This window comes from Peromyscus maniculatus, chromosome 21 (genome assembly GCF_049852395.1).
Source record: "Peromyscus maniculatus bairdii isolate BWxNUB_F1_BW_parent chromosome 21, HU_Pman_BW_mat_3.1, whole genome shotgun sequence".
Lineage (NCBI taxonomy): Eukaryota > Metazoa > Chordata > Mammalia > Rodentia > Cricetidae > Peromyscus > Peromyscus maniculatus.
In genome coordinates this window covers 16,200,127-16,272,215 of record NC_134872.1, presented here as the reverse complement: position 1 = coordinate 16,272,215, position 72,089 = coordinate 16,200,127, and the positions used below count along the sequence as shown (strand labels likewise).

General features: G+C 39.8%; 1 protein-coding gene and 1 pseudogene across 1 annotated transcript; one reads left to right on the top strand and one right to left on the bottom strand.

The window, feature by feature from the left end:
• Positions 1-29,424: 29,424 nt before the first annotated feature.
• On the top strand, positions 29,425-50,858 carry Zwint (ZW10 interacting kinetochore protein). Its single transcript, XM_006979057.4, has 8 exons — positions 29,425-29,531; positions 30,982-31,072; positions 31,235-31,358; positions 31,520-31,686; positions 31,884-31,940; positions 32,107-32,246; positions 32,327-32,443; positions 50,492-50,858. The coding sequence occupies exons 1-7, from the start codon at positions 29,494-29,496 to the stop codon at positions 32,439-32,441; spliced, it is 732 nt and encodes a 243-aa protein (XP_006979119.1). The 5' UTR covers positions 29,425-29,493; the 3' UTR covers positions 32,442-32,443; positions 50,492-50,858.
• A 2,495-nt stretch (positions 50,859-53,353) lies between these two features.
• On the bottom strand, positions 53,354-54,454 carry LOC102920522 (glyceraldehyde-3-phosphate dehydrogenase pseudogene; annotated as a pseudogene).
• Positions 54,455-72,089: the final 17,635 nt, after the last annotated feature.

Below are 72,089 nucleotides of genomic sequence, written 5' to 3'. Positions count from 1 at the left end.
GGAAATAAAGGTGCCTCCTCAGGGTTTCCATTGTGAAAACAGATGAATTATTCTTATAGACAGGAGTGGCAAGCTAGAGTTCACTGTGTGAAAGCTGTACATATATATTTTAATACTTAACTCCCAATTCAAACTAAATATATATAAAAACCTAGTTGCCAGTGTATTAGTCGCTTTTCTGGTGCTGTTATAAAGCACCATGACCACAAGAATGCAGAGAAGGAAAGATTTATTTATCTTGTGGCTCCAGAGGGAGCATCCATAGTGGTAAGGATGGCATGGCCACTGGCTGGAGCCGGGCTGAGGCTGACTGATAGCATTTCATAGGCACTCTGGGAAACAGAGAATGATATATGGAAGTGGGCCCAGCTATAAACTCTCAAATGCTGTCCCTGGTGACATACTTTCTCCAACAAGCTTCCACCTCCTAAAGGTTCAGTAACCTCACCAGAAGAGCCACGGATTGTGGGCCAAGTGTTCAAACACCTGAACTTACAGGGCATATTTCTGAACGTCAGAACCACCACAGCCAGTTAACATAGAATTGATAGTGACTATACATACAATGACTGTTTACACAAGAGCTTGATGGGTGCTTCTGGATCATATCATTTTGACTTAGTTAGTAGTTGATGTTGATAAGCAAAGTTCTAATAGTGGGTATGCATTTAATAAAGACTCCTGATAGAATCTGCTAATGAAATCAAGTCTGGTCAAATGGCTGGGTATAAATGGAAAAGACCTTAGGGACAGGTTCCCTGGACAATGGGTAAGATTCAGGCAGGATTGCCTTTGGACCAAATTCAAAACCAAGAGCCTAGTGTTTACCCACACTGGAAGTGGGAAGACAGATCTTCAGGAGATGAATACTTAACTGCGAGTGAAGTGACTTCTGAGAAAGAACACCTGGATGATTCAGGTGACACATGTCAATGCCGGGATGCAGAGACAGGATTTCTGCTTGGCAAACACCCAGAAATAATACAAAAGCTCCTTTGATTCAGGGTGATAAAGGTGTTTTAAAGAATAGGCAGTGCCCTGTGTCCTTGCCCCTCCCTTCTAGATTGCTGTGGTTCCCCAGGTGAGGAGAACGCCGGCTCCTTCTGAGTTCGGGCAGTTTGTTGGCCATGTCTTCTCAGATGTACCTTCTGAGGGGCTTCTTCAGAGCCTCCTCCACACACTCTGCCAGCCAAGTCTACACTTCAGGTCATAACTCTTTTCTAAAACATCTGTCTAATCATGCCACTTCACTATTGCAAGCCATCCGAGCTTTGACTACCTATGAGTTTTGAGTTCAACTAGCATGAACTTCTTTATACAGCAATCTGTCATACCAACTTCCCTGTAGTTCCCATAATCCTCAGTGGCGTTCTGTCTCTGACATGATAATTATTAAGTATTAAGTATTATAATGTGTTAAGTATTTGACACATTCCAGAAAGCTAGCATTTCATTTAGTCTTTCATTCAGTTTTTCAGGCATCCTCACTGTGCATGGGAAGTGCTGGGACACTAAAGCGATCAGTGACAAAGACATTTTCAACCTCTGTCATTGGAGAGCTAAGCCATCAAATATGCCTCCTCCCTCCATTTCCGATCTGTCACCCCCTTCAGAAGGTAGTGAATGTCCTGTTTTTTCTCCTATAACTTCAATGAACAATAAACTCTTTCAGAACTAGGTCTATGGAGTTCACATCTCCATTCTCCTTGCGACTTGGTCTGACATGGTGTTGAATTTAGAAGAGAATTGGGTGTGTGATGTTTTGTGGGTATGTAGTGAGAATCACTATCTGCAAAGATGTGGCTGCCTGTGCTAATTCAGAACTGATAGACAATTTGAAAGAGTAGAGGAGAAAGAAGGTGTATAATATACCCAGGACAGGGAAAGCTGTGCAAGAAAACCTGTTACACATTGTGGGGGCGGGCGGTGGGTAAGATCCTAGGGAAATATCTAGAAATAGATATTACTGGAGTATAAATACACTGAGAATCTAGTTAACACATAAACCTCCTCAAGGTGCAGAGATGAAGTGTTGCAGGGAGGAGGTGAAGGGTGGTGCGAAGGTATGATATAAAACCAGAAATCACAGAGCAGTGACGAACATCCAGACAAAACCTCAAGGATAGGAAACACTTCAGTTGTAATAGGGAGACAAGTTGAATAGGGCAATATAGAAGAATCTATTAATAGAAGACTTTTCATATGTAAATAACCTGTGAGACTACACCCATCAGCAGGACAGGAGTGAGCATCCAGAATGGTTAGCAACCCACATCAGTTGGGTTCTGCAGTGGCAGTTACTCAAAATTAGCAACAGGGAAGAACATACCAGTGAGCACAGTGAGACTTGGATTTGATGCCTGAGGGAAATATTGGGACATTTGCAGACCAAAGACATATTTCTACTATAGGGATAAGGGGAAATGGTGTTAAGATTGCAGATAGAAGGAAAGAGTGGGAAGAAATGGAAAATAAGGACGGTGGTCAGAGGGAAGACACCCAGTTCAAGGTCATGGACTGATGCTGGTTCAAATGACTTGGATAATTGGTGGGTCTGGGCTTCTGAAGAGGAGTTCATTGGAAGTGTCTTAAAGGAAAAACTGTGTCATCTGTCCACACTTTTTGGTGGTTGGCTCTTGATATTTATAACCTCTTGATATTATAACCAAACATGAATGGAGAAAGAAAGGGCTTCTATAGGCAGGGAAAGACATTCTAGGCATTGGTAGGTAGATTTCTAGGTAGATTCAAGGTAAACTACCTATGAACAGTTAAAGGAAATCATCCCCACGATATCAGAAGGGAAAACAAAAGCGAGAAGAGTGTTGGTTAATTGTAGTGACTATTAAAAGGAGTAGAAATAGTCTGAAATCTTGTGGGTCTTACCTTCAGAACCTTCAAAAGATGTTATAAGAACAATTCATGGACTCTCATCCCAAACATAATACACACATGTTCAAATACATAAGATCTGCAATGATAAGATGTTACATGGATGTGGTGATATACCGTGTACCCTAATAAAATTTCCCTGAAGATCAGAGAACAGAATAAGCCACTAGATTAAACATAGAGGCTAGACAGTGGTGGCACACACCTTTAATCCTAGCATTCCAGAGTCACAGATCCATCTGGATCTCTGAGTTCAAAGTCACTCTAGACTACATGAGATTAACTCAGTCTGAGATAGAAAACAGAGCCAGGCAGTGGTGGCACTCACCTTTAATCCCAGTACTGAGAAGCACACAGGCCTTTAATTCCAGGAAGTGATGGCTGGGCAGAGAAAGGTATTACAAGGCATGAGGAGACAGGAACTAAAGGCTTTTCGGCAAAAGCATCCTTTTCAGCTAGAGGCTTTTTCAGCTGGAGCCTTTTGGATGAGGATTCAGAGGAATTCTGTCAGAGGATTCATGGAGTTGGTGAGGTGAGACAAGGAAGTGGCTTGTTCCTTTGTCTCTCTGATCTTTCAGAATTTACCCCAATATCTGGCTCTGGTTTTTATTATAAGATCTTTAAAAATTAGAGCAACACACGGGATTTGAAGACAGGATTTCTCTGTGTAGTTTTGGTACCTGTCCTGGATCTCACTTTGAAGACCAGGCTGGTCTGGAACTCACAGTGATCTGCCTGGCTCTGCCTCCCAAGTGCTGGGATTAAAGGTGTGTGCCAACGACGCCCGGCTTTCAAAAAAAAATATCTTAAGAAACTTTCACTTCCGTATTGCTCTAGATCCCTGTGTGACTGTAACACAATACTTGAAGCTGTGTAACTTTCAATACGGGCTCAGCAATCTTACATTTGGATGGCACGCACCCCATGCTCCTGTGTCGTAGTGAGAGGTTCTCAGAAGACAGCTTAGTTGAGAAATGAAGTCTACCACATGCTGAAGGGGCTACACACATGGCATATTCACTATGGAATATGACCTTCTCAAGCACAATACACCCACAGGACGACATTCTCCCTTTGCAAGATGAGCATTTCCAGCTTCTGAAGTGGAGGCCCTGGGGCCCAAATACCATGCATCAAGTCCTGTCTTTTGATGGTTCTAATAGCTCAATATTGCTCCAGTGGCAACCAAACTCACAGCTCATGAAACTTTGTGGAGAGTTAATATTTATTATTACTTAACTGGGTTGGGACTCAATAAAGACAGCCTCTCTGGATTGGGGAGTGAAGGCATTTCCAGGAAGCTATGACTGAGGGAGCAAGATCTTCCCCCTGAGCTGATGGCACTTTCTGGATGCAGCATATATGCAAAGAGATTAGAGGGAAAAGCAACACTGCTTTCTCTTAACTTCTAATTGGTGAGTAAAAGCATCCTGGCACCAGCCACCCTTTCCTGACATCTGATATCAGAATCCAGGTACTTTGGCCTTTGCTGGGGACTGAAGACCAGTGACTCTCCCGGAATCACTCAGTCCCTTAGCATTAATGGGGATGATGGAGGTATCCAACTTTCTGGACTGGGTGCTACAGAGTTTTCAGCCCCTCCAGCGTAAGACAGCCATGTTGGACTGTAGAGGCTATCCTGTAAAGGGATAAATAGTTCCCTTTTGTCATATACATTCATTGTAAAAGGTTGTGGTCCTCTAGAGAAACCCAGCATCTAAACACCATCAGTTCCAAATGAGGAAAATCTGTCAAGGTAACAAGCAATGAATGTGACCTTGCCCTTGTTGATGACAAGATGCTGAGGGAGATATCACTGAATCTGAGCCTCCACTGTGTTGTAGAGAGTTTGAGACCAATAACTAGTGAGGACAGTAAATTGTAGTAGGTAGTCATTCCAGCTTTGATCTGGAAGTTCCAACCCTCATTAAGGCTTTGGCAACTGTCACGCCTACAAGGCTGGGCCAAGGAAGGCGCCTGGAGACCTGAGATCTGGATGGGCGAGCACTCTCTCTGTTCCTGGACCCTTGAGGGTTGAGGTTGACCTAGCAGAGCTCCAGAGAACACCGCTGGACTGCAATACACCTTCCCCAGACCCCGCGACCTACCTATCCCTTCATTTGTAAGTTACCCACTAAATAAATCTTCCTTTTAACTATATGGAATGGCCTTAATAATTTCACCAATAGTAAATACTGCTGATGGGGGCAGGGCTAAGGAGCATATCCAACCTTACAACAGTAATACGATAAAACTCCAAAAGACAGGACAAGTGTCCTAAGATGAGAAGTAGAGAACTTTCCAAGGAGGAAAAACTATATTTTTTTTCTCAAGTAAATAACTGCAACAAATTTAGTGTCTTAACATATGCTGTTTCTTATATTTACCTACCATTCTTGAAACATTCCCAGGACGTTGACATTTGATGTGACTAGGCATCCTGGGAAAAAAATACATGGTGTCATTTATGTCCACAACTTGGGATCATTCTCCTTGAAAAACAACTTCTGTTCTGACAATCAGCTTTGGGTTTTTGTCGGTTGGGAGCACATTATCACATTAAAAACCAAAGGTCAGACATCTGTGAAACATTGTGTTAAAAGCCAAGAAGCTGAGGCAGAAAAAATTCTTTCTGCTTCAACTAAATATAAATTGCAGATCAAACAGCGATCCAGACTGACAATTGCTGTCCAGTCTGAACTGAATTGTATTCCATTTAACATCTAAAATGTCATACTGGGTGTTGCATGGGGCTTTAATTTTCAACTGCCCAGTCTTGTTCCTGATATTTGTTCCTTCCAAATGTGCTTTCTGACCTTCAGATGATAGGATTTTACCCAGGATAAACAAGTAAAATCTTTGTTACATTTGCTATAATCCAACATTACATATTTACTGAGTCATTTATTTTTAACATATATTGCCTTTGTGCATAAACAATAAAAGTATAATTATAAATTGATGTGTTAGTAGATGGTAGAATATAAATAACTTAATTTTTATATTCTGTACAATAAAAATATTTGAAAATTGTTATTTTAAAAAAAGACATTTTGCTCTAGGGAGATAGTTCAGGTGCTAAAGCATTTACCTTGAAAGCATTAGGACCTGAGTTCAAGTCCAAAGTTCATGTAAAAAGACTAGGTGTGGTAGCATATGCTTATACTATCAGTACTGGTGCTTCTCAGGCAGGTGTATCTCTGGGGCTTTCTGGTCAACCTGCATAGTCACATTGATGAGACCCCAGTTAGTGATAGACATTGTGAATAGTACTGAGGGAAGATAACAGAGGATATCTTCTGGTCTTACCATGCACGGGCACACATACCTATGCACACCTGTACAAACACATGAACCTACATACATGCTCATGCAAATACATCAAAGAAAACAAAAACAGCCATATTTTCTCAGCAGATACAAAAATTCACAGCTATGACTAACCGTAGTAGTATAGACTTCAAGTTTCCTCTGTGACATATAGCTTATAGTGAAGGTCACTAAGCCTCATAAGCAGCTTTGAGAGTTGCTCTCAGATTTTTGTTCTCTGCAAAATTCAGGTTGTTTCTATGAATATTTTTTTGAAAAGGCCACACCTGGTGAACAGAACACATGTGTATCTGAGTCAGCAACATTATAAAGACAAGAATGGGATATGGAGGTCATTAGTGTGAATTTGAGCTCCAGGACTACTGTTTGTGCTAACTTGGGAAGTCACTTTTCTCCATTCCGGTTCCCTCAACTCCAAGATGAGTTTGATGATGTTTACTTCAAGGAAGATTTCTAAGAACTTTATCTCATGCCTAAAGGTATATGATACAATTCAGAACAGTTTAAAAAAAAAGACATATGTTTGCTATGTAACACAGGTTAACTCAAACTTCTGATCCTCCTGCCTCAGCTTCCTGAGTGCTTAAAGTACAAGTGTGTGCCACTATGCTGGTGAGACCATTTAAAAAATAAGATACAGTTACCATCATGGTATCACCAAAGTGACTCTCTATATTACTGTCATACCAGGCAAATCCCCATATTTCATGGACATATTTCCAGACAGGATAATCTACAACTGTTTTATCAAGTGAACTAACGAGTCAGAAGTAGTGTGACCTGTAATTCTGGAGAACAGCAACAACTAGGCACTGAATCAAGAATCATTAAAGACTGGCTAACATGTCCAGAGTAGCATAGAGAAGGCCCATTTGTGGCTGTAATAATGAAGAACGCCTCAGCCAGCATGGAAAAATCTGTTAAGGAGAGAGAGAGAGACAGAGACAGAGAGAGACAGAGACAGAGACAGAGAGACAGACAGACAGACGGACAGATGGACAGATGGACAGAAACAAACACAGGCAGAGAGACAGAGAAAGAGACAGTATTACTATACTTCAAAACCCAGCTGCATACCACCTTATCCCTGGAGCTCAAAAACAGCCCTTTAAAGCCTTTTAGGAAGCTTAGCCTCCACTGATGGCATGTTCCTTGAACATGGCTCCTAAGCCTTCCTGCAGGAGCTGCTCCTCTGACAACCAGCCTCATGGCTGCCCTGCCTGCTTGGCCTCGGGCTCCCTCACCTGTAAACAAGTGAAAAGGGGGAAAGCAAGCGTAAAAAGGGCCCAAGAGACCCTGGCTTGACATCATTTTCCCACAACCACATTATATATTTTGACCATATTCATTCTTTCTTTTCCCCTGCCTCTCTGCCATTCCCATTCATCTCCCTGGTCTCTCTTCTGCTTCCATGTCCTATGTACATACAGGATTTTATGCTTCTACCATTTAGAAAACACAAATGAGAGAATATGTACCACATTTGTTTCTCTGAGTCTGATTATTTTCCTTAATCTGATGGACTCCAGCTGCAGCCTCTCCTGGAAAGAGCATTTCGTTTGTCTTTTTTGCCTGAATAAAACTCCACTGTCTACATATACCACGTTTTCATTACTCATTAATCTGTTGACAGCCACATAGCTGCATTCTATTCCTGAGCCTTTTGTTCTTCAGACCCTCCCTACACCCTCTCAATGAGACAGGTTAAATAGACCCTGTGGAGCACTTAGCTTCCTCCCTTAGTTACTGTGTCCACTTATCCTCAAAGCTCCTCTTTTGGACATATGCTGTCCTCAAGACCCTTCCCTGAGATGGATTCATTTTGACCCTAACCCCAGTCTGAGGCCAGCCTAAAGATTTTCTTCTGTCCTTTCCCAAACTGTAGACTGTATTCTTACTGGTTTTGAATGCACAGGGCTTCCTCACAGAGGTCCCCACCAGAGGTAGCTCCTAACAGTGCCAGACCTTTGATTTTCAAGGAAGCATTTAACACCAGCCTGTCAATGCCACAAACTCTAGAAGACACATGTCAAACTTCCAGAAAATGCCTCTGACTGCTTCCTCTTGGCTGAAGACAACTGTCTTTCTAATCCTGTCAAACTCTTCTTGCTTCTCCAAGGATGCAAGAATGCCTGATATTCCCTATTTTTAATTCCTTTGTAAGTATTCATTGCATAGGCAGACACTCTCTTTAGAACACATGAGTGTGCTTTTAGCTTTGGGCTCTCAACAAAACTAAAATCCAAGTGGGAGAAAATTCCAGTTACTGTTATATTTTTGAATAAGAAATAGTTTTCTCTGACTTTTCCCTTTGGCTACAAGAAAATCACTCTCCTCAAACTTCCACTCATGCCTTATCATCTCTGACACAACCGAGCTAGTGAGTCTACATTCCATGAAGCAAATTAGATCCCAGTAGTCTTAGACAAGCTTTTAATTTTGTGGTGATTAGAGACAAAATAGCCGGTTCTGGCACCGGGTCTGGGGAAGCTAGTTGTTTAGGAAGCTATTCATTTGCTTCTTTCAAATTTCCATCATTCTTGCTGTTTAGAGTGCTGATTTGAGCTGTATTCTTACTCTCCGCTCTCACCTCTTCTGTGAGGAAGCCATCCTGACAGGTCACAAACAACAGTGTTGGGGCAGGGCAGATATGTAGCTCTTGGGGGAGTGCTAGCCCAGCATGGAAGGAGCTCTAGGTTTGACCCCAGCACCATGGAAATCTCAAGAGGTAGAAAGTGGTGAATGCTGGTACTCAGCTGCCTTCCTCCTTCTTATCTGATAGTTTTTCCCATCTCAACTAAACTAATCTATAAAGTCTCCCATGTAGGGACTCATTATCTCTAAGGTGATTCTAGATCCTGTGAAGTAGACAGTCACTATGAAACATCACACTACTTGAGAAGTATTCTTACAGAAGGAAAATGGATCTGATGATGATGAAATTTCATTTCTTTTCCACACAGAAATCTCAGCATCAGTGTAGCATGTTGAGCACCTAACAAAGCTATTATAAAGATTTCGAGATCCATGGAGAAAACTTAGTCACAATGAATAAACTTTTACATGTTTAGCTAGTTTAATGGCATTAATAGTACATAAATATTTTTCTTTTTAGAGACATACATTTACATTTTATAAATTAAATGATAACAATAGCTGAAATAAGCTTTAAGTGAAGAGATGAGAGGAAATGAACTGATGACTTTTAAAGGTAAATGAATCAGGTTTTTTTTATATATTTAAAGTTTGTCCTTATAAAATTATTTAAAGGATTGTTATCTTTATAATTTACCTGAATGAACATCTGGAATTATGTAATAAGATTGACAAAATAAATTTTAAATCATCATGTGTCCTAGTTGATTTTCTGTTGCGATGAAAAAAATGTGTGCAAGATGGAGCTTACATGGCTTCTACTTCCAGGTCACAAGGCATCATTGAGAAATGTCAGGGGCAAGGGCTTAAACAGAAGCTGAAAGCAGAAACCGTGGAAGAATGAGGCTTCCTGCTTCCTGGCTCGCTCTCTGTTTTGCACTGTCTCTGCTTACCCAACTTTCTTACACAGCCTAGACCCACTTGATGCTATTTGTGGGCTAGACCTCCCGCATATATCATCAGTCAAGACAGTCTCTCACGGAGGTGGCCACAGGGCAAGTGGAAACCCTGAGTTTTAGTCCCCTCTTCACAGCGACTCTAGGTTCTGTCAAGCTGACCATAAAACCTGACCAGAACATCAACATGTATGTCATTTTAAAGACAAGCACCTGAGGAGTTTTGCAGGCATCTTGAGGAGACAAACCTTTGGGGCACACACTGACACAGACTTTTTTTAAAGGTACCAAGATCTCTTCAGCAAGAAGAAAGTGGTTTCACTTTCCTGTTTTACTCATTTGCTGGATTCTGTGGGAGAACCTGCCCAGTGCTATGGTGCAACATCCCCGATACACTCAAAGCACAAAAACATGACCAACCACAGCCAATGCTCTTAATTATTTTATGTGTGAGATAACCTGGTGCTGACTAGTTCCCTCCAGCTATGATGAATGAGGTTCAGTTCTTACTGAAGCCTCTGGATACTCATTTCAATTATGGCTACTTCTGAAGGTAACCTCTCTTGAACCTCCTCATAGCCTTCACCATGTGGAAAACAGGAGCTTAAACTCATAGCTGCCCCAGCTACAGCTATGGTCAGAGGCCTGTAATGGGTCACATTCCTTAGCCCTGCATCTGGAGGAGAGCCCATGCTTGGGTTTTACGTTATTTGACCTTCATATTTATATACAAGTTCCAGAAACATCTAGAGTCTAGTCTGTGCTTACTAAAACATTAATGAATATTTGATGAGCAATCTTTACCCCTTTATTATCAAGTTATATACTAGTTGTTGTGATAGGAAGTAGGTGTGTTAAGTCAGAGGGTTAATAGTTTATAGTTCAGGTATTATGGCTTTCCAGGTAACTATCATGGTAACTATGCTTGGTTTTACAAAGGCTGTGGTATCTGAAACATGTTCACTGAGACCTCAGCACCAATGGGACTTTGTTACTAAGTGGAAGCCTTTCAGAGATGACTGGGTCATGAGAGAGAAGAGTATCTTTACTCTCTTTACAAAACCCAGGAAGTTGCCTTGTGAGGACATTTCAGATATCATCCTTAATCATATCTGAAAATTCCCCTTTCCATGAAGTATAAAACATCCACAGGTTGTGAACATCTGGTTAGGCAATCCTTGGACACCCATTATTTACTTTATACCCAAAGCACATTTATCTTAAAACAAATAATAGCCGGGCAGTGGTGGCACACGCCTTTAATCCCAGCACTCGGGAGGCAGAGGCAGGCGGATCTCGGTGAGTTCGAGGCCAGCCTGGGCTACCAAGTGAGTCCCAGGAAAGGCGCAAAGCTACACAGAGAAACCCTGTCTCGAAAAACCAAAAAAAAAAAAAAAAAAAAAACAAAAAACAAAAAACAAAAAACAAATAATGTGTTAATTATCATGAAACTGCAAATCTTTCTGAGAGAGGATTATGAGAGTCCCCATGTTAGAGTTGTTTCCCAGCATGCTTTCTTCTTAAGATTATCAAGCTGATGGCCCAAATGTCAACCTACAGTTATGATTATTTTCTATAGAGTACTGACCAAATGGTTCTGTGTTATGTAGTAAATAAAGTAGAGATGCTGTCTGTGAAATTATGCTGTGTACATAGGCAAACTGCATATATAACATAGATACACGTACATGTGCCTTCACATGGAGCCACATACTTTCACTTTTTTGCTACTTTCCAATCATTAATATATTTAAGGAAGAGGCAATTCTGTCATGGAAGTTTTTGATGATGCACTCAATGTATTAAAAATGGACTTATTTTAAAATGTGTATCAGTGCAGCAGAGTGTACCCATGCCTTTTGTGGAGTATTAGCCCAGGAAGACAATCTTAGTTGCACTCACAAATAATTTTTCTGAGAGACAGAAACAAAAGCAATGTGTTTTCTTAGGCTTATTCCTTTAGGCAGGTAAGTGTTGGCAGAACAAATCCATAGAACATAACTGAGAGCAGAATGATGTCATTTAGACATAATATTTTACTGAAATGTCTTATTTCTGCAGTTGAGACATGCCATTTCTGAAACCGCACTGCAAATCTTTTTACAAATTGCCAATGAACCACCGATAAAAGCTCAAGAGCACAACAGAGAAAAGGAGATGATCCCCTTGCCTCCATCTCCCCAGTGCTAGGATTATAGATTTTCATTACCACGCAAGTTTTGGAATGGCTTTTAAATATCTTCTATTCAAGATAAAGAGATGGCTCTGTAGTAATGAGTTCTTCCTGCTTTACAGAGGACCCAAGTATGGTTCTCAGCACCTAGATCTGGCCACATACAGCCACCTACCACTCCAAAAGGACCTGGCACATTTTCCAGTCCACAAACACCCTCACACATGTGGTACACATGTTGTCTCTCTCTCTCTCTCTCTCTCTCTCTCTCTCTCTCTCTCTCTCTCTCTCTCTCTCTCTCTCTGTCACAAACACACACACACACACACACACACACACACACACACGATATTAATAATGACAAATCTTGAAAACATTTCATATAAAGACTGGAAAGGTATAAAAGAACGAACCATCTTGTTGCATGTCTCTCATGTTTTGTCTTATGCCCTGGGTGGTCCAGTACCAGAAGCAATATTACATGCATGTTTATGTGTGGAAACAGGAATGAGGGAGCCATTTACACCTTCACAACTCTGCCTTAGTTTTTACTTCCTCGGTATGTTTACCATAGAGCTTTACATAAAGGTTGAAAGTATAATTAGGAAAGACCAGCAGGAGAAAAAAAAAAAAAAAGACACAGAATGCGTATGAGGATGTGGCCACTCAAGAAACTGACTCCTGTAACTTCTGCTCCAGTCTTATTTTGTTACTGTTTCTTAAAAAGTGCACTCAACATTAATGAAAATTGTTAGACTTTTCATAAAACTATGTTAAAACATGGACAAGTATTTTGAAGTTGCAAAGCCATCTGACCCACTACATAACAGCTTCTCTCTTGAGGAAAGACAAAAATATTTTGTAAGAAAATGAGAAAAATGAAAAAATGAAAAGAACCACTCCAGAAAGAGAAGAGAGGAGAGGGCAGGAGAGTAGAGGAGAGGGTCTCATTTGAACAATGAACATTTCTACAAGCATTGGACTTTAAAGAGAGTTAGAGCATGTAGCCAAAGGAATGGAAGATCTATCTGTTGTCATGAGTTACCCAATCACTGTAGGCTTCATCTCCAGTTGCAACTTAAGGCATGTTGATGAAATTATGATGATGGTAGCATTTTCAACACCACAGAGATCAATTTCATGATTTGGAAATCTGGTGTGGCAAATCTACAGTGATTAACATCATGGTGATGAATATTGGGATAAACCTGCTGATCACAGCTCCAGAATGGCTCTTCACCATTAGTTTGGTAAATACAAAATAGACTTGAGTGATTCCATAGTAAAAGTCTCACCCAGCACTGACTACACTGAACTCAGAAAAATGCTGAGCAAAGCGTTACTGCCATTCACAAGCCCTCCTCACATAAGCACATAAGGATGTGCTGGAAGGTTCTTGGTTTGTCCCTCTGCCCCCCAAAATTCTTGCTTCTTAGTCTGCACAGTTTACTTTTACATTCATTTAGACTTCTTTTGTCCCTCTGAGAAATCTTTACTCATTCTTTAGGAATCAGGTTTAGCATTTATCTATCATTCTGCAGCTTACATCTTACTAGTATTTGAAAGGAGCACCCCTGTGTTAACTTGTAGTGGTGCTATGGGTAAACTAACATGGAAGATGGTGAGCTTTGATCTTTATGGCTTGAGTGGGTCTAGTGTAGGCTTGACTAGGACAGGAAGATGGGCCAGTAAGACTTGCTCAGGCTTCATCTATAGAGTGATTTCTTTGGTTTTAAGCCCACTGCCTAATACTTGACATTTTATAAAACCCTCATCCCCATCTCCCATTTTTAGTTGAAGCCATTATTATCTCTTTTACCCCTGCCATAAGTAAATATGACATTCTGGTTCACAAGTAGTATCTCTCTCCCCAGAGAAAGTTGGGGGCTAATTTTAACTTAAACGAGTTTAAAGAAATATGTCCCTTCTTGATGAACCCCATCTTCCCCATAGCCTACTAGTTCCATATGATCCAGCTCTTGACATTAGTTCTTCTCATGTTCCCTACTCTGCACATGCTCAAACAACACTAAATATGTCAGAACTTCTTTTGAACATAATTTTACCTGTGGGGTTCATGCCTGCTATTCTCTGGCCCTCACATATCCTTCCTTCTCATTATTCACCTGTCTGGCATTTTCTTATCCTTCAAGAATCTGTCCTTAAATTCTCCCACGAAGAAGCCTTCCAAAACTGCCTGATATAAAGTAGATTCCCTTGGCACTTGCTTATATAGAACCTTGTTGCTTTCTTTATTACTTGCACTTTTGCGTTTGTTTACCGATTTCCTTACCTCAAATCTGTTTCTATATCCTAAAATGTTCCACAGCATAAACAAATGTAACCCACCTTAAAATAACATTCCACAACATCAGTGTCTATTAATCACATCAGTGTAGAGTGAGCATATTAGGGTAGAGTGCAGTACATAATTTTTAAGTGTGTCTTCAATCCCCCTAAAAAGGAAGAAAGGCAATATGTTTTTTTTATCTCATCCAAGAGACATGTTCAGTTATTAATTAGTGAAAACTTGCAAAACTACAGAAGAAAACTTCCTGTTCCTAAATGTAGTATTATTGGAATCAACACCGATGTTGTGTTGGCTATAATTCCAACAGTCCAAAGTGTGGGGAAATTGTAACAAAGAAAAGAAAAGCTTCACATTGTACCTTATTGATCTTTATTATGTCTGGGGTGAAGTAACTATTGATGTAAACTCAGTGTTAGGCAAGAACTTGAAAAAATTAGAGGTGAATACAGGATTTCAAATCCTTTTTAACTCTGACTCTAATTTTCCTTTGAGGAAATTCAGGAGAAGGTGGGATGGGGAGGAAATACAAACAGTAGAGGGAGAGGCAGAGAGGGGAAGAAAGAGGCAGAGAGGAAAGGAGAAGGGAGAAGAAGAGAGAAATTAGAGATATCTTTTGTGTTTTTCTTTTCGTGAAATGTCTGTAGTATATGTTATTGCTGGCATACCTTACTCATTATCTTTGGTCCTTTGAGTTGGTGATTTTTTAAACTTTGAATGATTATAGTGGCAATTGAAGTGCTAGTCATTAACATTTCCAAGCTTTGATATAATGGAAATAAATATTTAAGCACAAAGAACAAAAGGAAAAGAAGGTTTTATATGAAGTTGGACATTAGAGGAACTAAACCATGTCCTTGGCTTCCCATAGCTAGAGGGAAGCTTGCAGCAGATGCTTTTATTGGCTGCCTCAAGTTCTACAGTCATGGCCCAGAATTTCAGAGGATGCATCACACTAGGTTCCACTCTGATATTTGGAAGAGAAAATGCTAGCAATACATAAAAAAGTTCAGACACTATCAGTTCTTAGAGTTTTGGGTGCTGTAAAGGTCAGTGAGATTGTTTCCTTTATTTTACACTTAAAATCATTTCAGCCTGTGCAAGTAATGCTTCTGAAATCGGGCAGCTGGGTGAAGTGGATAAGAAGCTAGGTACCAGTCCCTTGGTAATTCATTGTGTTCTCTCCCTCAAACTCAGTATTGCCTTCTTACAGTGTCAAAGCCAAGGTTAATCTAGCAAAGCCCTAAGGTAATCAAAGGCATCACTGCAAACCTTGGCCTCCACCTCCTCTTCCTTACCTCTAAGGCTTGAGTACTCCCAAGAGTTTTGCCCATGCCTTTCCTTCCTTCTGCTCTAATTTTCATTGTGTTTCTATTGATCTAGAAACCTACAAATGTGATGGGCAAGAACATGATTGCCTAATACAAGACAGCAAAGACAAGTTTCAGTTACATTAGTGCAAAGAGAGAACTCCTTAAGTTCTGGTTTGGATTTATTTTCCTTAGGAGAAATACATGCATTTCTCATTCCCCTTTGTTATTCATTTAGGGACTGTGACATTTATTTCCTGTAGCTCTTTCATAAAAACAAAGTATAGTTTAGGAAGTAATGTTCCATTATGTGTTATTGCATTGAAAATTTAAATATGGTTAATATTTCTTTATTTTTTTTATTCTAGTTAACTGCATATCCCACTTGCAGAAACACCCCACTCTACTGGGCTTTGGTCCTTCTCATTGAGAAGTTGCTTCAGTAGATGCATTTGTTGCCTAATATACAGAAGCATTTGGACTTCAGTCTTAAACACAAAAGAATTTTTGGTCCCAGTATTAGCTTTTTAATTTAGTGCCTTCAATAATGCATTTCTTGGTAAAATAAAATAAATGAGATAATCAAATTGCACTTCCTGAAAAGTAAGAAATCCAACTTCATTCTCCAAGAACAAGAAGAGCACAATTCTAAAGTGATTTGAAGGAGCATAATTAAGTACCTTCCTGGTAGAAATGTGACTTTCAAGATAAGGAGGGAATCCTACTTTGTCCCACAACACAATGAATCCTATTGACACTTTGTTACCTGAAATAAACTAGTCACAGGAAAAAAAATCCTGATTCTATTTATGTGAGTACATCACATGTGTCAAACTTTTAGAAACTGGATGTGGAATGGTAGTTGCTAGGGCTGAAGGAATGGGGGAAGAGAATCTGCTGTTCAGTGCCTATCACACTTCAGTTACAAAAACTGAGAAAATTCAAGGCATATGCCATGAGATCATGAACGTGGAGTTAACAAAAACTTACCTCTGATATTTGCTCAGAGTAAGGTTTTATTTTCTAAGTTCTTACTACAATTTAAAAAAGAAAGTTGCTGTAAAAGATGACTTTAGTCCATGCAGGCTAGGAGTTAGGAACTTATGATATTGATCCAAAATGCAATGAGTTGTTGCATGATACTTTGTATTCTGACAAGTAAAGCTTGCCTGGAGATCAGAGGGCAGAGCTAGCCACTAGTTAACCATAGAGGCCAGGCAGTGGTGACACACACATTTAACCCCAGCACTTGGAAGGAGGAAGCAGGAAGATCAAAAGTTCAAGGCCACCCTTGGCTACAGGAGATTCAAATCAGTCTAAAAGTGAAACAGAGCCAGACAGTGGAGGTTCAAGCCTTTGATCCCAGCAATGGGAGGTGGAAACAGGATCTCAGCCCATTCAGTCTGAGGATTCATAGAGACATGATCTCCCCGCCCTTCCCCATTTGATCAGAGGATTCCTAGAGGTAAGAAGTGATTGTTGCTGCTCTGCTTCTCTGATCTTTCAGCTTTCACCCTCAATTTGTGACTCTGGGTTTTTATTGTTAAGACAATTAGATTCACGCTTCAATGAGGCAGTAAACAGAGGTCAATATAGGAGCACCTAGCTAAATGCCAGGTCTATTAGAATCAATAGGAAGTGGCTTCTAACATTTATATTAAAGAGGAGAATAAAATCAACTTCTCCTTTCAACAGATGGAGACCATTACAGAAAACCATAACCAATCAAAGTACAGAAAATAAGTGATCTTTTGGTGCCCATTCACAACATAGCTACTGCACCCAAGACTCAGGGAATATCTCAAAACAGGGGACAGAAAGACTGTAAGAGACAGTGGAAAGGGATGTCAGCTGTGAGATTCTATCTCCTGGTCATGTCAGGGAAGCCACACCCATGAAACTACAACAACAGGCCTGTCCAAACAAGACCTGAACAAGGACACTACCAACAAACATGTTACCATGCAAAGGGGGAAAGCTCATGGGCCCCAACCTTAGACAAAGAAGGACAGGTAACTAAGGAATGTTGAAAATGAAAATTGCCAAACTAGTGGAAACGCATGAACTGTGAACCAATAGCTGAGGGGCCTCCATGGAACTGGAACAGGCCCTCTGGATAAGTGAGACAGTTGATTAGCTTGAACTGTTTGGGAGGCCCCCAGGCAGTGGAGCCTGGACCTGTGAGTGATGCCATCCCTGAGCTGGTGGTCCTGGGTTCTACAAGAAAACAGGTAGAGTAAGCCTTGGGGAGCAAGGCAGTAAGCAGCAACCCTCCTTGGCCTCTGCATCAGCTCCTGCCTCTAGGTTCCTTCCCTGTTTAAGCTCCTGTCCTGACTTTCTTCAGTGATGAACAGTGTGATGCAGAAATGTAAGTCAGATAAACCCTTGCCTCTGCAAGTTATTTTAGTCATCGAGTTTCATCACAGCAACAGTAACTCTAAGACAATTGTATTTTGATTTCAACATTTTTTTTTAAATAAAGGGAACTTTGCATATCACTGTTACGGTTCCAAAAATGAGAGTATCTTAGTATGAAGAGAGTGAAGGAAGGCTGAAGACAAGAGGGAACCATTTGCTTTGGGATGGGGAGTTCAAGCTGGGGAAGGTAGGGAGTTAGAAGAAGAAGGTGAAATGGGAGGCCCCTGTCTTCATGAATCAATGAACCATTCACAGGATTTGGAGTCTCAACTCACCAACCAGACTGAACCCTTCATATTAACTTTATCCACATCCTACATTATTATCTCCACATGACATGCAGTATGTTGCACGCATTTGTGCAAGATAAACACTGGAAGAGAAGCACAAGATGCCACAGGAGAGCCAACTCCACAAAGTTGTCTTCTGACATTAGCAGTGCCTTCCCCAATAGAAACAACAACAATAATAGTAATAATAATAATAAATGTTAGAATAAAAACTTAATAAGCAATAGAAATACATAATAAGATTTAAATTTTAGAAAGCTCAAGCTACATGTGGGAAAAGCATTTGCAAAAGCTCTTATATTAACTATATAGTCTTTTATGCATTTAAGAACAAACATGTCATGTATCATACTATACACTTGCTATGAGTAGTGCTATAGCATTTGTGTTTATACAATTTGTTTATGATACTAGCCTGAATATCATTTTAGATACACATTTATATATTTTCTTTTGTTGACAATTTATTGTCAGTTGTAAGACAATTTTTCTTGTTGTCATCATTTGATGCTCTTGATATCTGGTCCCTAGTGAGTTTGGAAAAAGAGGTCAGACAGGAATCCTCAGCATTCTGTCAGTGCAGTGGCTTAACATATTAAAAAAAAAAAAATCTATCTTAAGTGCTAGTGGCACTTGAAGTGATCGGCTTTGCAAGTCATCAAGGCAGAGGGTGGCAACAGAGATGCAAAGGAGCATCCTTTAGCCTCAGAACAGAAGTCCCAACAAGGGCACAGACTGCATGAACAGTTGGATGGGCATTAGCCATGCCACATTTGTCCTTGATGCTTAAAGGTAATAGCCACTGAGTAGATTTCCCTCAAAGTATAACTATATTTTGAAAACCAAAGTGTGTGACCATCTGCTCACAGATAAAAGCTCCGCTGTCCTTCAGTTTTGGAAACCCCATTTCCCTCCTACTCACACATTCCTGGCTTGGGGGAAGCACAGAGCTCGGCTGTTTCACACCACTTCCATGTCCTGCTTCCTCTCTGACTGCTCTGAAATTGTCTTCAAGTTTGGGTGCAGTCTCCAGAGCTATGGCTCTAAGTTTCCCATCACCACATTTCCCAAATGCATCATTATAGTATTGCTTAAGATCCAGTGTGCACACATGTAGTAAGGATCATAAATTATAAGGAAAACCTTGTCTTTAAAAACAGGAAAATATGGTGATAGAACTGACATTAATTGATGAAAATTCTATATTGTTATTAAGACAAGTTGTATTTCTTTCAGCACATAATGTTAATGTATTCCATTGACTTCATTTCCTTTCCCTTTTTCTCTTTAATTTCTTTTCCTGAACTCCTCCTCCTCCCTCCCTCCCTCTCTTCCATCCTTCCTCTCTAACTCCCTCCCTCCCTCCCTCTCATGTAGTCACTTCTTGATTAAATTTTAATACACTTTTTGCCAGTGCTCGGCATGTTCTACAATCACTGCCAAGTCTTCATAAAATAAAAATAGAGTCAGGTGTGGCCCCGCCTATACCGCCAACAGCAGAGGTACGGTGAGCTCAAGTCCCCTTTGGGTGACATAGCAAGACTCTGTTTTGAAAACTTTATCAAAACCACAGCTGTAGAATCAATAGCTGAGCATTCAGAAACAAGATGGAATCAATTCACTTTTTCATGTGACTCCTCTGTAGGCGTAATTCCATACTGGAAGTTGTTTAACAGACAACCAGAGACCTCTGGACCTGGAAAGAAGGCCAACAGGCCTGAGAGTGCAGGCGAGAAAAACCAATGCGGTGATTTTCCTTTTTTTTTTTTTTTTTTTTTTTTAACCTCTCAGATAGCACAGGTGCTGAAGGAGCCTAGAGCAATGAACTGCCAACGAAAGACAGATGAAAAAGGGGCGGGGGGGTCACAATAAAGATAACCTCTATCTTCCCAGCCCAGGAGACGTTGTGGAGCTCCAGGAACTTCGCAGAAGAGGCTGTGGTCTCCCTCCCTAACAGCTTCTGCCCAGCCTGCCCTCGTTCATGCCAGATTTACCCCATATCCTTCTCTGCAGTGGAAGTGAAGCCAGAGATGCTCTATCCGACGCGGAGCTGGAACCGGAAGTGCTCTATCTGCACAGGGCAGCTACAGAGCAAAGCCTTGTCTCCTGGTTCCACCTGAGAGCAGAAGGAGACTAAAGTCTAAGGCTTTCTTGTGCTTTCAGAAACTTACCCTGTTCCCCCCACCCCCGACCCCAGGGCTCCCTGAGAGCAGATGAGATTCACATGGTGAAGTTCATGAGAAAGAGAGTTAACACTTCGCAGAAAGAAATCGGAGATCACGGATTACGGTTGGCATCACAGCTGCGGCTAAAATGTAAGACTTAGAAAAAAATAGCCTAAGAAAATAGTGACAGTATATGAGAAACAGTTAAAATTACTATGCTGAAACCAGCAGGACTTCAACATAGAAAAACCAATCACCAAGTGCAAATATAGAAATGAATCTCATATTGTAGTTTTCTGAAGTATTGTAATGATACTTTAGAAATCATGTAGAAATTCTCTCAAAATTAAAATATAAAATGTCTCTGAAAATAAATAGCAATTATATAAAACGACTGAATGGCATTTCATATCTAATAACTAAAATAAGTGAAATTATAATGAAATTTTACTTCTGTAAGGTAACATATACCTACAGCATATAGTTAATCACTTCAAGTGTTAAAATTTCTAAATATACAAATTCATGACAGATTTAGCAGAGTAGCTTAAAACACGATAAACTGTGTGTTATTTTTAAGATGTTTACTTTAGGTTAGAAGCAACAGTGTGGAAAATGATGGCCTATATATCTTAATAGAAAGTGGACCACTGCCTGTGCTAATCTAATTACATTAAAACTGGAACTAAGTCAAGCTGGTGCCTACCTCAAGACTTTACCCCACTGAACAGCATTCATGGTACTGGGAGGTACTCTGCATGCTGCCAGAGAAGAAAGGTAGTCATCAACCAAGCTACAAACCCTTCAATCTGCAATGATGGCCTGCCTGAAAGACTCACTGGTGAGAGACAGTGACAAAACACATCTGGGAGTAACCAACTACTACTTTATTGGATTTAAGGTTCACACTTGAGATGTAACATATGCCAGACACTGCTTGGGTGGCCAAGAATCTGACACTAAAAAGGCCATGGACCTAGGGGAAAACCAATTACTATTGATGTACTAAAGGAACATAGCAATAAAATGACTCCTAACAACATTCTTCTGTACTCATAAATCAGCGTCTTGCTCATCCATCATCAAAGAAACTTCTTCTTGTAGTAAATGAAAACAAATAGAGATCCATAGTCAAACAATAATCTGAGAGTGAGAGACCTTGGAACACTCAGTCCTAAATGAGAAGTCTCCATAAAGTCCTTCCCCTCAGAAATATTGTAAAAGTCAATGAAGGTGGAAGATACCAAGGACATAAGGTCTTCTAGATACAACAGGGCTGACACACTTAGGAACTCACAGAGACTGTGACAGCACGCACTGCACAGGTCCCAGGTAGATGAGATGCCAGTACCAAGAGGGGAAGTAGACATGAGCCCACATCTCTACCCCAGAAGCTATCTCCAATTGACAATCAATTGCAAAGGAAAAATTAGTTTTCTCCAATACAGTCTCACTGAGTATATGAACTACACTTAGGGGCAGGCCCCATGCCCAGCAGTACATGGCCAACATAAAATGATATTCTGTGATATTTTTTAAGATTTATTTTTTCTCCTTCATAATGCTTAGTCTGGGCTGGCTTTTTTTTTCCTATCAGCAAAAAACACATTCACAATTGGAAGGTTCCCATGTTCCTAAGTCAATCCCATGGTTCATTATTGCCGAGAAGGTCATTCTCAGAACTTTATTTGCAGATTGAATAAAAATTAATCTAAGTTTGAGGAAGTCTGCTCATCTGATTTTAAAGGGATATTATACTGCCTTATCTCCACAGATCTCCACATTACCTTTGAAAAGAACCATTTTATTCTCCATAGTTAAGGCAAATGCTAAGTTGATTTGGTTTCATCATTCAACTGCCAATGAGAGAGACCCGTAAACAGCTGTCCTGGGAAAAACAGAAAAAACAAGGGGAATATCCACAGTTTTCCTGGCCTGTCTTATCCATGTCTGACTCTGAGATGCCATTGCAATATTCCTATGGAGGTACCTAGTCACCCTGGGGAATTTTTATTTAATCATAAGAGAAATAAGCCATGAGTTCTTGGGGTAGGTGAATAGTTGGATTTATTTGAAAAGTTTATAAAAATGCAACATCATTTGTTGGGATTTTCCCCTCTCTTTGTCTCCATTTCTCGCTAAGTATGCCAAAGCAATTTGTTTTGGGCAGTGTGCTCGTTTTCCAGGTAAGTCTTAAGAACTCAAAGAAAACCATGGGGATAATATTGGTGCCCATTATTTCATTATAATAAGATACTGAGATAGTATTGAAATAATGATGTACTGGGTATTCCTATTATTTATTTGGGTAGTTTTAATTTTACATAGTATTTGAAACTGTCTCACAGTGTTGCTGAAGTTTCCCTCAAATTTCTGGCCTCAAGCAGTCCACCTCCTTTGACTTCCCAGATCTTTGCACTTCGGGTTTTCACCACTATATCTGCTTCATTTTCATTTTACCAATGGTATTCCTCCAAGAAAATTAATGAGAAATTGGGCTTAGCCCAATATATCACAGTTTTATTTTATGGTTTCTATGTTCATGTATTTAATTTTGCTATGACCCTACAAGCAGGACACAGAGGTTTTTGATTTTTTGTTTTTCTCAGCTGTTGAGACCAGACAGTTCCCATTTCTTTTACCTGGAGTTAGAGCCATGACAGAGCAAGTAAGATTTTGGGTGTGAATGTGAGGTAAGCATTGAGGTTCAGTCTTGCACATGTTGCTATTCAAGTGGTTCAACACCATTTGTCAAAATTTTCGTCCTTTACCTTTGAATTGCTTTAGCATTTTAGTGCAAAACAAAATGGAAGATATCTACAAGGATCTAGTCCTGGACTTTCTATTCTGGTTATCAGTATACCTGTTTTATGCCAATAGCATCTTAATTACTATTACATTGCCTTAGTGACTGTATAATTGCATTAATAGTTGAAAGGGATCAGTATATATCTTTGAGATTCATTTATTTTCCAAATATTGGAGAAACTTATGGAACAACCTCAATGTGATGATAACACCCATAACATTGAGTTTGGGACTGAAAAATCATTCCTTTAACTTTCAAGCTTTCCTAATGGTGTTTTGGCTCATCTCTGCCAACAAAGATGAAGGGCTAGGCTGATTAGGAAGGATTCAGTGGGTTTGAAGAAAGGATTTGCTTTTGGGAAGTCATCCTTTCTCACAAGGGCTTGCAATTCAGGTCAGGTGGTCCGTGTCCAAATTGCACAGATGCTGAACATTCCAAGAGGAACGACAGACTAAATAGGGAATTGAACAGTGTGTGAGGCAGAATCTATCCATCTGGAACTAGCAACCCAAGACAAGGATTGCCTTAGGATCTGCAATTTAGATGCTAAGCATGAAGGGCCTTCCTAAAACACAGTGGAACATCTTGGTTCAGAAATTCCGGAAAAGCGTAGTTACAGCTAATGTGACCCTAAGACTGACCTTCTGAGCATGGTTCATGGAAGAGCAGTATATTGCGTGGCTAAGATAAATACTAAACATCTGGGCAGCTGTTTCTCTATTGTGATTTCTGTGAAACTTGAAATTAGAGTTTTAAGTGTATGGATCAAATTGACAGTGAAAAAACAAGTGACAGCAAACCTTGACAGGAAATGCATTGAATCCTAGTAAATGTTTCTGCAACCGGAAGAGACACTTGGATTGGAAAATTAGTCTCATTCATGTTTTACCCCTTTACACGTTCCCTACGTGATCATGTAAAATATTCTTCCCAAGACATTTCTGCAGTTTTTCATGTTCTGCTCTCATTTACCCATGACTCCTACGGGGAACTGACAGGCACGGTAGCCAAAGCACTAGCACTCTAGGAGAGCTACTCTGTGTCAACCAGAAGTGAGAGATACTTTAAAAAATACCTTTCATGGTTTTCAAAGAGAAATGTTCTCATAATAATTATAGAGAAACATTCCTATCCTTATTCTCCTTAATAAATGTCAAAATTAAATTCTCAGTTAAGTAATTTATTCAAGGTCATCAATGTACTAGGTGGTTGAACCCAGACTGAATTTGAACTTCTTTTGTTCTAGAGTGTGTTCTTTGCATTGCCATGGATTGTGTGGCAAGCAAGCTAATCAGAATCTTCTGTAACAGGAAAATCACTCTCTGATGAGATATGCCTCTCTTAGCTCATATTGGGCTTTGACTATAGGACAGACATAGAGAATGTTAAGATTTGAAGTGCTGTTCATTCAGGTGTTATAATTAAAGCATATTTTTAAAAGCTGTATGTTACTCAGAATGATTATTTCTAGATCCATCCATTTGCCTGCAAACCTCATGATGTCATTGTTTTTCTCTGCTGAGTAGTATTCCATTGTGTATATGTGCCACAATTTATTTATCCATTCTTCAGTTGAAGGGTATCTAGGTTGTTTCCAGGTTTTGGCTATTATAAACAATGCTGATATGAACATAGCAGAGCAAGTGCTCTTGTGGTATGATTGAGCATTTCTTGGGTATATGCCCAAGAGTGGTATAGCTGGATCTTGGGGGAGATTGATTCCCAGTTTTCTAAGAAAGCGCCATATTGATTTCCAAAGTGGTTGTACAAGCTTGCATTCCCACCAGCAGTGGAGGAGAGTTCCCCTAGTTCCACATCCTCTCCAGCATAAAGTGTCTTCAGTGTTTTTGATCTTAGCCATTCTGACAGGCGTAAGGTAGTATCTCAGAGTTGTTTTGATTTTCATTTCCCTGATGATTAGGGATGTTGAGCAATTCCTTAAATGTCTTTCAGCCATTTGAGTTTCCTCTGTTGAGAATTCTCTGTTTAGTTCTAAAGCCCATTTCTCAATTGGACTGTTGGTCGTTTTGATGTCCAATTTCTTGAATCCCTTATATATTCTGGATATCAGTCCTCTGTCAGATGTGGGGTTGGTGAAGATCTTTTCTCATTCTGTAACCCAGACTCAGAAAGACAAATATGGTATGTACTCACTCATAGGAAGATGCTAGATGTGGAACAAGGATGACTGGACTGCTACTCACATCACCAGTGAGGCTACCAGGAAAACAGGACCCCAAGAAAGACACGGAGAAATGGATGAGATCTACATGAACAGCCTGGACATGAGTGGGAGCAATGAAGGGTGAGGGTCGAGGGAAAGAGAACGGGAGATCCTAGCTGGATCAAGAACAGAGAGGGAGAACAAGGAATAGGAGACCATGGTATATGAAGACCACATGAGAAAGGGAAGAAACAAAGAGCTAAAGAGGCCCACAGTAATCCACAAAGATATCCCCATAAAAGACTGCTGGCAATGGTCGAGAGACAGCCAGGACTGACCTACTCTGCTGATGGGATGGCCAAACACCCTAATAGTTGTGCCAGATACCCCATCCAAGTACTGAGGAATCTGGATGCAGACATCCATGGCTAGGCCCCGGGTGGAGCCCTGGGAGTCTAATTAGTGAGAAAGAGGAGGGCTTATATGAGTGAGAATTGTTGAAACCAAGGTTGGATAAAGCACAGGGACAAATAACCAAATGAATGGAAACACATGAACTATGAACCAAAGGCTGAGGGGCCCCCAACTGGATCAGGCCCTCTGAATAGGTGAGACAGTCGATTGGCTTAATCTGTTTGGGAGGCATCTAGGCAGTGGTACCAGGTCCTGGGCTCATTACATGAGTTAGCTATTTGAAACCTGGGACTTATGCAGGGACGCTTGGCTCAATCTGGGAGGAGGGGACTGGACCTGCCTGGACTGAGTCTATCAGGTCAATCCCAGTCCTCGGGGGAGACCTTGATCTGGAGGAGGTGGGAATGGAGGGTGGGCTGGGGGAAGGGGAGGGGGGCAGGAAGGGAGAGAACAAGGGAATCTGTGGCTATTATGTAGAACTGAATAGTATTGTAAAATAAAAATAAAAAAAACTGAAGAAAAAAATGGAAAAAAAAGCTGTATGTACTGTGACACCCATTCTTTGTCTGAAATTATCAATAAATATTTTATAAACATTTAAATATTAAGAAAAGACATATTTCTTCATATAGTCACCATAGCTGGTGATTTCTACTTTTCTGCTCATATTCACATTTTATATGTCACTTTGCCATAAGACTAATGCATTTTATCTTTCTTATAGAGTGTGGATCTGAAAAATTACTTCCACTTCCACACTAAAAATGCCTTTAGTTAACCATTTTGAAGGCTGTTTACTGCTTATAGAGACCAAGGTTGACTTGTCTTTTTAAAAAGTACTTTACAGTTGTTGTTCCAGTCTTTTTATTGCATTATATCTGACAAAAATCCCCATATTCATTGTTTTTGTTTTTCTACATACAACATTCTTTCTTCTTTTGCCAGTTGCTTATGGTATATTCTTTTCATTAAAGGTCTTGAATAAAGTGAAATAACTATGGTATGCAGTGGCATTTTCATGCATGTTTCTTCTGTTAGGGCAGTGGTTCTCAACCTATAGGTTGTGGCCTTTTAGGGGGTCGAGTGATCCTTTCACAGGGTTGCCTAAGGCCATCAGAAAACACAGGTATTTCGATTATGACTCATAACCATAACAAATTACAGTTATGAAGTAGCAACAAAAATAATATGCTGGTTGGGGGGGTCACCACAGCATGAGGAACTGTATTAGAGTCACAGCATTAGAAAAGTTGAGAACCACTGTGTTAGGGGCTTTGGGAAATTTTGGATTTATCATGAAATTTCAATTTTTTTGTTATTACTCATTTGTGTCTTTTCCCCCCTTATTTCATTGTCTCTCATTTAAGAACTCTATTTAAAAATATATCAAGTTTAGTGTAGTATGTCCATCCCCACAAGGTTGGCTCATCTTTATTTTGTTCCACATCTCTAAACAATGTTTTTTTTGATATTTGTTTTTGAGCATTAAGAAATGGCTTTTGGATATGTCGTTCAACATAACCTAACTTCAGATCTTTTTTTTTTTTTATTAATCCCTCTTAAAAGAAACTCTTTATTCCTTTCCAGTTCCTCTCATTAATTTGTCTGTACACTACTTCTTGTTCTCTCCCCCACCCCTTGTTCAAGTATTCATCCACTTTCTACTTGCATAGATTTGCCTTGTTTGGATATCCCATATAAAAGAAATAATAAAATCTGAAAGGGTTATTTTTCCATACCTGGTTTTTTTCACTTCATTTTTTTCAAGGTTCTTTGCTAGTTTGCCATGTAGGAGGACCCATTCTTTGTTATTGCCAATTTGCATTACATTGACAATATGTATATTTAGTTCTTTTCATTCCTTATAGCATGACGTCTTTGTTCCACTTTGGGTCCTTACAGACTTTGTGTATTGTATGCATTTTGTTTATATTTTGATTTCTTTTGTAGTTATACTTGGGAAATGATGGCTCATTCCATCATTCTATGTTTCACACTTTGAGGAAATGCTTTATTGTTTTCAAATGCATGTGTCATATTATATTCCCAACAGCAACATAAAAGTTCCTCTCTCCCACATTTGTGCCACATCTTGCTTTCTGTTAATCTCTCCTCATTCTTTGGAACATATAGATTTTCTTACTGCTTGCTTGTCTGCTGTCTTAACATACATTTCAATTCTCATTCATGACTTATTTTTCTAGTAATGAATTTTCTTTTATTCATGTTGGTAATAACTATGTGAGGATCAGATATTGTAAAACAAACACATTGCTTGGTGACTTGCAACTTCATAGTCAATATTGCAGTTTAGCTGGCCACATATTTAAGTGATTGTTTAATCTCACTCTTTTAATCGGCTAGGTGGCACTACAACAGTGCACAGTCTAGGGTTAATTAATGCTACTTACAGGGCAACACTTCTTAGAGGTCTATCATTTTACATAGATGATCATGCATCTCTCAATCCCAATTTGTGAAAATGTGAAGGCCTAGACTTAACTTTACAGGCTCAGGAATATGCCGTGATAACTCGAATGGATACAAAGCAGTATCCTGCAGACATTCTGTCTGCTGTTTAAAGGAAAGCCTAACGGGATCCAGATACTCCTGCAGACATCCTGTCTGCTGTTTATACAGGAGAGGAAAGCTTAACAGGATCCTGGGCCCTTGGAGATCTCTAGATAATCCTGCTGAGCAGTCCAGATAATCCTGTTCAGCCGGTTGTGGTTCGTCGCCAAAAGTCTAGACCAATAGTTTCAAAAAATCACCTTGCCCATTCTACCCAATCCCCAGTTGCCAATTCCCATCTTGTGGTTTATTCCCTATAAAACTGTCTACACCTGGGCTCATGGCCGTGGCCACATTTCCTTCCATCTACCTTGAGGCGGTCCAGGTTGAACATGAATAAAAGGACCCTTACGTGCTTGCATCAGAAACCGGCTCCTTGGCGGTCTCTGGGGGCTCCTTGGCGGTCTCTGGGGGTTTCGTATAAGAAAAAAAAGGGTAGCTGATACCGACTCTGCTTAATCTCCAATCACCTTTAACAACCCTTTAGGAATTTTCCCTTGATGTTGCTCAGGACTCAACTGAATTATTTCAGAAACCTGAACCTCTAGGAGCAGTTTTCTCTCCCTCCCTCTGGTACTCTGTCGACAGTAACCCCCTCAGTTTCAGCTGGATCTTCTCAACACAGGAGACCCAGCTGCTTCTGCTGGGGTCTGTGAGAACGTCTGTAAAAGCACAATGTTTTTTGAACGCTTACGATTTATTTATAAGATCAATATTCTTCAGCGTCCTGGAGGATAGCCCCACCTCCTTTCTTTGGCAGCAGTAAATTTTAAAAAGAAAGCGTGAAGAGTGAAAACGTAAAAATAACGTGCAAAAAAAAAATGCCTTTTCTCTGTCGGCTGCAATTACTAGAATAAGCAGTCTCTGGCTCTTTCAGCCTTCAGGGCCAGGACTCCCTACCGCGCAGGCGCAGAACCTCCAGCCCGTCCCCACGCTCCAGATACATCCGCGCGTGCGTCGGGGGCGGGTCCGGAGCCGGCGCTTGGCCAATGAAAACAAGGTAATGTTCCTTAGGTTCCCGCCCACCAACCCAGCAGCCAATCGCTTGCCTAGGCGCGCAGTTCCGGGAGAATCCAAAGGCGCCATCTCTGCAGAGCCATGGCGGCTGCAGAGAACGGAGCTGATGCCGCTCAAGAGTGAGTGTGGGAGGCGGGCGGCTGGTGCTCTCGGCGGCTCTGCCCGGTGGCTTAGGAGGGTCGGTGTCACCCTAGTTTAGGAGGGCGACCTCTGAGAGACGGTTTCGCTTTTAATTTAGGAGTTCAGGCGCTGAGGGGCGGTGTCACTAATTCAGGAATGCAACTTCTGGGGTGCGGGGGGGGGGGACGACGACGACTGACTTTTCTGTTTCAGGAGTGATACCTCTGGGGGGCTGTCCTAGGTCACCTTATGTCAGGTGCTGCCTTTGAGGGACTGCCCCTTGCCCGCCCAGGGCCCCTCTGGCGCATTCTAAAAGAATCAGTTCCATTACAGTTTGTCCTAACCAACCCTTTGTCATCCCAGGAGACTTGTTTAATTTCTGTCGCAACCCTTTTCGTTGGTGTGTTTTGTACTTATATCTGTCCCCTAGGGGATGGTTCCAGCCAGTAAGGAAAGGCTGGGCAATACATCAAGTCTCCTCAGTGTCCCTCATCCTGTGTTTTGAGAGGAGCCCTTGCTAGGATGGCTCCGAAGGCTCACCTCAGTTCTGTCTCTTATCTGTTTCTGTGTATGTGTCCCTGGCTGCTTTCAGACCGACGCAGGTAGATTTGATCCAGTGAGACACTCCCTACTTAAAAATTTAGCCACTTTAGCCCCCTCCTTATCCCCCAGTGTTCCTAATGGCTCTCCTCATGACACTTGGTTACCATTGCATGTTCTCCAGGCACAGCGTAGTTCTTCTGATCCCAGTCTGGAGCCCCTTCCGGTCCTTGTGTAGACTTTGGTCAAGTTGGGACCCTGAGCGTTGGCCCAGCCTCCAGTTGTAGAATATTATTTTAGCTGGGCAAAGATGTGTTACATTTGTGTATGCTGTGGAATATTTCTTTAACTGTGTAAAGGTGTGTTGCATTTGTTTCCTGCTGCTTTTGTGAACGATGTAAAGGTGTGGTTCATTTGTTTAAATATGAAAAGACTTGTTGCTGTTTCACCTTGCTTGCTTAAGGCACCTGGTTGGCTTAACAAAGAGCTGAATGAGCAGTAGCTAGGCAGAGAAGAGATATGTGGGGCTGGTGGACAGAGAATAAATAGGAGGAGAACTCGAGAGAACAGAAGAGAGGAGAGAGTGAGGGAGAAAAAGAGAGAGATGTCCAGGGCCAACCAGCAAACACAGAGTAAGACAGAAAGAAAGAATGAAGGTAAAAAGCCCCAAGGCAAAATGTAGGTGAAGAGAAACATATTTAAGTTAGGGGAAAAAAAAAAAAAGGGTAAGCAGAAAGGAGTATAAGCTAAGGCCGGGAGTTCATAACTAATAATAAGTTTCTGTGTCATGATTTGGGAGCTGGTTGGTGACCAAAAGAAATCCTGGGACAGCCCCCAACATATATGCATGTGTATATGTCCTTTAGAGGTAGTGTGCTATGATATCATGGTCCCACTTGTTTTCTACAGGGTCCTGGCTGAGGTAGCCGTCATTCTAGAACCTGTAGGCTTGCAGGAAGAAGCAGAGCTGCCGGCTCGGATCCTGGAGGAGTTTGTGAAGGTATGTACGACGTGGGACCCAGCTTTTCGAGGGTAAGGGCTGGTCTTAGGATTGCCGATTGAGATTTTAGGCAGCAGTGTGGAGGAGCAGAATGGAAGATGATATTGGCATAGAGTGCTCGAAGGTAAAGAGAGTCCCTGCTTCTGTCCCCACTCTGACTAGAACTCGCGGAAGAAGGACAAGCTGCTTTGTAGCCAGCTGCAGGTAGTGGACTGCCTACAGAATTTTCTGGCTCAGGAGGATACTGCCCAGAGCTCAGACGCTTTGGTCTCTGAAGACATGAGTCGTGAGTAGTCTTGGATTTGTGGTAGGGTCTGGTCTGAATGGTTGAAGAGGGAGATGTGAGTGATGTCAGTGTCTAGCTAATGGGAAGACTGTGGCCAAGTGTTTTGGAAGGCTTGCTTGCAGGCCAACCTCACTCATGCTCTCCTTTGTGGCCCATCTCAGGACGCCAGGCAGCTGAAGCTAAAGAGAAATGGAAGGAACTGAAGGCCACGTACCAGGGCCATGTGGAAGCCATAAAATGTGCCCTGACCCAGGCCTTACCCCAGGTAGAAGAGGTCCAAAGGAAGTACACAGAGCTCCAGGAGGCTTGCGAGCAACTCGAGACTAAGGTACACCTAGAAGACTTGAGGGAATGAAGGGCAGGGGGAGGGGAGGAGTAAGCTGGCTGGAGACTAAGATACACCTAGAAGACTTGAGGGAATGAAGGGCGGGCAGGGTGGGTTGGGGGGCGGAGGGGTAAGCTGGGTTGGACTTTAGGCACCGGCTCCACAATCAGACCTCCGAAGTCAACCTTTTCTCCCCGCAGAAGCAAGTCATCGAGGAGAAACTGCAGACAGCTCAGAAGCAGTGGCTGCTGCACCAGGTGGGCTCTTGCTCTTCTCTAGGCTCTTCTCTGCCTCAGAATGGTGAGGTACCTCTTTCTGTCCGTGAGGGTGAGCCCAGAGCTCTGTCCAAGCAGGGGAGGTCGGAGGGGTGACTCCAAGGGAGCAGCATCCCATGAGTCATGTCTGCACCCTCACCCCCACCAGAAACGTCTCCAGGAGCTGGTGAAGATTTCTGCAGAGGTAAAGGAACAGCAGGCGAGAGCTCAGCAGAAGCTCGACCAGTCAAATCAGGAACTGGAAACCTTGAATCAGCAAGCAGGAGAGGAGCAGGATAAGCTGCAGAGGTGAGGCTGGAATCCTGGGTGGGAGACTCTGGCAGTCTGCCCGATACTGCTGTCACTGCACACAAACTCTGTCCTTTTAGGACCCAGACCTACCTCCAGCTACTGCGCACCCTGCGGAATAACCTGCTGGTACTCGAAGCCAAGGCTCAGGACAGGGACGTCACAGGAAATGCCCTTCCACCCGAATCTCTCTAAAGGTAAGCCCCATCAGCTGACCAAAAAGCGCAGCAGAACAGGGAAACCGTGGAGGGGCAGTAGTGTGTCCTTCCAACTGAATTAAGAGTTGATTCGGCAGACGCAAAGAGGAGCTGGGGACTTGATCTGACTCCTTGTCCAGATTATATATCAAGGCCAAAGGCCCACACGCTCACATGACGACTTTCTGGGTGATGATAGAAGTATGCACGACTCAGAATTTGGTGTCCTTTAATTTGCAAAGTTGAAAGGGAATCCTCCACATCTGAACTCTAGATCTGAGGGAACAGGAAGTGGGAGGGTAGGAAGAACATGATTGTAAGAATTTCTGTTGTGCTTAGGAAAAGATAATGCCTCTAAATGCATTTTTAATGTTTTTAGAGAATGCCATTCGTAATAATTGCTATTTTTTGATTAGACTGGGAAAATAGTTGTAGCCTCAGTGTGGTCTTTGTTTAATGTTTCCTAGGGGTTTGGAATTATTTCTTTTAGAATTGTGTGATGTTTCCTTTGGATTGTGTGTGTTAATTTTTTCCACTTACATTTTTAATGTGCTTGGTGTTTTTGAGGTCTGAAAATTGTGTTCAAGTTTTCAACTGTGATTGTTAATTTACTTATTTTTCTTCATAGTTCTGTTGTGCTTGATGGTATTTTCATCACTTACTTAGGCTCTTCTGTACCAGTCCTTTACCATTATGTACTTGCCCTCTTTATCTCTACACAAATACCTTTGGCCTTATAGTGCATCATTTTTAAAATTAATGCAACCTTGCCAATTCTCTTTGCCTACCTTTTATCTGGCTTTACCTTTGTCTGGATTTCAATTTTGAGTTTCAACCTTTTTAATCCTATCATTTGTCACTTGTATGCAACATTTTTAGGGCTTCTTTGAAAAATTAGTTTCAGTCATACTTTAAGATTTCATAATGCTCAGTTTATAATTACTGTAATTTCTATTAATTTAATTTTCTTTGTGCCTTAGTTTTAATGTATTGTCTTGTTGTATCTCTTTTGTCCTTGTTATTGCTTAGAAGCTCTGTAAGTTCAGCTATCATTAGCCTAAAGTTAATGTGTAAGGAACATTGATCCTTTTCTTAAACACAGAAAGAGGCCCAGAAGGCATTACTATTGATATATCATCCCACTTTTAACTAATAAAATACAATTGTTCATCATACTACTTCTAGCCTGTTTGTATTTTCACATATTAACATTTTAGTCATTCAGTGCAATATTCACATCTACATATGAATTTACCATTTACTTTACCTTGATTTTACATTTTATTGCTTTCTTATAGAGTAACTTCATCATAAAGAAATGTCTAATAATTTCCTTTAGAGTTGGTCTTAGTTGCTTTTCTATTGCTGTCAAGAGACACTGTGCCCAAAGCAATTTAAGGAAAGCATTTAACCTAGGGCTTCCTTACGGTTTTAGACCGTGAGTCCATGCCCATCATGGCAAGGAACATAACAGCAAGTGGGCATGGCTCTGGAGCTGGCAGCCGAGAGCTTACATCTAGTCCATAAACAGCAGGCAGAGAGGAGAGACTGGGACTTCTGGTTTGGGCTTTTAAAACCTCACAGCCTCACAACCTCACTCCAGTGACCCATCTCCAAAAGACCACACCTCCTAATCCTTCTCAAATAGTTCTACCAACTAGGGACCAAACATTCAAATATATGAGCCCATGGGGCCCATTCTCATTTAAACCACCACAAAGACTGTATAGCTTGAATAATTTTGTTTCCTCCTCAAAGTATTCCCTCATACTTTTCTGACTCGCATTGTTTCCTATGAGAAATCAACTGCAAATTTCAAAGCTATTTCTAGGGTATGCTTTTCTTTCTTTCTTTTTCTTTTTAAACTTTATCAAGGTAAAAATAGAAAATCAGTGTATAGTATAAAGGTATACAACATGTTTTGATATAGGTATATGCTGTGAAATGATGAAATCAAAGCCAGTAGTAGTTATTACTTCACTCACTTTTGTGCGTTGAGACTACCCAAGATTCACTGTCTTAGCAGTTTTTAAGTGTACAATAAATCAACTGGTTACTGTGTTGTACTCAGATTGCCAGAACTCATTCATGGGTTCTTACTTAAGCTCACTGTCTGCTCACAGAATCTTGTGTTTTCTACTTTGTCATTTTATTATGTTGTAAATTGTTTGGGAGTTACTTTTACTTGCCATTAATTGAGCAAGTACCAGGCTTTCAACAATTCTAGAATCTTCTCAGCCTAGTCTCTTAGAAATGGACCCCTTTGTGTTAGTCTAAAGGAGCATTTAATTTTTTTTAAATGTCATTGTAATTGTATGTTGGTATCCATTATTCAGTCATCATGAATTTTAATTTTCATTTCAAGATGTTCTATATAAAGCTCAGTATACTTTTAGTTTATTTTTCTGTGTTAAGAATGATACCCACAGAAATCTTGTCACTCTTGGCTAGGTTACTAGTTTACTACCTTGGTACACTGCCAATATTGCATGCTGCCATTTGTTTATGTTTGAGTAATCTCACTGTGAGCTCTCCTCTCCTGACCTTTGTCTTTGGCAACACTTTGTGCCTCATACACAGCTGAAAGGATTCTGCCAGTGGCTAATGGGTACCACCAGTGTAACTTGTACAAATTTTAAAGTACATATTTGTGCTATTCTTTATATCTGCATGCTACCTAATTTACGTTCTTGCTGTCTGGATGTTATTTCTATTTCTCATTAGTATTTCCCAAGGGGCTTTTATTTCTTTTGTTTGTCTTTGCAAACTCTAGCCTGAGGGTACAGATAATGGTAGAACACTTGCTTTAGTATATACAAGGCTCTACAATTAATCCATAGCTCCACAAATCAAGGGGAGTGATGGGACATTTCAAACTTTGGCCTTTTTACTGCTTTTTTCCCTTCTTTTAACTCACTCTTTTTTAAAATCATTTGTTATTTCCTTTCTTGTGACATATATTTTTAATATTTGTATAATTTAGATAATATTGGGTAGATTAAAAAAATGCCCTTTCTTCCCTGTGTAGGGTTATATATTTTATGAGGCATTACTATTTTATAATTTTGTTCTTTCTAACTTAGTTACCCAAAAGTATACTAAATTATCAGTCATAACATTAGAAATTCCTAACTTTGAAAATGGAAAATCGTGTTTCTTACACTGTTAGTCCTCTCTCATTTTCTGGCCTTTCAGAGATGTGTTGCACGAATCCTAATTGATCTTATAATAAAAACCTGGAGCCAGGTAATGGGAGAAATGCTGAAAGATCAGAGGAAACAAACCACAGCTACTTCTCACCTGGCCAACTCCTCAGCTGAAAAGGGAAGACCCTGTCTCTAAGAATTCTCAGACTGAATGTCCCAGAGTCCTCCAGGGTGCTGAACTCTTGTCTCCTTCCACCTTATATTCCTTTCTCTGCCCAGCCATGTCACTTCCTGTCTCAACCTTCCTAGTGCTGGGATTAAAGGTGTGTGCCACCACTGCCTGGCTTTGTTTTTCTTTTAGACTGGATTAATTTCCTGTAGTCCAATCACTGCCTCCCAAGTGCTAGGATTAAAGGTGTGTGCCACCACTGCCTGGCCTCTATGTTTAATCTAATGGCAGGCTCTGTCCTCTGATTTTCAGGCAAATTTTATTTGTTAGAGTACAAACAAAATATCACCACAGAGATGAGTACATTTCATCCCTATCTTACAGAATCTATGTAACTTGCATTAAAATGTCTTCTTTGTGTGTTTTTTGTGCATAAGTTATGAAATACTAGTGGAGTGTGAAATTAAATACATTGATTTAATCCATAATTCCTGGCCCAGTCTTTGAGTGACTCATTTGATACTTAGATTGTTGGGTTCTGAAAAACTCACTGTTTGGATTCCTAGTCTGTTAACTGACAAACATGCTTCACTGACACACTTGGCATTAGAATCAGCATCCCTTAGGATTTTTGAAGCCTTTTTCAAATGTCTTTTGAGAAACGTAAATTATCCTACTTTAGTTGAATTCAAGAACAAAGTTCTAAAAAAGTTTTTTTCTTTGTGATACATCATCTCTTGCTTTGTAGGCGAGAATGGCCTTAAATTCCTAGTCTCCTGCATCAGCCTTCTCATGGCTGAGATTATACCTGTTTACCAACATGTCTTGCTAAAAGACCTCTTCATGGAATCTGTAATATGTAAAAATTGGTACCATATTTTTATACATCTGTCAAATTATGACAGAATTTAACTAGTCCAAAAGGTTTTCATACTAATTTTTTTTGTCTCATTGTGTATCTCAGCCATAGTTGATGTTCTACATGTATGTGGAAAGAAAATAGTATCTTTGAGGCAGAGCTTGGTCTTGATATATGTGAATCTTGGATTAACTGGATCAGATACTGTAGTATTAAATGGGTAATTTAAAACAGTCTATTTAACGAAGCATAGTATCATATCTTACTGTTTGTTTTTATAACTCCAAAATTGTTAGAAATAGATTTGTTTCTAATTTGAAAACCTCTGTTCATAACAATAGCTGCATTGCCTATTTCAACATGTCATGTAGTCTGAGAGGAAATAAGAGTAAAAAGAAACACTAAGTTCAGTGTATGAGTTCAACCACGGAGACACATAATACATGTACATGTATGGTATATGTCCATGCACACATGCACATGCATTGGGCAGGGAACCAAATAAGTTGGAGCAAGGATGTGAGAACTTTAATAGTAGGTTTCCTTTTTCAGATTTCTTCTCCATACTCCTGTGTACAAGACCCTACATACTTTGGTCATCAAAAATCAATCTATACTTTGAGTTGTGGTGTATTCATACTTGAAGATTATTTGGCAAATAATTCATTGTATACTATTAAGGCAAGACTAGAGAGCTGGCGAGTTTTAGCTCAATTTCAAGCATGTAATTACTTGGAGGCAAATACCAAATATTTATTGAAGGTGTTGTGTGCTGAACTTAAGTCCTGAGCATTGAAGGCAGTGGTCCTGTACTCTCCAAGCTTAAATTTAGAAATGGAAGAGAAAAAAAATGAATTCTATCAAAAAATGATAATACCTTCTACCATTTAAGGCTAAGAAACAACGTTTTGGCCACATCAAGGATGATTACGTTTATCAGGCTGAAGAAACATTAAGAATGGAATCAGGAATACTAGGAGCCAAGCAGAGCTTGGAGCAGAGGTTATAATATGGTAGAGGAAGTAGTGAGTCTCTACGAGCTTGTACCATCGTGGCTGCATAGAGTCAGAGCCTTCAGCCAGAATATAGAGAACCTAGTGAATTTTCTTGCTTTGGGAAAATATCTTCAATTGCATTTTAATTTAGGGAAATCATCAGTGTTTCAGTTCTTGGCAGAACGGGTATCAGAAAAAAAGTGCTTCCATTCGTATTGCTTTTGGGGACTATAGAATGACAGTAGCTGGAAAGCCGAAAGCCACTTCAGGCAATTAGATACTACCTGAAAGCAACATTGGAGTGGCACCCGGATGGAGCCTCTTATTTTGGAATGCAGCTAGGTTGAAAAGCCTACTTTAAAAGAATACGGTGTAGCTGTGAGCTACAGCATATTATCAGGGATAATGAGCAAGGCAGTTGAATGATGCTTGTATTCCTAGATGGTGTTAGTTACCAATTAAAAAGCAAAAAGATACCTCTGGAAAAGAGGACTACCTACTTTTGCAGTTCATACTTCATGGTAGTAGTCACTAAGGGCTCATGAATGTTGGGAAGCATTTTGAGCAATGCAGAATTACTCATTATGTCTAATAATAATCTGCCTATCAAGGATGTGGGAATTAATTGACTATATGAAAGGAAAAGAACCGCCATCTGTATATAAGCATTTAAGTAAGAGCTGTGCTTATAATAATAATATAAATAATTTTAGACAATGGGTGTGGTTTGTCAGTCTAACAACTTTAATACTTAGATTCAACAATATTCTTAGATTCCTTAAATGTAAAGCAAAGAGGAAATGTCAAGTGCCGCTGTCATCTTTGGTACTAGAAATAAGCTTTTAAAGTTATTTTGAGAAATTAAAAATTTTATCCAGTGGCGTCAAGGAGATGGCTCAGTTGGTAATGTGCCCGCTGTGTGAGCATGAGGCCCAGAGTTCAATCCCTTGCATCTGTATCAAACACTAGACATGGTGCCAGAAGTTGCTTGTAAGCCCAGTATTGTAGAGGTGAAGACAGGTGTATCCCTGGGGCTCTGAATTAGCAAGCTACAGATTCAGTGAGAAACCCTGTCTCCCCCAAACAAGGTGGACATCAGCTGAGGAGGGATGACACGAAAGGCTATCCTTTGAAATCTACACACATGCACACATAAGTGTATGCATACGGACACACAAATACACATCCACATGCATACAAGTTACCTAAGGGAATACTTGATACCATTATGGGAATTTTTATTACTTTTATCTCTTTTTCACAGTCCCAGAGATCTTTAGTGACTAATTCCCTACCTCAGTTAAGCCCCCTTGGCATGCTGGGTGGTAATTGAAAGAGTAAGAGTTACTAGGAATATGTATCACAGCAAGAAAAAGGAAGGGTAATAAATAGGTCATTTACTAAGCATCATTGCCAGTGTTTTGTTGCTGTGGTGCCTGAGATAAACAAGTTGATGGCACCCAAATCTGAGTTCATGATTTCAGACTGCAGTCAGTTGTTTCCATGCTTCTGGGGATGTAAAAGGTCTCTGCACCTGCTGATGCTGTGTGGGTATCACTGCAGAAGGGTGTGATGTAAGAGAGTACCTCACCTCATAACAACCAGGAGAGGGAGGGTGCATATATGCTTATGTGTTCATGCTCGTAATTGCTAACACAGCTATACCCTTTAAGGCATATTCCCAGTGACCCACTTCCTCCAACTAGGATCCACCTCCCAGTCCATTCAGCTAGATTGATCCCTTGGTGAAAGTAAAGCCCTCATGATCCAATCACCTCTCCACTACCAGTCAGGTCCTAGGTCTTCAGCACACGAACCATTCTGTGATCTATTTCATATCTAATGCAGAACAGAAACTAAAGATTGTGTATCTTTTGAGGAAAGTTCAATAGGTTTAATATGTCCAAAGCATAACTTGTTTTGCATCTAATTAAATTATTTAAATTAAACATTTCTTTGGAAATTGAGCTCCCCAAAAGTAGAATATGATTTAAGGTAAATATTTGTCTCAAATTTTTTCCATAAAATACAAACTTCTTTTTTTTTTGGTTTTTCGAGACAGGGTTTCTCTGTGTAGCTTTGCGCCTTTCCTGGAACTCACTTGGTAGACCAGGCTGGCCTCGAACTCACAAAGATCCGCCTGCCTCTACCTCCCGAGTGCTGGGATTAAAGGCGTGCGCCACCACCGCCTGGCAAAATACAAACATTTTTAACATGTTTTTGTATTTAATATTACTTTGTAAATTTAGTTATGAAGCTAGTACATTTTGTTTTCTCTAGGTGTCTGGTCTAATTATAGAAGAATTTTGTATGTGTATAATGTGGTGGTATTCTAATTGTACTGAAATGTGATTTTGATTGTATGTTAATAAATAAAGTTACCCGGGGGTCAGAGCTATTAGAGCCATAGACAGAGTGTGGCGGTGGTGGCACACGCCTTTAATCCTATAGATCTCTATGTGTTCAGGGATACAGCCAGCATTGGAGACATATGCCTTTAAGACCTAGGGGGCTGTACATTCAGACAGTGACGAGGCAGTCACGTGTTTGGGTTTACAACCAATGAGAAGGCAGAATGACTGGAAAATCGATTTACAGACAGGAAGTAGCTCTCTTTCGGGAAGCTGGGACACCGCAGGCGGAAGGGTGAGATTTTAGCTCTGAGCTCTGACCTCTCAGCTTTCTCCTTTACGTTGTTTCTGTGTTTCTTATTTAATAAGACGGTTAGTTACATCAACAGTATAAAATTACATATGGGTGTATACATATGCAGTATATGTGTGAACTGTCAGGCATCTTCCTTCTAAATTTATTCTGCTATGAGCCAGACGGTGATGGCACACGCCTTTAATCCCAGCACTCAGGAGGCAGAGCCAGGCAAATCTCTGTGAGTTCCAGGCCAGCCTGGTCTACGGAGTCTACAGAGATCCAGGACAGGAGGCACCAAAGCTACACAGAGAAACCCTGTCTTGAAAAAAAAAAAAAAAACCAAAACAAAACAAAAAAAATATTCTGCTTTAGTCTTTGAAGGCTCATTTCAGTCATGAAGACACCTGGAGACTATAGGAATCTTGTCTAACTTCACTGCAGTCTTGATTACTACCAAGTTTACTATATTTCTTTTTTACTAGGTTTCCTATTCATTTGTTTACAAAGAAGCTAAATGACTACTTGGTTCAATTTTTAATTTTGTGTCAGGAGCTGTGTTTACATTCAGTGCTATGGTGTATTTCAAGAGATGTTTGCTTCTTGGAAGTTTTTCTCAATTTACCATCATTGAAGTTTTGTGAGACTATGTATTTTATTCAGTCAGTTGAAGTATATATAATGGTTCCCACATGGCTGATGGATAGTATAAAAAAAGCGTTAAATATGATACATTTTCTTCAGATATTGCTATCTTCACAGCATATGTTTTGCAGGAAATGTGGATAAAGTGTCTTCATTCTTATGGCAAATCCTCCAAAGCTTTCCATAATGTTTCATGATGTCCTCAGTTCCTTCATTGGTAATTGCCCTCTTAATACATTCTGTATTAACAGATTCCCTATTGGATTGGCTGAAATCTTTCTTGGTTTTACTTTTCTGGATGTCTTGAATAAGAAACCAAACCTAGATCTCTCTCAGCTGCTTGCTTTCTTGGTGATATTAATGGATAGCCTGAATATGGAGACACTGACAAGACTTGCTAATTATTTAACGTATGTTTTCCTGGGTATATCTGGCATGAAAATCATTATTTGAAGGTAACCAGAGGCTCTGTGAACATTGCATTTTCCACAATGGAATGAATGGTCCTTGAAAAACTTCACAGTTTATGAACTAAGACAGTGAAGAGGTGAGGTAACCTTGAATGAAATTATGGAAAACAATTCAAGTACCCTTGAATACAACGATATTTGTCTGTGGTAAAATTTTATAGTTTAGGTTAAAGGTTGTGTGCTGATTTTTCAATTTGATCCCATGGTGGAACTTGTTCTGTATACAGGGAGACATCTCTCACAGCCAGTCTCAGCTTCTGTCCATGTATGGAGAGGGACCTTAGTAGTCCAGTATTCAGTCCAGTCTTCTTCCTAACGACATAAGTGAACTATTGATTAACAAACACTTCCCATAGGAAGTGACTTTGTCCTATTAAATATGCTATGGTAACAAACACTTCCCATAGGAAGTGACTTTGTTCTATTAAATATGCTATGATCGATGTAAAAATATATATTCCCAGGAAATATGTGAGGGCTTGTCTAACTCCCTGGATATTGAATAGATCAAGAAAATATCTTAGAAATGGTGAGGTGTGAAATCTTTATAGAGATAGTCTTATCAAGGAAGCATTAAAGTATATTTTAAACACAGTAAACATTTGGATTCTAAAGTCCAAGAGAGATGGCATGACTTTTTTTTTTTTTTTTTTTTTTTTTTGGTTTTTCGAGACAGGGTTTCTCTGTGTAGCTTTGCGCCTTTCCTGGAGCTCACTTGGTAGCCCAGGCTGGCCTCGAACTCACAGAGATCCACCTGGCTCTGCCTCCCGAGTGCTGGGATTAAAGGCGTGCGCCACCACCGCCCGGCTGGCATGACTATTTTGATGAACAGTAAGAAGTGTGGCTGGAGAGGTTAGAATAGATGGGCTTGTGAAGCCAGGAGAGAACATTGCTTGACTCAAAGCAGTTGTTGGACAGTGTGGCAAAGGACATCCTGAAGAATTTGAAGAATAGAGCTAAAAACAAATAGATGTTAAACTTTAAGCTCTTATCTGTCTTTTTAATATTAATGTGTTTATTTTATTATCTTTAAAATGAAAACAACATCTTTTGAAATCCTGGTTTTGAGCAAAGATAATATCATGGTTATCACACAACTTTTGGCTTCCAGATATTGAATACTTAAGTATTACTGTTTATAGATCTAGTAATTATTCATCAGATGCTTAAGATGAAGAGAATTCCAGCAGTTGTTGCAACATTCAAATTTAAGGGCAAATGTATTCAAGTTTCTTTGCACAGGTCATAGTTAACATACATTTATATTTTTGTCTCCTTAATGATCAAAATATACTTTGTTGAAGGCTTTGGTTCTTAAGATTCAATTCAGGAGAATTGATGAAAGTTCTTTAAGCAAGGTTGACTGTACAGATTTGTTATACCTGCTTCCTAGTTTAGGCCTTGAAAACATTAAACAGGTCTGGTGACTGTAATGCCATCAGCTTAGGGACCCAGGAATGGTCTGCCATTTAATAGCATCAACTTCTTAACAGTGTCATCTCACTAAGTAGCTTTTATAAATACCATTTCAACACTGACCAGAAATTTTTGTCTTGGATTTCTTGAGGCAGAGCTCTGTTTTGTAGTTCAGATCTGTGTCAAACTCGTAACCCACCTGCTTCCACTCACTTGATGGGATTATAGGCCACAACACCCAACTGGAGTGAGGAGAGGAGAGTCCACAAGTGGAGTCTAGGTTCTTCAGTCTTGCAAGAAATAGCACTAGCAAGGACAGTTGTTCTGGACTGTCTAGGAAAGGGAAGAGGCAGGTTTGTACATTTTGTGTTACCTCCAGAAGAGTTCTATCACATACAAACATTCTGATATCTCCAAGCAAGCATTTTGGAAAAATCCTATTTACTGTGAGTGCTAGTAATATTTTTTAATATGAGAAGCTACTTCAAGGATTATTCATGTCCAGTTTCAAAATAACATAGGATTCAAGTGGATTCTGTGTGCATTCAATTCTGTCCTCACAAAAATGATGTGCAACTGTACTGCCAGAGCAGTACTCTACTGTTCCTTCAAGTAGCCTTTATGCTAAAACACAAAACCATATGTGCTTTGAAGAGACCACTACTGAACTGCTTGTATCATTAAATATCTCATTAAGTCACTAAATACCACTGTGTTTTCAGATACTGAATACCATATTAAATCAGTTGCCTCATACTTGGGAAGATGTCCTAATTTCATAAACCCCTCACACACTGGGAATTTTAGAGTACTAATGAACACTACTTCTACTGATCCCTGACCTGACTTATGCTTTGATTGGTAGGTTTAGGTTTTGTTAAAGTTTGTAAAGGAGGGAAAGAGTTGACGTGCTACTTTTGAGTTTGAAATATTCTAGCTTCCTTGAGAAAACTGTTTACTCAATTGCTCTGTCTTTGGGGTGAGTCACATATATATATATATATATATATATGTACATAGTACATACATACTATGTATATACTTATATACTTATAGGTACACTTATATGCTTACATATACTATGTACATATATATACTCATATCCATGCAGTGTCTGCTCTCCTTTATTTTCATGTCACTTCCTTGGCTATATCTCTAACTTCTGTGACACTCTCATATAGCCTGAAGGGCCATGAGAAAGTGACCTCATGAATTACATGACTAAGTATGCTTATTTTCATTTTTTTGTCTTTAATGTGTATGGCTATTTTTGCCTGTATATGTGCCTGTTTGCAATGTATGTACTATACCCAAGGAAGAAGGTGTTGAATCTCTTAGAACTGTCATTACAGCCATGTGGGTGTTGGGAATTGAGCCTGAGTCCTTTGGAAGAGGAACCAGTGCTCTTAACTGCCGAGCCATCCATCTTTCTTGCCCCTCAATGCAAAGTGTTGTAATCTTGCAATGATTTCCTTTTGTCTACTTTCCAATTTTCAGACCACAAGGGTTTCAAAAATATTTTTAATACTTGCTTTTTTGATTGTTCTTCAAGATTAATTATGATTTATTTTTATTTTATGTGCATGAGTATTTGCTTGCCTGTATGTATGTACTCTTCTGTGTTCTCCTGGCGCATGAGAAATCCAGAAGAGATCATGGAGTCTCTTGGAACTGGAGTTAGAGATAACTTGTGAGCCCCCAAATGGGTGCTGAGATCTGACCAAACCTGAGTCTTTTATGAGGCAGCAAATACTCTTGACTGCTGATCCATCTGTCTCTCCAGCTCCTTGTTTGCTTTGTGATGTTGCTCTGTTTCAGCCCTGTCTGTCATCTCTCTTTCCCTTCCCTACCTCCCCTTAAACAGAGAATTGTGTCACGTGATGTTTACAGAAAGTTTTCCTTATTTTTGACCCTGAACTAATTGATCTGGAAGATTTTATTTACCTATAAAAATCCCAAGTGTAATGTCTGTGATTAATAATTAAAGATGTTGATTTTTTTACTGTCATTTCTGAATATCTCAAAAGAATCCAGTTGCCATAAAATATCTTAGAAGTGCAAATTCAGGGAAATCTTTTAGTAAGAGATATCTTTACTGCATCTGTTCCTAAATGTATTGTCATTTGTGGTGAGTGTGTGTGTGTGTGTGTGTGTGCGCGCTTGCTCATGTAGCTAGCCAACTCTTAAAGCTTGAATTAGGTAGGTGCATAGCACAGGTACGGTGATATTTGAAATTCGACAAGGGCAAAAGGTGGTAGAAAGTCAAGTCATTGGTGCCAGAATAGCTTCCAGAAAGGTGGAGGAAGTATGAAAGTAATAGCATTGAGATAGTAGAGTGCTTCATGTCTTTGGGGAATGACTAGAAAGCCGAGAGTGAGAGCAGAATAAGGAAATAAGGAGCATGAAATGATGCCTGAAAAGCTCAGAGCCTGGTCATATTGGGGCTTATGGACTGTAGTGGGGAGTTTAGGTTTCATTCTGAGTTAAGAAGCTAGCAGGAATTTTGAACAAGACAACTATGTGTATGTAATTTAAAAGAGCTTAAAGCTGCCGTGTAAATAAAAAATGTAAGATGAGGCAAAAGGTAGTAGCTGATTGAATCAGAGTCGTACCTTTAGAGGGAGTGAGTGATAAACAGCAAGATGTAGATACATCTAAGAAAAGAGCTAACAATTGTGCACCTTCTGGATTTCTGATGGAAAGACAGTGATATTAATATTGTATGGCAAATTGAAAGCCTGCAATGGCCTTGTCTTATTTGACAGATTTTATCTAGTCAGGGTCTTGATGGTTTCTCACTCTTCTTAAGACACTGGTTAGTGTATCTAAACGGAAACTATGATGGAAAATAAAAGCTAACAGCAGGGACCAGCATAGAGTCTCCTAAATAAGATTTTGCTGGCCCAGGACAACCTCAGGATGCTGCTCTCAGGCTTCCTTTCTTTCTTTTCTAGAAGTGTGCTTGTCTTGGTTGCCCACAGAGGACTTTGATGGGGCCATTGATACTGCATGTCTTTGCTTGACCTTGGTGTTCAAGTTGGCAATGGGAAGATAGTGGGAAATGCAAGCAGACAAACATGTAGATGGGGCTCTGTTGGGGAGAGGCCCTGCTGAACCTCCAGATGGAGGTCATCTTTCCACATCTGCACTCCTCAGTATGGAGGCAGCTACTCTTCCTGATTTGTTAGACTCCTCAAGGGATGTTTGTCCTTGATACTCAGTGGTTCTATTGCTTAGAATCAGTTCTGTGATTTAGGTGCAGATAAATAGTTTAAAGATTATTTTATTTTATTAAAAAACTGTTGTGCGTAAATATCAAAGGTAGTCCTTTGCAGTCACTAAGCACAGGTATAAGCATTCACACCTTCATAGCATTTGATGGCCTATTGTTTCAAGACAATCTAATTTAGGACTATTTAATGAAGCATGGTTTTAAATAACCTTGAACATTGAATTCTGCTGTGTAACAATGTTTGTACACTGTAAGTATGTATTGCTTTCGGTGGTTAATAAAGAACTGACTGGCCTAAGCAGGAGAGATTGGGCTGGAAAGCCAGACTAGGACAATTCTGGGAAGAAGAATGACAGAGTCAGAAGAGTTGCCAGGAGATGCAGAGGGAGCAAGATATGCTGGAGGACAGATAACACTGTGAGCCACATTGTCAGCACATAGATTAATAGAAATGGGTTAATTTAAGTTGTAAGAGCTAGTAAGTAACAAGCCTGAGCTATTGGCTGAGCATTTATAATTAATATTAAGCCTCTCTGTGGTTACTTAGTGGGCAGAAACCACCTTCAGAATTCAATTTAAAAAAAAAAAAATTTGAATGTGTGTGTTTGTGCATACATCTGTCTTTCTGTGAGTCTGTGCTCATGAGTTGCAGAGGATGGAAGAATGTGCTCTTCTTGGATCTAGAGTTTAAGGACATTAGTGAACCACCTGAGTTTGGTGCTGGGAATGAAACTCGGTTCCTCATCACAAGCACCTAGAACTCTCAACCACTGAGTCATCTCTCCAGCTCTTGAATCCCATCGTTAACATAGCACATATTCTTGAAATTTTGTTGTTACTGGCTTTGGCACAAACAGCCTCCTTGATCAAGGTTCTGAAAAATAGTTCTATATCTCATTTTTCCTTTCCATATATATGTATATATATATATTTATATTATATATAAGCCATGCAGATATGATATAAATTATGTAAATAATTTTAGCAGAATTATAAGACTAGTTCAAGGTTCATTTCAGTATCAAAACTTCTTTCTGGGACATGACTGGAGGAAATCACACCTGTCCTAAGTTATCCTGGAGTGAATGTGTGAGATGGTGCATCATGTATGTAGAGGGAGAATGTGAAGGGCACATAAGTATCAACAATATTGGATAGGATATTATTGAGTCTGTTTTTTTTTTTTTTTTTTTTTTTTTTGGTTTTACGAGACAGGGTTTCTCTGTGTAGCTTTGCGCCTTTCCTGGAACTCACTTGGTAGCCCAGGCTGGCCTCGAACTCACAGAGATCCGCCTGGCTCTGCCTCCTGAGTGCTGGGATTAAAGGTGTGCGCCACCACCGCCCGGCTGAGTCTGTATTTTGTTAACCTACTCTGAGAAGTGAAAGGAATAATTGCAGAAGTATAATTTCCCCAAACTCTATAAAAAGCATTTGTATCCTGGCTGTGATTCTTAAGTTTTGATACAAACATCCCAGAGTCTGAGTTCTCTTAAGTGTCTTTACAGAAGAGGCACTGTGCTAGAGTTTCTTCATCTTCTAAGCATCATATTTACTATTTACTCACTTGGTGAGTTGCTATGCAGTGTCATGGTGTCCTGTCATGGGTAACTCAAGTGAGACTTTCAGTTGTACAACTAATAATAATAATACATTTTTTCTTTCTTTTTTTTAAATTTGAAATTAGGCTTTTGGGTAAATTAATGGCAAAAATAACATTCTTACAAATAAGGCAAATGACTAGTCCTTTGGTAAAAGGGACTTGGAAATGCTGACACAGATGCTGGAAGACATGGGCGTTAAGGTCATGGTGAGCTTGTGCAGTAAACATCCATGAATGCTCATGTGTAAGCTGCCAGGTGGCTTCCTGTTCCTTTCTCTCCTAAGACACTGATCCATAAAGTAGCATGAACCTCTGCTGTGTGCTGTTTGATCTTAACACAAGTTATAGTGAAAATCTTTAGTATCACTAATGGGTATAGTGGCTTTCTCTGATACCCATTTCTATGAAATATTGTACTAATACATTATATTCATTTTTATCTACTAATAAGTCAAAATTTAAGGTAGTTTATATTAAAGCTAGCTGAACTGGCACTCAGTTATTGAGTAATCTTTTCAAAAAAACTAGATGAGTAATGGTGTCGGAATTTAGATGCAAAATTCTGACTCCAGCTTCCTGTGTCAACTGACTCTAGGGAAAGAGAACACTATTGTAAAGCTGAATATTTGGCAGTTACGTTTAGTAAGCTGGCTAAGAGTAATACAATGACTTTCCCAAAGGTCTCATTGTGTCTTCCTTTGGGAAGTGTATTTTTTCCTCTTCTCACATTAACTTCACCACTCATTATTTGTTTTCAGAGAAACAAGTGTCCACTCTTGAGCGGGCCTTGAATTCTCTTTTTTGAAAATAATAGATGTGATGGTGTATACCCATAATGTTTATCCTTGGAAGGCTGAGACAGGAGACTCGCTGTTAGTTTAAGGCTTCACTGAGCTGTGTAGCAAATACCAGGTTAGCCTGGGATACAGAGTGAGACCCTCTCTCAAAGGTGAGTGTACACACACACACACACACACACACACACACACACACACACACAAAAAAAAAAAAAAAAAAAAAAAAAAAAAAAAAAAAAAAAAAAAACCCAAAAGCTTCTGGGATACACTCCACAATAACTGCTGGCTCAGAGAGGCTGGCTTGACTGCAGGTTGTTTGCCCTTCTACACTGCATTTATGGGTCATCTTGAAAAAAGAAGTCAGTGCTGCCAAGCCACTCAGTGATGAAGGGGAAGAAACTATAAACCCCCAAATTAAATCCACCCACTTTACAACTGTCCTGCTACTTACTTGGTCAGCCACATCCTGCTGGAGAGAACCGAGCTTATTAACAAAAGCCAGGAGTGTGGGATTGCAAGGTCTTACCAACAAGCTATTGGCTGGGTTCTGCATGAGTGAAGGCCACCTCTGCTGATTCATACCAAACTTACCCATTAGCACAGAGTCTAGGGATGTGCTTGCTTGACAGTCACATACAGAATGACAAATAATAACATAATTTTCCCAATAATAGCTGCTTTCCCAATTAGCAATTTGTAAAAATGACACAGGTGAAAATAGTTTCTGAAGTGTTAACTCAAGTTATGTAAGGAGATATTTTCTCTTCCTTAAACTCATTTTCTTTTAATACTAGAAAGCTTCCTCCAATGTAAATACTGAGAAGTGGAGTCAAACCCATTAAACTCTTTAAGTATTACTACAATACAGTCATGTAGTCATGGTTTTTAGGCTCGTTTCCAACTTTTGTGTATAATATATAACTTAAAAAATGAATTCAAGTAGACAAACCTTGGCCAAACTAATATTAGAAAATATGCTTTTCCCTTTATTGCCATGTTTTCTGGCCGTTTCCTCCTATTTCATCTCCTAATACTAGAAGCTCATTAACCACAACTTTCTAAGTGGTAATTATGCATTCCAAAAGGTTCACCTTCTTCAGCATCACACCATTGACACTCTAGTACAGATAATGAAGTAAATATCGCAACAAAAGTATTGAGTGAAATTATATCAGGGAAAGAACAGTATTTCAGGGGGAAGGGAAGTTCCCATGGGATGGAGTTTGTTATGAAAGTACATTAAGTAGAGGAAGATAATTCTGCACTAAGGGGGGAAAAACAGAGAGTGAGGACTGAGCCATGTGAGTTAACATGGGACCTGTCTGACTAGATTTTATGAAGGATTCTATGAAAGGGGCTTATTAAAGAAATAATATGAGAGTCACTATTTGTGAAGAAAGAAATAGGCAATAAATGGACCTTGATGAAAAAGCTTATAGGACACTGGATTGGAGCCACTCTGAGAGAAACATGTCAATAAAAAGCTTTGAGTATATAATCTGATTTATATTCACAAGGACCACTTTGTCTTTTTTATACAGATTAGACCAGGGATGATAGGTTTGAAATACAGTTATTTAGAATTTATGAATGTACTTAATAAGGCTGAAAGATGACTAAGATCTAGGCCAGGTATTTTTGGCAGAGAAATGTATTAAATCATGTGATTATGGATAGTTTGAGCATCTGCTTTACCCTATTGATGGTACATTAAATGTTTGAACTATATGTAAGGGGAACTCCAAAGTGTCTTTATTCTAAACTGGTAGGATCCACTTCTATGCTGAGATGAAGAATAGACGGGGCTAGACACTGGCCTGGAAACAGAGCTTAATGATAGTTATACTAGGTTTATGGTGCCCACCCATTCAAGGGGCACATTTAAACCATTGTATTCATGTGTCTGGGGACCGTAGAGCAGACTGGATTTATGTAGCTTTAGTGCTTCAGTGTATGCATCTTATAAGGCTGGGGTAGCTAAGGACACAAAAGAAGTATGGCAACAACTAGAGTTAGAGTTGACATCACCAGCTCTTTAACATTGTTGTATCACACCTGTTTGTATTTTACAAGGAACAAAGAAAAATACTGGTTTGGCATGGAGCACCGTATCCACGGAGAATCAGAAGTCTCGTGATAATGCTGTGGCTTGAGAAGTGAGATGGTATAATGACGTCTTCAACAGCTAAGGAGTGTGGATTGAAGGAAATCTAGTTAAGATTGACAGCTGGTTGCAAAGCCTGTTAGCTGATCTTCAGGACATACTGAAATCCCGCAAACCTGAACTGCTGCTGAAGAACTTGCGACATGACTCTGGCCTGGAATGTTGACCCCCTATATGGAGATGGACTTCCTGGGAAACCTTAGGTTGTTGGGTACCTTCCTGGGAACAGGAATCAATCTTTCATTTAATCTCTCTTTTTTTTTTGTTTTTTAGTCACAGTGCAATCTACCTTATTCTGCCTGATTTAAAATAAAAAAAAAAAAAAAGATCATATAAACTGTAGTTTTTTTGAAAGTTTTCTCCAGTCCTGCTTGGGCCCCTCTGTTCTGCAGCCCACTTATAAAATAATCACTCAGAAGCTCATATTAATTAAAATTGCTCGACCATTAGCTCAAGCTAACTATTGACTAGCTCTTACATCTTAAATTGACCCATTTCTATTAATCTATAAGTTGCCACATGGCTTGTGGCTTAGGTAACTTTTACATCTCACTTCCTCTGTGTCTGGTTGGCGACTCCTGACTCAGCCTTCCTGTTCCCAGAATTCTCTTCTCTGCTTGTCCCACCTATACTTCCTACCTGGCTACTGGTCAATCAGCATTTTATCAATCAATCAGATCAACACATTCATAGCATCTGCAGCACTTCCCCTTTTCTTTTTTCAAAAGGGTAAGTTTTAACTTTAACATAGTAAAATTACATATAACAACAATTATCAAGCAAGAATTACATTTACAATATCTAGTCTATAATATCTATTCTATTTGTATTTGGCAAAATTAAAGAGGATATCCTATATTTGTGAGTCTAAGGTTTCATATCTTTTATCATAACTAAGGAAATTATAACTATCTAGTCTTCAACTGCATCAAAGACCTCAGAAGGATATACTATTACCTGAGAAACAGGAGAAGGATGCAAGCAACTTTCGGGAGTCTTGCGAGAGTAGACAGAGACAGCTGGCACCCTGGACAGTCATCTAAGTTCCTCTGTAAAGTTGGGGCATCTGTCTTAGTCCACAGGCCTAGCAGTATCTCAGTCACTTCTCTCTCTGTTCTGTAAATGTCTGGCAGTTTTCCTCTGCGATGCAGGAACCTGAAGGATCATTTCACCAAGCAAAATTCAGTGATCACCTTTATATGGGTCCTGTATGTCCAGTCGATCAAGCAGTCCAGGCAAGAACAGTTTCTTGCCCAAATGGCAATTTTTGCCAAGAAGAAGATAACTCCATATAGAGTGTCTTCGATGCTCATCCTCCTCTCTAAGTAAATTGGTGCTGCCAGGAGCAGACATGTCTCACTGTCCAGAAAGTCTTAAATTTTTAAAAACATTTTAAATGCCATATTCTGTAGGTCTTTGAAGTGTTTGAAGATTACCTATCTATCTGAAATATATCTATGTATACCTAGAAAACTTAACTAACACTGCTACAAATTTGACTATCACAGAAGACTAATTATTAATTTTTTTTTCCTTTTTTTTTTTTTTTTTGGTTTTTCGAGACAGGGTTTCTCTGTGTAGCTTTGCGCCTTTCCTGGAACTCACTTGGTAGCCCAGGCTGGCCTCGAACTCACAGAGATCCGCCTGCCTCTGCCTCCCGAGTGCTGGGATTAAAGGCGTGCGCCACCACCACCCGGCTGTATTTCTTAATTATCCATTACAATCTAAATGAGTTACATAAACAATACCTCAAGAGTAGAAATATACATACAGTATAACAAAATTATCTTTAAATTTGTATCAATAAACTAAAATCCTTACCAATGTAAAACATTTTAAACAAGTTGCTCTTTAAAAGTAGGTTCAACAATTTACCCTTTTATCCTATCATATCTATATCCTATATTTCTATATCATATCCCCCATTCTTTTAGAAAGATACTATGACCAATAACAGTTTATAACCAACAACCTAAACAAAGACAGACATTCATAATCTAATTTTGGGGAATGTGGGCGTAGTTTTCTAGGCTACTTCCTGCTGGATGAGGGTGCTGTATTCTTATGGGGACATAAAGAAAATTTTAGGATTATGGAATAGTCCGTGAGGCTGTATTGTCAGAGCTAGTTGCCTTGAAACTGTTCTGGATGTTGGATCATCTGGGCTATGGTGTCATCGGAGACCTTTCAGGGGGTCTTGGCTGGTCAAACCTGATGTATTTTAGTCTGGAACAAATCCATAGCCTCTTGCTTCCTGTGGAAACAAAAACAGAGCCTCCTTTCCAAAGCAACATATCCTTACATCCAAATTTTGAAGTCAAGATACCTTTGGTTTAACTGAGCAGTCTTTACAATTGAATGTCTTTCTGCAGTTAAAAATCCTAAAGGCAACACAATCCAGATTCTCTGTGATATCCATCTTTACGTGGCTTATTTTTTATAATACTTTCACTTTTTTTTAAGACTTTATTTTTAAAACTTTCTTTAATATAACTGTCTGTATTTCTTTTTTTTTTCCCTCTTCCAAACCTACATACATTTTTACACACATTGTAAACCATTTAGAGGTTTATTCCATCTGAATGTCTTTTTTTTGGGGGGAGGGGGGTGCAGTGAACTTTATTGATGGTGTTCAAGAGAGTAGGGCTCCCTAAGCCCCCCCCCCCCCCCCGCCCTGTTGTTCTGGGAGTCTGGCATGGAAACTGTGAGGGAGATGCTCAGTATCAGGCACTGAGATGGGACAGGAACTGCTCAGCAGCTGAGAGTCTCTTGCTGTCCTTGCTGGGGTGGGTGGTTCAGGGCAGGCTTCTTACTCCTTGGAGGCCATGTAGGCCAGGAGGTCCACCACCCTGTTGCTGTAGCCAAATTCATTGTTTTACCAGGAAATGAGCTTCACAAAGTTGTCATTGAGAGCAATGCCAGCCCCAGCATCGAAGGTGGAAGAGTGGGGGGTCACTGTTGAAGTTACAGGAGACAACCTGATCCTCAGTGTAGCCCAGGATGCCCTTTAGTGGGCCCTCCGACTCCTGCTTCACCACCTTCTTGATGTCATACTTGGCAGGTTTCTGCAGGCGGCATGTCAGATCCACGATGGACACACTGGGGGTAAGAACACGGAAGGCCATGCCCGTGAGCTTCCCGTTCAGCTCTGAGATGACCTTGCCCACAGCCTTGGTGGCACCGGTGGATGCAGGGATGATGTTCTGGGCATCCCCACGGCCATCACACCACAGCTTCCCAGAGGGGCCATCCACGGTCTTCTGGGTGACAGTGATGGTGTGGACTGTGGCCATGAGTCCTTCCACAATGCCAAAGTTGTCATGGATGACCTTGGCCAGGGGGACTAAGCAGTTGGTGGTGCAGGAAGCATTGCTGATAATCTTGAGTGAATTGTCATACTTCTCATGGTTGACACCCATCACAAACATGGGGGTGTCAGCAGAAGGGGCGGAGATGATGACCCTTTTGGCCCCGCCCTTCAAGTGGGCCCCAGCCTTCTCCATGGTGAAGACACCAGTGGACTCTACAACATACTCGGCACCAGCCTCACCCGACTTGATGTTGGCGGGATCTCGCTCCTGGAAGATGATGATGGCCTTCTCGTTGATGACCAGCTTCCCATTCTCAGCCTTGACTGTGCTGTTGAACATGCCATGGGTAGAGTCATACAGGAACATGTAGACCATGTAGTTGAGGTCAATGAAGGGATCATTGATGGCAACAATATCAACTTTGCCAGACTGGAAGGCAGCCCTGGCAACCAGGCGTCCAATTCGGCCAAATCTGTTCACTCCGACCTTCACCATCGTGTCTCAGGAACGAGGCTGGCACTGCACAGAAAGATGCGGCTGTCTCTGGAACAGGGAGAAGCAGAGAGCCCTGAATCTGTCTTATTGTGAATCTATTGCTTTAAACTGTAGCATTTCCGCCCACCTCAGTTTCCCAACATGGCAGAACTATGTTTACAGCCAGCTCTGGGAACCATGTTCCCACCAACTCTGGGAAGCAGTGGCTCTGTGTTTCTATCAAAGCAGTGTGTAGCCCAGAAACTTTTTTTTTAAACTAGCAAATGCTATATCCACCATGCAGCATACTGTGCAATTTGGAATCTGCCATGTTTCATGCAGGTCAAACCTGCATTCTGCGAACCGGCCATAGAGTAGCTCAAGCCTGCATGTTGCGGAGTCTAGCTGCCCACATGAGACATAAAGTAGAAACCTGGTTTGGGCTCTATTTAGAATTGCTTATTAAATGGAAACTCGAGCCATTGCGCATCATTAATAGCTGAAGTTTCCTGTGTCCATCTGACTCCTGCGTCCTTGCATTTCCGCAGCTGCTCAGACCCAAATAAACACACACAGGCTAATATTATTTAAAACTGCTTGGAGGCCGGGCGGTGGTGGCGCACGCCTTTAATCCCAGCACTCGGGAGGCAGAGGCAGGCGGATCTCTGTGAGTTCGAGGCCAGCCTGGTCTCCAAAGCGAGTTCCAGGAAAGGCGCAAAGCTACACAGAGAAACCTTGTCTCGAAAAACCAAAAAAAAAAAAAAAAACTGCTTGGCCATTAGCTCAAGCCTACCACTAACTAGCTCTTACACTTAAACTCAGCCCATTTCTGTTAATCTAGATGTTGCCATGTATTCTGTGGCTTTATCTGTGTGCCTGTTACATGCTGCTCCCTGGACAGCAAGCTGGCATCTCCTGACTCAGCCTTCCTGTTCTTAGAATGAACAATGTTTGAGAGAAGAGGAACATGGTGATAAGAAAGAATAAGTCAGAGAGATGTTATCATATGAGGGTTAAGTTGCCAAGAATTGTGAGGGGAGGTGGAGAAGATGGAATTGAGCCAGGAGACACACAATGATCATAAAATGAGTGACATAAATTGTGTAGACAATTGCCATAATATGCCAGTTTTTTTGTTTTATTTAGAAAATACAAGCTTTTGTTTCATTTCTGTCTGATATTGTTGTGAACCCCCAAAATTCTCCCCAAATATATTTTTAAATATATATATATATATATATATATATATATATATATATATATATATATATTTCTTTTCATTTGTCAGAGCGCATGTGCACTACATTTCTAAGTTGAAAATCCTCATATTAAATCTTGGGATAAGTTAGTTATGTTTGGTAAAACTTAGGCTGTCACATGTCTGAAATGTGGCACAGTCATGAACAGATTATGAAGAGAGCCTGGGTTTTTTTTTTTGTTTTTTGTTTGGTTTTGTTTGTTTGTTTTTGTTTGTTTTTTTATCCACCTACCTGTTCTGCTTGTATGGTTCCTTTGGGAAGAGTTTTTAGAGGTTTAAGTGCATTCAGCTATGTATGATCAAGGTTTGAGGTAGTCATTCTTTTTTGTTTGTTTTCATATTTATTCTTAAGTTTGAGTATTTTATTTTTGTTCTTTTGTTTGTTCTTTATGTGTAATTCTGGCAGTGCCTACAAGCCCATGTTGTCCAAAAGGAGGTCATACCTTGGGAGAGGTGAGGAAGGCGCTACAGTTGGGGTTGGGTTGGGGGACATTCACAAGAAGTAATACTTTCATTGTCTTCATGATGGTGGTTTCTGGCAGTCCACATTGGTTGTTGTTTGATGTATAGTCAAATTCCTCCCCATTTGCCTCCATTTCCTCTGCTCTCAGTGTGATAATATCTTTTTCCAATTTTTTCTGTCTAAAGACACCAATAATGTTTAATTAGGACTCACCCTAATGATCTCATTTTAATTTGATTATTGCTGTAAAGCTCCATTTCCAAATAAAGTCATGGAGTCATGAAACACTAGATTTTAACAAATTCTCTTTTTATAGAACTTACCAGTAAACAGAAAAAAAATTATACTACATGTTCAAGAGGTAGTATAGATACTTATTAAAAAAAGAAAAGTTATATAAGAATATCCTGAAACTTACCTGTTTAGTTACTCTTCTATTGCTAGGAGTAGGCACCATGACCAAGGCAACCTATAAAAGAAAGCATTTCATGGGGGCTTGGTAACAGTTTCAGAGGGTTAGTCCATGATTATGGCAGGAAGCAGGCAGGCATTGTGCTGGAGCAGTAGCAGATAGCTTTATATACTGTGCAGGCAGAGAGATTGGGCCACCATGGACTTTTGATACCTCAAAGCCCACCCCCAGTTGACACACCTCCTCTGACAAGGCCATACCTCCTAACACTTCCCAAATGTTTCCACAAACTGGGGTGCAAACATTCAAACATGGACCTATGGGGGCCATTCTCATTCAAATGACTACCCTTACTATCTGACAGTGCCCAGAGAATGCTATGCATCAACTCTGTCTTAGTTACATGGGTGCCACTGATATAACAACAATGTCCATGTAACTTGCAGCTCGATTTGCACAGCCAGAATCCATTAATTGGTGTTACATGTCATCATGCAATTAGGAAAACTTAATGTCAAAAACCATGCCATAGCAAATTAATGTAATTATATTGTTATAAAATACAACTGTACTGTATGTCTCAATAGCTGGATTTGTGTACAAGCTGCAGTGTAGGTGATGCTCATTGATCAATATAGCCTTGAATCCATTACATGTTGACACTAGCTCATAAGGTAGTTGAGCTTTAATATGCTCTTGCTCAGTGCTATAGGTACATAATTCCCTAGCTTTTAACTTTTTAATTTGAAATGTAACTGTGGGGGAAAAAGACATATGAGAATATACATTAGACAGTTGCTTTCATCACTGTGAATACCTTTGGGTTTCAATTGTGTTGTGGTTTCATTCTCTGCCTGTGATGCTAGATTGATAACCTAATTAGTGAACCAGAAACACGGTCATGAAAACATGTCCTCCGGGAGGAACAAACGAGCGACTCTGCATTTAATTTCAAATTCTTCCTTGTCAGTACAGCTTGGATTTCGAAGAACACCTGACACCATATGATCAATGATCCTGATCAAGCATCCTGTCAGAGAGAGGCATAAAACTGATTAAAGGATGCCCCACTTCTTTCAGAATCCAAGCAGTTGTGGGGAAAATGCTGAAATAATTCAGATATTTGACTGTAGTCCTGATCAAAGGACCACATGGAGGGTAGCATGTCTCTACATTTCTCAGTGACTTTAGGAACTCCGGGGTTTGAGTTCAGTCAGCTGAAAAAGTACAGAACATTTACTATGTGAAGGTGGATGTTTTAGAATCTATCAACAGGATATGCCAAAGCTTTTGTGTAATTTAAACTTAAAATAGGGTGTAGCCTCTGGGTAATACCAGTAGACATGCTAATTCAGGCAGGGGAAAACTCAGGAAGCCTCAGCCCTAGACAAAGTGGGCATGCTGTGAGTTGGAACAATATCTTCTTCCCCAGGGAAGAACACATGAATTGGTTCTCCAAAACCAAATTGTCAGTTCTGAGATCAGACATACAAGTAACATGGCCAAAGCAGGTTGCATTTATGTATTTATGTACATGTACACATACACACACACACACACACACACACCAGCAATTAAATTTTAAAAATCTGAATTTAGAAGAAAGCAAGAGCAGTGGGATGCATGCAAATGTTGGAGGGAGGGAAAGATAGGGGGAGAGGGTGTAACTGTCATCTCAAAATTAAAAAGAAAGAATTGAAAAGTGAGGTCAATTTGTTGTGGGCCCTAATGCAGGGGTTAGAATTCTGTGATTATTTTAAAGCATTCAGCTGTGCTTCCTGTGAATCATGTGTTGTGTCACTGGAATTGTAGCATGCTCCTGAATGTGCAGGTGCCTGGCTTAATTGAGATAAATGACAGTGCTGGGTGTTCTGGAAGTTCTGCAAATAAGTGTGAGTGAAATGGAGAAAGATGTAAGACTAAGCACAGCAATGACCTAAGAAAAAGTAGATGTGGTTGCTAAGTCGCACAGGGCTCAGGGAAACTAGGAATATAAGGAGCCTGAACTTGATTTAGGGATGGTCCAATATTCATTCATGTAATAAGGCATATGTGTGTAATCATAATTTTACACAATATCTAATCGACATTGTGGTAAAGGTGTGGGTGGTAGATCTTTAATTAAAACAACCCATTGAGTTTATGAGTGGTGTGTGTGTGTGTGTGTGTGTGTGTGTGTGTTCAAATGAAAAAATAAAACTAATTCTTTAATAAGTTGTAAAAGATGAGAAGTTTCATTTTAATAATGCGATAGGATTGGCAATCATTGTCTTAGTACATGGTTTACACCATAGTGATATAAGATTGTGGAGTATAAGGGAACCAGAATCCAGCTAGCCATGCAATTAATGTGAGAAGCAAGTAAAGAGAAGATGACAACTCATTGTGGTGATGTTCTCGGCGGGGATTGTGTCCACACAAACTGAGTTAACTTAGTAGTGAAAGTATCAATGCTATTGGGTTTGGAAGGTGTCCCAGAAGCTTTGTGCCACATAAAAATGTTGCCTAGGCTGCTCTAATGCTGACAAACTCCTTTTCTAGTTACACATGTAGTGACTGTCTGCCGGGACTTCCCCAGGTTTACCTGACACCCAAGACTATTGAATGTTCATTGTGTATTGTAAATGTGCTGGAGTCACAGAGGTGGCAGTGAAGGACAAGGCCACCCATAGCTCTCCCAAATTCTGACTGATGCTATCATCAGGAAGCTCAGTGTGGGCATTTCCTCATGAAACACTCCTCAGGGGTGAAAGGAGAGGCATGCACTGCTCTGAGAACAGACAACTCCAACAAAACTGAATCTTAAATAAAATACATAAAATAATATTCTCATTGAGTTGACAGTCATTTTCAAATGTAAATTTTTCTGAGACAGCATCTAATAAATCCCAGGCTGGGACTAGGCATGTGACTGGGGCTAACCTTGAAGTTCGAATCCTCCTACCTCCCAGCCTGACTGATGGGTTTTGGGGTTTAGGTGTGAATTACTGTGCCTGCTTCCCATGTAGCATGTTCAATTCAAGAATTTGATAAAATAAAAGTATGTCACCATTTTGCTTTCCCTTCTGGTATCATGGGTACACTGACAGTCTGCTCCTGTTTAGCATTGTTCCTTAGGTTTTGTTGTGGGAGAAAGAACAGTAGGGGTGAGATTTAGCCAGTTCTATTGGAAAAGACTCAAACTCTCTGGCATCTATTTTCTTTATCAGTCATATGGTAATGGCAATCAATGCTAGTATAAATTAAGTTTGGATTTCATAATTTGATTAATTTCTTTCTAATTTACCTATTTCTAGATGTGAGGTGACTTGCATTTGCATTCTCTTCTGAATCACAGTTTATTCCAAATGTTCAGTCCCCTTCAAATTAAAATTAACTCATTGAGGGAACTTCTTAGGATTCAGGGAAGGATTTAATTTATCACACAGGAACTCTTGACTTGTCATGTAATTAATCCCTTCTTAGGCAGCCTCCTCAGGGTGCAAAGTTCAGCATCCTCATTTTCCATTAGGGTTCTGTGAGCACCGAGGATCTGATGGCAGCCTGGGGTTCGTGTGTGGGGTGTGGGGACACAAACAGGGAAATATGCTGTCCTAGGCCCTGTGATTTTGTTGTTCAGGAGGCCGAGGCAAGACGGTCTCTTGAGTTCCAAGCCATCTTGGGGTACAGAGCAAGACATTGTCTCACACAGAACAAAGCAAAAGGCAACAGAAGTTTATATTGTAATTGCGAACCTTGGCAAAAGAGGGTGGGTAGAAAGTTACTGATGATTGAATTCCACATGGCAGGGAGTTTTGGATTAATATTTACTGCAATAATAGATGGCTTCACTGGTGCCTGGGTAAGAAACAGAATTAAAATGTCATACAAAAGAAAGTTCAAACAGACAGCCCAACTTTTGTTATTGAAATCTCTTCAAATACAAGATTACCAATAGCAAATTACTAGGCCAAATGACAGAGGCTGGGCTGTGTTACTGTCTGGTGTTTTCTAAACACATGGTAAATGATAAAAAGAAAAAAATCATGATCAGAATTCTTTTTTAACATTTTAAAACTTTCTTCTGAAATCACTATAATTTGACATATTGAATTGGAAAACTTGGCCAGGAGATAATAGTTCACAGTGTTTATAATGCATCGAGGCCTTTATAAACACTTCCAGTTGAACTGTTAAGAACCATCCCCAAAGCCATCCTTTCATCTCTGCTCCACTAGCATGAATTCTTCCATGCCTTGATCACTATGATGCGCTGAAATCCCTCTGAAGTAATGAGTCAAAGACCAGCACTCAGAAGGCAGAGCCATGAGGATCACCATGAAGTCTCAGGCCAGTCTGCTCTGATTAGGGACTACTGGGCCAGCCAGTACTTCATGGCACACCTGTCTGAAAAACAGTTCACAACAATGAGGGAAAACAAAGTCAAAGTGAGTCTTTCCCCCTTGGAGTTGCTTTGTCACAGAGATGAGAGATGTAGCAAACACTCCATTTTTACCTACAAAAGCTGACTGTGGAGCTTAGCATCCTCATTGGTAGTCACTGAATACTGAGTTCAGAACTGGAATCCACATCTTTCTGACTGCAAACTCATTCTATTAATTATTGTGTAATATAGCTTTAGGCACTCTCTGAGTAATGATAATTGTTCACTGATAGAATGGAAAGAAATGCTGTGTTGGTAATCAAAACTGAAATAACACACGTGGCTATCAGATCACCCAAGGTCCTCGTGACATGCTATATCCTTTAGAGTATATTTAAAATACGGTCCCTGCTGTCTCTCCTTTTCAACCAATGACCTCTACTGGAAAGGATCAGTCCAAACTGGTTTGTGACGTGGAACTTCAGCAATTAAAGGTGTGTCCTTGTAACTGCAAACCTCTGGAAAGTGAAAAGATGGAGAAGAATCTAGAAACAGCCAGAGGAATTCTTTGAGTTTAAACATTTGTGGAGCTGATTAAGTTTAAAATCAATATTGTGTGGTGATTTAGCATTTCGCTGAAACACAAGTTGTAAGCAAGATCAGTGTGTAAAGGGAGAGGCAGTGAAGGTAATGAGGTTGAGGGAGCTCACAGCCACAGACACCGACACACTGTTTTCCTTCATTGTTATCTATGGAATTACGCTTTAGAGCAGACATTAATATATTATCGTGCTGTTACCCGAGTGGTTAGCAAAAAGTGCAGTATACAGGTGGTAAGATCTAGTCTTTGAAAACATTAAGGATCTACAATAGTATGTTCTCTATTCAAAGCAATTAAAGGTGTTACATTTGAGATTAAATATTTTGTTGTAAATTAAGCAAAAGCTACAACTGCCAATGAAATCATTACCCCCTAAAGTGAAAGACTATGACTAACTGCTGTTAATTAATGAATAATTAATATATTATTGCCGGAGATTGAACCCAGGGTCTTCCATGTGTTAGGTAAGTACCCTACTACTGACTTCCATCTTAGTCGCAGGATACCTACTTTTAGGTAGGCATTCATAAACAATAGTCTATTTAAACTCCAATAACTCTTCTGTAGGATTAAATACAAATGAATTGTGTTACAGAAGAATGATTCAAAATGAAACATAGAGACCCACATATTTGCATACACATAAAATATTCACATAAACACATAAAGTCATAAACTATTCTAAAACACTGCGATAGCGGAAGCCGAATAGATTCATGTCCTTTCTAAGTGGATATGATAGATGTATATGAAAACTGTAAAGAAATCTGGTGTCCAGATGCAAGCTTCCTGTGGTTAGATGCAAAACCTTCCTTGACAGCTGGAGACACAAATGATGTTAAGAAGCAGATGATGGCAATAAGTTCACTCCGCACAGAACCTCCTGACAGCCAGATACTCTGGCTCATCTCATCACACTGTCACCTGCTGGGTTTCTAAACATGACAGCAAACTTTCTTCAAGAAATTTCATTTCATTAAGTTTAACGTAAATGCCACTCAGACTCCCAGGCTTCTCCTAAGCATACCCTTATGGCTGCTAGGTGACCAGGGCCCCTGTGGACAAGAGACCTGCATTGTACATACTCCAGTCTGTGCTGCTTCTGCCAGTCGTCTTTCAGTCACAAAGCCATGCTGGTTAGTTTTTAGGTCAACCTGACACAAGTTAGAATCACTTTGGAAGGGGAACCTTGTATGAGAAAATGCTCCCTCTGACTGACCTGTGGGCAAGCCTGTGGTATTCTCATTTTGTTTTTTGTTTGTTTGTTTTATTTTGTGTGATTGAAGACTGGGGTGGCAGGGCACAGCTCACACTGGTTTGTACCACCACATGGTTCTGGGTGCTTTTAAGTAGCACTCTGCTGTGATGTTTACATCAGTTCCTGCCTTTACTCACCAGGATGGTGAACTATAAGCTCTAAGATGAGAAAAAACACTTTCCTCCCCAAGTTGCCTTTGATCATTGTGTTTTATTACTGCAATAGAAACCCTGACTAAGACAAAAAGTGGAGCCAGAGATTGAAGTGTTCTGACAGACCTGGCCATGTTTTGGGGAAGATTCTGGAAGGATTTTGGAGCATGGAACTGGAAAAGCAATTGGGTGCTCAGAGCTCAGTAGGCTATTATGTGAAAGTTTGAAAGATAAGAATGTTGAGAGTGATGCAGACGGTGGTGGCTTGTGAAGCTTCAGAAGGAAATTTTTAGGGTCCCTTAAAGAGTCCTGGGCCATTTGTGTGATATTTTGTGTTAAGACTCTCTGGTGTCTGGTCAGCTGGAGCTGAAGAATCAGTTGTGATTAACCAGACCCCAGCATGACTGAGTAAATCCTTTGCTTTGCTGGGACAATGGATTCTTATTCAGCAGGGACCAGAAAATCAGCTGTGATTAAGAAGAGACCAGCATCACGGAGACAGAATCTTCTGGGAAGTGTTTCCTCAGGGTCAGCATATGTAGGTTGTGATCCAAAGGTAGTAAAGGTTGTACCTTGTGCTGGCAGCCAAACTTGGTAGTGTAAGAGTCACCCATATGGTACTGGTTTTGAAGGCATGAAGGTTTCATAAAGAGAAGCTGACGCTTGGCACTATGTGGTGGGGCTGAAGTCCTTGGAGAGAGGCTAGGACAGACCATTGGCAAGTGAGCAGCCTCAGTTACAGTAAAAGGCTTAGGATTAAAGGGGTTATGGAGAGAGGATGCGGCTTTTCATCATGGGGCAGGGTTAGAGGCCCTGGAGAGAGCCCAGGAGAGGCTATTGTTGGAAGTGTAATCTGATTGCAGTGCAGACCAGAGCATTATGGAGATACCAATGCTATGGGACTACCACCAAGGCCTGCAGCACCCATGGAGTGGAGCTGGCTTGAGCCTAGGAAACCACACTAATATGTGCTGAGGAGGGTGGGGCCAGAGAAGTGGCCCCAAGCCCCCTGGAGGAGCCCCGAAAACTGTGAACGAATCGAAAAGTCTGACACTGATCTTTATACTGTTGGGTTTTGGTTTTTCTTTGATTTGATTGTGACCATGCCCTGGTTCCTCTCTATCGAAATAAGAAAATACTCAACTAATTTTGATTTTACAAGGGCCCAAAGTTAAGAGACTTTAAAGGCTATTTTGGATTTTTAGAGAGACTAGGATATTTAGAGACTTTGGATATTCTGAAAAGACTGAATCTCTCAGTTGAATTTCTAAAGACTGTGGGCTTTCAAGTTTATAGTATGTTTTATTTTGTGATATTTATTAATATAACATCTTGGAAACAGCCAGAAAGAGAGGGTTATAGTTTATTACGTGATACATTTGTGTGCCAAATTGACAAGGGGCCTGTTCTACTGGCTAATTTCATGTCAATAAGCTAGAGTCATTTTGGAAGAGGGAACCTTAGGGGAGAAAATGCTCCCAATAGATTGGCTTGTAGGCAGGCCTGTAGTGCATTTGCTTGATTGAGGATTGATATGGGAAGGCACATCTTACTGTGGGAGGTGCCACAACATGGGCAGGTGGCCCTATGTGTAGTAAGAACAACTCAAATCCCTTACCTCGGGGCTCAGGAAACCTGAAGAAGAGACAGAAGTTCTAAGAGACAGAAGGCATGGAGGACCCCAAGGAAACAAGCCTTCTAGATACAACAGGGCTGATGCAATATGAACTCACAGAAACTGAGGCAGGATGCATAGGGCCTGCACAGGTCTTAGCACTGGGATCCCAGACCTCAAAGAAGTCTGTAGGGACAGACATACATCCCTAATCTATAAGCTATCTCCAATTGACTCTGCTTACAAAGGAAAAATTAGGTATCTCCAACAGAGTCTCACTGGGTGTACAAACCACACTTAAGGGCAGGACCCAATCCCAGAAGTAGATGATGAACTGAAAATGAACTCAGTGTTTTTTTTTTTTTTTTTAAGGGTTTTTGTCTCATAATGTTTTGTCTGGCCATTTATCTGCCCTACAGATCTTTTGCTCATATATTATGGATTTTCATTTTTGGTTTTATGGATTTTTCTGTTTGTATAAATGTATATGTCTCAGCATCTATACGTTTCTTGTGCTTTTCCTTTGGCTCACTTTTCTTTTTTCCATTTTTGTTTTGTCTTATTATGGTAAGATTTTGTTTGTTTTTTAGTTGCCTGTTTGAGAAAGAAAGTGTTGATGTGGGTGGGTATGGAAGTAGGAAGGATCTGGGAAGTGTTATGGAAAAAGATAGCATGATCAAAATATAATGTATAGGAAAAACTCTTTTCAATAAAAAATAAAGGGAACAATGGCATAGTTTTTTTTTTTTTTTTTAAAGAACAACTGAACAAGCCATGAGGAACAAGTCAGTAAGTAGCACTCCTTGGTGGCCTCTGCATCAGTTCCTGCCTCCAGGTTTCTGCTTTGACTTCCCTAGATGACATACTACAATCTGTAAGATGAAATAAACACTTTGCACCTCAAGTTGCTTTGGGTCATGGTGTCTTATCACAGTGATAAAAACTCTAAGGCACAATTTGACTTTGATGTTTCTAGAGTTCTTTCATTTTGAGTTGGTGAAGAATAGAGTTGGTGGGGTCAGAAGGATGACTGTATGCGTGTTTTTTATGCTCATTTCCAATATATTCTATCTGGGCATGTTGAGCTCGTGGGCATTCACTGCCTCTGATTTCTTCCAAGCTTACACTTAATAGACATAGCATATGGAAAGGCAACAGAGATCTAGATTCCAGGCAGCTACTTTAATGTGTAAGTGGTCTGCCCTTGGATGTTAGCTAAGCTCCCATTTTCTCTCCTCTCTTCTGAGAGAGTGTTTTATTTTCTATGAAATGGAAATACTGGGTCAAAAGGCACATAGTTGGAGTAAGTAATGCTTTAACTCAAGTGAGAGTTCTGTTCTAGCTCCAAAGAGAAAGGAGTAAAAGTCACTTTAAGTGCAGGCACCTTGAGGGCAAAAATGACTTTTTCTACTTTTATTGTGTTCTCCCTGGCCTGGTTATTTCCCTGCATATCATATTTTCTTAGCTTCCTTAATATACAGTGCTGAAAAACTAATGGCTAATAGACATAGTAATAAAATACCCACTGGGGACTTTCTTTTCTACTCCATATCTATAAGAACCTAAACTGAGTCCTCAAATATCCAGGCTTTCATCAGAGGAGATGTGCAGCTGGAAAACAAAACAAAGAAAAACACTTTACAAACAGAATATTGATCATTTGAAAATGCTATTCAGTTCTAATAACAGTGTAGGCATATCTACATTTTAAATTTCTTTTTTCTAAACTGCCCAGGAATGCATTTTGCACAGTAAAAGTGCTCAAGACATTTTTGTTTTTATACATTGAATTAGGTGCTAACAGCACTTACGTTAATGAAGAAAGTTGATGAGGCAGCACTTGGGCAATTACATTCAAGTACATGATCCTTCTCAGTGTTTCAGATCCAGGCTTTATTTGAAGTATCAAGCGGATACATTTGACCCGGTTGTGTGTAGATATTCCTGATGCTCCCATTCTTGGATCATGTAGGACAGACATTCCTACACGATACAGCAATGATTATTTCATCTATAAAGCAGAAACAGCAACTTGCCTGCATTGTTTTCATTCATGAACTTATTCTTCTGGCCTACAACAGGATCGCCCCCAAAGGAAGATACAGCACCAAAAGTATTGGTAGGGGTTAGAAAAATCAGCAGTAGACGAACCATTTCCTAAATAGCATGCACACTGACACACCCAATAGAAAACACTTGGGACTGTTTGGTCAAATCATGAATGTACGAAAGAGTCTACCTGGATTGAAAATGCAGTACAATATGGGGGAATCAGAATGGGGGTATTCAGTAAACCTAGATTAGATTCTCAGTTGTGCCAGGCACACATTTGTTAGCATTACATGCTCCAAGAAGTGCTATCTGGTTCATGATTATAAAATGTTTATAAAATTCTGAAGAGGGATTACTGACCTCTATAGTAATTACCCAAGATGACAAGACCTGAAAGAACTTCATAAAACTGAAAGGAGGAGAGGGCCATGGAAGAATGAGTTACTTTCTGAGTTAGGTGAGCACTGCTGAATAAATACCAGTGTTTTGATAGCTAATGGGCTACACAGTCTACTGTGTAGTTATACCAGTAGTTAACACTTACTGGTTATACTCTCTAAGAAAGCATTCTAGGTGATTTGGGACAAAGGTAATACATTCCAAAGATACTTATTATTTATTAATAAGGCTAAGAGGGAACATGAATTATTTTTAATTTGCATGATAGACAATTTGAAATATTCTTACTGGGAGGTACATTTGCAAGGTTAGATATTGTGAAGTCTAATTTTTGGGTGCTGAAAAAAATTAGGTTCTTAAACAGAGATTTAATTAGACCTCAAAAATATGCAAAGTAATTTTCCCTGGTTCCTAACATCTTTCAGAATTAATTATAGATTCCCCTACTTGTTCCAAAAAGCATTATATATCATGACCCAAATTCACCTAATTTCTACCCTTATCTCCCCAGACTGCCTGTGTATATGCCCAATAAAATAAAATTTACATTCCTATTCCCTAACTAGTCTGCTTTTTGACACAGTACATTGCCTATGCACTGAGATATCATTAACTTTACTAGACTTTTGTCTCTTTCAAGGTGGGAGTCAATGCCTCCAACCTTCATGGATTTTTATTCATCTTTGAGGATTTTGGTTGCTTTCCTAGACTCCTTTTTGTAATGGACATGTTGTTCAAAGGGAAAACATTTAGAACAATATAAAGCCCAATCTCTCTCTCTCTCTCTCTCCCCTCCCTCCTTCTTTCTTTCTTTTTCTTCCTTGTCACATCCAACCCCAATTTTTGGTTTTATTTTGTTTGTTTTTGTTTTGATGGTAGATGTGCTCATTTCTGGCTTGGACATCACATTATGTGAAGCAATTGCATGGATGCAGAAGGCCAAGGATAAAGAGAAATCTGGTGTGTTCAATGTGAGACTTCAGATATTTAGCTGGGGATCTTTAGGAAGCAGTTAAATCTAGAAGGCTAAAAGAAGGCTGTTCTATAATTTTGCCTGGAGAGGGATGAAGGCCTTGACTAGACTCCAGCTCTAATTCTAAACCACTGGTGCCCAGTGAAGGTGATCAGTCCAAAGAAAGGACTGGTTCTTCTTTTTGTTTATTTTCTTCTTATTTCAATTACAAAAGCTTGTGACTTTCTAAAACACTCACAAAGTGGATTTTATTGACTGAGAGTAGCTCTGGGGTATGGGAAGTGATGATTATGGTTTAAGAAAAGAAATTCTGAAGCTGCATGATCCTTAGTTCAAATCATTGACACATTCTCGCCTGCTTTATTTTTCACTTTAGATTAGAAAGACACATCATTTAAACTGTGATGGCTAAGTTGCTCATTCAGAAGACAGTAATTGATCTTTTAGCTCTCTGTTATATAGTGAGGAATAAAAACCAAATGTGTACAACTTGCTTCTCAGTGGTTCTGCTGCATCTAAGAAGCTGGAAAAGTGAAGGACATTATTTGCTGCTGCTGCAGCTTCCTCTACTACCCCACAGGCACCAACAGCCCCTCCCTATCATGATCAGATCATTGTGCTGGGCTCTTTTCCTAGTGCATCCAAGTGGCATGGGTTGATGGTAGGAGAAAGGCATTCTAACAGAGAGACCTTTAGCCCCCTTCTAGTAAATGGTATATGTGTCACTTGAATATGTTTGTTCCTAAAAATGGATGTCTGATTCAAATACTGATAATTACAAATCTCTTCTCCCCTTCTCTAAGAAATTAAGAATATGTGAAATTCTAAAAATGAGGAACAAAAAATAACGCTTCCCCTCTGTATATGATCTCAATGTTTTGTGCTGCGGTAAAATTCTAGCAGGATTTTCACTCATGTATTTTGAAGATATGCTTTAAGTTATTTTTGAAATCTGCTATGGACCAAATGAATCACCTTGCAAGTCAAAAGTACCTGTATATGCATATTTATCCATGATCCCAGAAGATTCTTCTCCAGTCTAAATAACAGAACTCAATATTAAAGAATTAATAGTGATAAACATAAACTAGTATTCATTAAAGCTCTTGATAAGATGTGTTCAGAATTATGAAAAGGCTGATTTGTGTTGATGAGATACAGTTGTCACACTTAGAAAACATGGGAGCTTCTACTCTATCAGAATGGCTATATGGTAAGACAGGTGCTCTCTTCACGGTGCCTTTCATCATTGACTTTTCAGAGATCATTATAGTTCCTATGGGTCTCTAAGAGAATGGAAGGATAGGTGGAATAAAGATGGATGGTTTTCCTGATTCTGATTCACACACACACACACACACACACACACACACACACACACACACACACGGCTGGGGGAGAATATGTGTAACAATGCACTTAAGGGAAGGCACAGGGAGCTTGAGAAACAGGCACTCATTTTTGTTGCATTGGTTAGGTGACTTTATGTTTCTCATTTATCTGAGAAAATATTGACAGAAAATTTCTATAAATCATGAGCAAGAATGGCAGTTACTTGGACTACAAATTGAAACAGGCAGAGAAATTTTGTTACATAGCAAACAGGAAAATAAGGTCCATACTAGAAACTGTTTTAAAGAGGTTTAATTTAGAAATACACACAATATCATTATATTAAACCATTATATCAAAACTTAAGAATGTCTAATGATCATCATCCAATCCTAATTCACCAATTGACAATGGGAATTCATTTTTGTAAATATATACATATATACATACATATATATATATATATACATATATATATATATATATATATATATATATATATATATATTTCATGTGTATTCTTAGAAGGTATTTTCAAATAAAGTCAGGAAGAAACTGAGTTTTACTGGAAAATGAAGCAACCTGTAAAGCTTTTGATTTTCTCACAGACTTAAAATAAAATAAGTTAACCATCACACAGCACTCCTAAGAATGAAAGGGCATGCATGGGACACATGTATAGTGCCATAGAAGTAATACAGTCCAGGCTATACAAACTCAAGTCCTGCAGAACTGTGTGTCTTTGGAGAATTTACTTGCTGTCTCTAAACATACTTTTCCCATTTACAGAAATGTGTATTATGAGACTGCTATAGTATCAAATGTTATAATTGACACCATGTTTAATGTGGGATGATCAAACTGGAAAAGAAATCATAGTTTTTTGGGTTGCCAAAGTTGCTTGTACACATGATGGGCTGATTCTATTTTTGTTCCAAAAGGTAGATAGTCATACCAGCTAAAGATTGTCATAGCTTCAAATTAATGCTCTATTTTTCATCTCCTCAATATTAGGGTTACTATCAGATGTTCAGTCACACCCTCCCTTATTTAGAAATAACCACCACACTTAAACTATGATTCCACTGATATGGGTTTGGAAAGAGCCCACCTTTCTGATTTTCACAGAGATAATTTCACTAGAGATGGGAGGCCTAAAAAGTGAAAAGTGTAGCCATTCACATGGCACATCCTGGGTTTTCTACATCACATTTTCACTTTCTTTCCAAACATGTTTGTTTCGAAGTGATTCATTCTGATCTTCACATCTCAAGTGTATTTTTACTTGCACAAACTCCCTTAGTCTTCAATTCTATTTTGTAGGCAGATTACTGATCCTTACTGCATTTCAGATGTAAGTAACATCAATATAAAGAACAGTATGTGGTTTTGCCCAATTCACAATCAGAATGATAGGTTTGAAAGAAATTGCTGTATAGATCTTTAAATAAAAGCAAATGCTTCAGATGCATGATTTGTTCATAAGGCAACCCTGCTGTCACAAGCAACAAAAACACAGTGCCCTGGATATTTAAGGCATCACTGCATGCAAAGCTATCACTATGGAAACCCAGTTAAGAGTTACTCCATGTTGAGTGCTAGTCTGCTCAAATGAACTCGGGTGACCAATAGATTTAAAACCAAGTGCAAAGGAGACTTTACAATTGAAAATCTGGCAGGTTTAGTAAGAAAGATAATTTTGTCTGTTATTTGTGACAACACTACATCAAAGATTTAAATTTAGCTTGAAAGTTTCCATCTTGAAGAGGATGGAGATTGGATTCCTGGCACCCACAGGGCAGCTCATAACCATCTGTTACTCCAGTTCCAGAGGATCCAGTGGCATCTTCTTACTCTGCAGGTTCTGGCTATGCATGAAGTACACTTACATGCACACAAAAGGCTCATACAAATGAAATAAAATACATGAAATCTTTTTTTTTAAATTAAAACATTACATTAACTTCAATGGGAATAAATATCAGTTACTAAGTAACTGATTTTGTAATGGGTAAAAGTTAAGACTCTAAGACTGAGAAATTAGGTAAGACTGATGATTAATGATGAGCATTTTTATCTGACTTCTCATTCTTGATAATCATATAACTTGGGAGCAGATATTATAAACTTCAGTGATTATTTTTTAATAGGAAACTATGGAGTCTGATATTTGAATTCCATACCTGTTTCAGTGTTATTTGCTATGTCGTCCAATGTGCATGTTGAAGCCACGAGAATGTATTTTTCTCATGTGAATTTTGATAAGAATTGCACCATGTATTTAAAGCACTAGTGGATTAAGGAAGATGTGGCTTCTGTGCCACTTTGTTCCTTTATTCTTCGTCATGCCCAACATTGATGACTTTCTTATATGTTGAACTGAAGTCTAGCATCAAGGTTAATTTTTTAGTTGTCAATATTTGACCCTTTATTTGTGATATATGTGTTTACATGCTTATGTATGTGTGCATACATGTGGAAGTCAGAGGACAAACCTAGTGTCCTCCCTAGGAAGACTGTCTGCTTCTTTTGAGATCAGGTCTTTAATTGGCTTGTAGCTCACCAAGTAAGCTGAGCTGAGCACCAGGGATTCCCCCTGTCTCTGCCCATCCAGCTCTGTGATTATTAGCATGTATCACCACATATTGCCTTTCATGATGTTGTAGCATATTATATTTAAATACAGCCATACAGTACATAGTGATCAAATTGTGGTAATTAGTATTGGTTTCTCCTTCAATGATATCCTTTCTAGGTAGTTTATCAAGTCAATTATACACTTCAATATAACTTGAACATTATTGAAAGCTTTCCCATGACCTCACTCCCATCCTGTAGAGATAT

Coding starts and splice junctions, on each gene's coding strand:
- Zwint (XM_006979057.4), top strand. CDS start 29,494: ATGGCGGCTGCAGAGAACGGAGCTGATGCCGCTCAAGA. Junction 29,532..30,981: donor GGAGCTGATGCCGCTCAAGA/GTGAGTGTGGGA, acceptor TGTTTTCTACAG/GGTCCTGGCTGAGGTAGCCG. Junction 31,941..32,106: donor AGCAGTGGCTGCTGCACCAG/GTGGGCTCTTGC, acceptor CACCCCCACCAG/AAACGTCTCCAGGAGCTGGT.